Here is a 72,089-nt window from a genome sequence, read left to right on the forward strand (position 1 = left end):
CTTAGGAATCATTTCATTGACTTTTTTTTTTTTGCCAGTCATGTTTGGTTCTATCCTAGGTCTCTGGCCTATTCTGCCTCTGGGTCCTGGCCCTCAGGGATGAGCTCCCTCTCATGGTATGGGTCTCAAGTTGGGTTGGTCACTCCCACAATTTCTGCACCACCTTTACCCAAACACATCTTGTAGTTAGGACAAATTGTAGGTTGAAGGTCTTGTGGCTGGGTTGGTGTTCCAGTCCCTCCACTGGAAGTCTTGCCTGGTTACAGGAGATGGCTGGTTCAGGCTCTGTATCCCCCATTGCTAGGAGTCTTAGCTAGGATAATCCTCATAAATTATTGGAAGTTTCCATTGCAATAGGTTTTTAGCTTATCCCAGAGATGCCCCCAGATTCCAGTTGTCTCTCTCCCTCCATCTTCCCCACCATGATCCCTCCTGTTCCCATTCCCAACTCCCTATTAAGACCCCTTCCCCCAACCACCCATGATGTTTATTTTATTTCCCCTTCACAATGAGATTCATGCATCCCCCCCTTGAGCCCTCCTTGTTACTTAATTTCTCTGGGTCTGTGGATTGTAGCATGGTTATCCTTTATGATAATATACACTTATAAGTGAGTACATACATAGCATATTTTTCTTTCTGGGTCTAGGTTACCTCCCTCAGGATGATCTTTTCTAGTTCCATCCATTTGCCTTCAACTTTTATGATGTCCTTGTTTTTAAAAACTGAGCAATACTCCATTGTGTAAATGTGCCACATTATCTTTATCTATTCCTCAGTTGAGGGACAACTAGGTTGTTTCCAGGTTCTGGCTATTATGAATAATGCTGCTTTGAACATAGTTGAGCAAGTGTCCTTGTGGTATGGTAGAGTGTCCTTTGAGTATATACCTAGGAGTGATACAGCTGGGTCTTAAGGTAAATCTTTCCCCAATTTTCTGAGAAACCTCCATATTGATTCCCAAAGTGGCTGTACAAGTTGGCACTCACACCAGCAATGGTGGAGTGTTCCCCTTGCTCCACATCCTCACCAGCATGAATTGCCACTTGTGTTTTTGATCTCAGTCATTCTGACAGGTATAAGATGGAATTTCAGTGTTGTTTGATTTATGTTTCTTTGATGGCTAGAGATTTTGAAAATTTCTTTAAGTGTTTCTCAGTCATTTGAGATTCCGCTGTTGAGAATTCTCTGTTTAGATCTGTACCTCATTTTTAAATTTGATTTTTTTGATGTCTAGTTTTTTTTTTTAAAATTATTTTGGAAATCAGCCCTCTGTTGGACACGGGATTGGTGAAGATCTTTCTCATTCTGTGGGGTGCTGTTTGTTCTAATGACAATGTCCTGAAAAGCTTTACAGAAGCTTTTCAGTTTCATGAGGTCCCATTTGTTATAATTGTCACTCTTAGTGCCTGCATGAATGGTTTTGTTCAGGAAGACAGAACCATCATTTATTTTTTGAACACATTGTCTCCTGTGTCAATGTTTTCAAAACTATTTCCAACTTTTTCTTCTATCAAGTTCAGTGTGTCTGGTTTTATGTTGAGGTCTTTGATGCACTTGGACTTGAGTTTTGTGCAGGGTGATAGATATGGATCTATTTGCATTCTTCTACATGCAGACATCCAGTTATACCAGCACCATTTGTTGAAGATGCTTTTTTCCCCTATTGTATAATTTTGGCTTCTTTTAGGAAAATAAGGTATCTGTAGGTGCAGGGATTTACTTCTGGGTCTTCAATTTGGTTCCATTGATCCACCTGTCTGTTTTTATGCCAATACCATGAGGTTTTTATTACTATTGCTCTGTAGTACAGCTTGAAATTTGGGATGGTGATACCTTTGGAAGTTCTTTTATTGTACAGGTTTGCTTTAGCTATTCTGGTTTTTCTGTTCTTTTCCATTTGAAGTTGAGTATTGTTCTTTCAAGGTCTGTAAAGAATTGTGCTGGGATTTTAGTGGGAATTGCATTGAATCTGTAGACTGCTTTTGGTAGAATGGATATTTTCCTATGTTAATCTCACTGATCCATGAGCATGGGAGATCTGCCCATCTTCTGATATCTTATCCAGTTTCATTCTTCAAAGTTCTTGTCATACAGGTCTTTTGCTTGCTTGATTAGAGTTACCCCAAGATATTTTAAATTACTTGTGGCTATTGTGAATGTTGTTGTTTCCTTGGTTTCTTCCTCAGTCTATTTATTGTTTGTACATAGGAGGGTTACTGAGTTTTTGAGTTAATTTTGTATTCAGCCACTCACTGAAGGTGTTTATCAGCAGCTAAATGAATTCTCTGGTAGAATTTTTGGGGTCACTTGTGTATACTATCATGTCATCTGCAAATAGCAATACTTCAACTTTTTCCTTTCCAACTTGTATCCCCTTCATCTCCTTTGGTTGTCTTATTGCTCTAGCTAGAACTTCAAGTACTATAGTGAATAGATATGGAGAGAGTGGACAGCTTTGACTTGTCCCTGATTTTAGTGGAATTGCTTTAAGTTTCTCTCCATTTAATTTGATGTTGGCTATTGGTTTACTGTATATTGCTTTTATTAAGCTTATTAGGTATATCCCTTGTATCTCTGATCTCTCAAAGGCTTTTATCATGAAGGGGTGTTGGATTTTGCCAAAGGCTTTTTCAGCATCTAATGCAATGATTCTTTGTCATTGTTGATTGTTACACAGAGATCTCTCTTCAGTTTGTGCCTCCAGCTGTGCTGGAAGGGGGAGGATGTCAACATGTGTAAACATGATGTGGATTCTCTCTTTCCTGTTATTTTTCTCAAAACAGAGTAATTCAGATCAAGGCAGCCACTATGAAATAGATTAACTAGAGACTGGGCTCAGCCTGAAAGTTGATATTGCTGCAATATGGAAAAGCCTGGAGCATCCCTGCAGGGTGTCCTCACCAGGCCACAGCCTGAATGCTGAGCTCTCTTGAAACCTCCACCAGACAAGTGAGTCTATGACTGTTCAATCCAGACTCACTCAAACAGGCAGGACAGCAGCGCAAGTAACTAGATTATTTACTGTGGTGCAACATGAGGGACCTGTATTCCAGGTTCTGATAGCATCCTTGCTGCCCTCTGAAATTTCAAGAGCTTGGTCTTTCCAGTCAGCATTCCCTGAGGATTCCCATGAGCTCCACATACAGCTCTGAAGGGCTTGTCTAGCCTGCAGGGGCAATCCCTTCCTGATTTCCCAACAACCATTCCATGTGAGACCCACATGCTCAGGCTTCTTACAGCAGTGACACCACTTATCAGTACCGGTTTCTTCTGTTAGTTTCTCTAGTTGGAATTACTACACAATCCACAGCAGAAACAACACATGGACGAAGGATTTATTCTGGCTCATGCTCCAGCAGATACTGTCCATCATGTGAAAAGGCAAGGTAGGTGAATCAGATCTGTCTCTGGGCAGGGAGCTTGACACAGTCCAGTGGATCAGGAAGTAGAGTGCTCAGGGCAGACCCAGAGGGAGATTCCACTGGCATCCAGCATCTTTTAGTGAGGCCAGAGTGCCAAAGACGCTAGTTTTCTCAACAAAGTGCCTCCAGCTAGTGGGCAAGTGTTTAAGCATGTAGCCTGTGAGGGTCATTTCAGATTCTCCTCCTAACATCCAGGAAGCTATCACACATAGACACATCCACAGAGACAGGCATAAACAGACACAGATTTGGATTCTCATAGACCCTGCCACATGGATGCATAGAGATGGAGGCACACATAGAAATAGAGGCATGAAGTCACATATGCAAAAAACCACTTCCCCAATGGCATAGGATCATAAACAGGCACATATAGGTATAGATGCAAGCACACATACACACTGATATATGTATACTTGTATACACAAAGACGGAGACACATACATACCCAGGCACAAAGTATGCACTCATATACACAGGGAGAGGCACCAAAATTCAAAGACAGGCATACATATGAACTTCCAGACACACATGCATAGGTGTGTTCTCTCATATACCTACATGGGCACACATGCACACTTACACGTTTATACAGTCACACACACAGCTCCACATGTGTACAGAAGTAAGGCAGTGGATTTGCACTAGAGAACACATGGACCAGAGAACCAATGGGTGGAGGCATCTCTGGGAGGCTTCAGTCTCAACTCTTGGAGCCTGACCTGAGAGAAATGAGCAGCTTGGAGACAAGGCACAGTAGAATTTGGAGGATTTCTAGAAGCCCAGCTACTAAGTGGGATGGGAGCTACAGGAAGGACATACAGAGTCAGGGAGGTGTGCAGGGTCCCTGTAAGCATGTGAGGAAGACAGGATACAGGAGCCAGAGTGTGGTGTGGAGAGACCACAGCTGAGCGTGCTGGGGACTGTGGATGGGGTGGGGGTTGCATCCATCATTGCTGCGGGGAGAGGAGCTGGTGGCTATGTTTGGAGCTGGAAGTTCTGGGACGGAAGAGGAAGTGTTGTGATTGGTTTTGGTGGGGATAGAACCTGGAGATGGAAAGGGTGGGAATTGAGGATCCCTGGTTATCCCCCTGCTCTGGATTCTGAGGTTGTGCTTCCCACTCTGATGACATTCTTGCTCCTGACAAGGCTTCCTGAGAATGAGTGAAAGCACAGGCAGGTGACTATTTACAAGAATTAGCACCATGTATTCACGAGGTCCAAACAAAACAGTGTAATGAACCTAGAGCATGGATGGGGGCCTTGTGCAGATGGGGTGTCACCCAGCATAGGATATACATGCTGCAGGGAGGCCAGGAGCACAGAGGCACCATGGCGACCATGCAGCTGCTCTGCTGACTGTGGGCGTGACTCTATTCTCTGTAGGAGCAAATGAAGGAGCTTTAGTGATTCCTGCTGCTGCCTACAGGGCTGCCACATTTCCTGCCACCACTGAGAAGGTGAGAGCCATGGGAGCACTGAGGGTCGGGTCTGAGGCTCTTGGGTCATGACCTTGGACTGGGTGAATGTCTAAAGTCATTGATGGATCCACAGGTAGATGTCTGGGACAGTCCCTGGGTTCTATGAAGGCTATGACCTCCAGTATCATCATTCAGCTCCACAGGGTGTGGCACCCACAGGCAGAGGGATGGGTTATAGTGTCATATGACTCAAAGCTTTGTCACAGTGACCAATGACTCCTCTGTCAGCCTGTGGCTTCTGAGAACCTTCTTTCAAACCACAGAATTGAGTCTTTTCAGAACTTCTGTTCTCAATGAAAGTCTCATGGAGGAGAATGTGTACAGATGTAGCACTGCTGTTTGCAGAAGGCTGAGCACTGCTGGGAGGGAAGGTCAGAGAGATGGACTTCCCAAGAGGTAATAATTAACAATTTATGGTGTGTCTTCCTGAGAAGATGTGAGGGTCCTGAGATGATCAGCTGCGCTCCCATGCCCTGCCACTGATGAACAGAGGTGCCTGGCTGTGCCTTTCGTGTTCATTGGTGTCTTTGCCCTGGAAGCCAAGGATTATCTGTGCCAAAAGGGTCCCAGGTCTAAGGCATGTCCAGGACCTTGTCTCCCTCTAGGTACAACTCTACTTCATTGAGCTGTCCATCAAGACCATATAGTCTACTCACTGATACCCCAAGTGCTTTCTCCAATCAGGCTGCTGGCCAGCTGCTGCTCAGGTTCTTTGCCACCCAGGTCTGGAGACCCAGCTTCATTCTCTGTGCTTTCCATACCTGGTCTTCATCCTGCCAGTCCTCCACAAAAGCAGAAAAGCTATCCACTCCAACTCTCACGTTGGTCCTGGTTCCTTGTACACAGAAGACATCGAGGTCAAGGGTTAGTGGATCCTAAGAGTCAGCACCAAGGGGAGGCAGGTGCTGAGGTGTTATGCAGGTCATGTGCTAAGTAAGATCCCTGAGGCCATAGTGTCAAGGCAGGGACAGAGACAGTACTGAGTACTGATTGGTTTTGTGGGAACATTGATGAGTCAGGTCCTTGGAGGATTCTCCCTGACTATTGTGGGGAAACAGGGACTGAACCCCAGGGTCACTTGACAGGTGGGTGGGGTGACTGTGGCCATCAATGATCCCGTAGTCTCTGGGTGCTTGGTGATGTCTACCACCCATGACTGGTTCACTCTGAGCTCTGTCTGCCCTGCATCCTGCCTCATTCTCTGGGTGACTTTTCTCAGCTCCATGTACAGGACCTCCTTAAGGACATAGGATAGAGTCCCTTCCAGGAAGCTTGTCTTCCAGGAGATCCCTACTCCAGCTTGCCTGGCTCTGCCTGAAAAATGGTGCAGAGGATCCAATCATGACCAGGCCCCTCCTGTCTATATTAAGATGCTATCCAAGCCCCTCCTGGCCTCTGCTCTCACTTCATCTCTAGCCTGGGAATCCGTTCATAGCTCCTTCTATCCATGATTCACTACTCAGAGACGCCTTCTCCCAGCTTTTAGGAATGTGATACATAATTTGTTGGGTAGGAAATATGTATATCCCTGAAAGGAAGAAATCCAGCCCACTACCACCCTTCATGTTCATCATGAACACTATTGGGAAGTTGGAGTTCAGGATGAAGATCATGTCTGTGAGTACATCCAGGAAGATGTCTCTGCTTTTGCTGTATCATCTACCACCCATTCACCTCACACATACTTCCCTATCTACCCTACATTCTCCATGTCAACATGCAACATGTGTTGTATGGGCAGTATACCAGGTGGTTCTGAAACCACAGGAATGATGGTCACATGGGTGGGTTGGGATGGGACACTGAGCATAATTGTGTGGGGCTGTGTTCATTTCTACTTAGGAACCATCCAAGGTCCTTCAGGATTTCACTGGTTTCTGTGGTCATGAGGAGCCAAGTGTAGGCCTAGGATCCTGTCATTTGGGTGGTGCCTTTGAAGACACATTTGTTACCCAGTGTCTACGTTAGGGTTTCTATTGCTGTGAAGAGACACCATGACCATGGCAACTCTTATAAGGAAAACATTTAATTGGGGTGGCTTACAGAGGTTTAGTCCATTATCATCATGTGGGATATGGTGGCATGCAGGCAGACATGGTGGTGGAGAATGAGCTGAGAGTTCTATATCTTGATCTGCAGGCAACAGGAAGTGATATGTCACTGGGCATAGGTTGAGTATAGGAGACCTCAAAGCTCACCCCCACATTGACACACTTCCTCTCACAAGGCCATATCTACTCCAACAAAGCCACACCTCTGAATAGTGACACTACCTATGAGGGTCAATTTTTTTCAAACCACCACACCCAGGGTGGATCCTTGGCTCTTGGGAAATAGCTTGGTATGTTCTAGGTGTCATGATGTCCAGAAAGGGGTCTGGTCTGCTCACCATTTCTGCACCAATGTGTGTCAGCTGCCCTTCTCCCAGAGTGAGTTGGACTGCACAGGGAGGGGTACAGAGTCATGGCCAGCAGAGTTCTGAAGATGTTGCCTGAGTTCTGAGTGTTGAAAGGAAAGGCTGCCCTGGTCTTATTGTCAGGGCCAAGGTGTCCCGAGAATTTTGCCTTGGCTTACTACATGGATGATTTTAAACATCCCACCTACATAATGATGATGCTCATTGGTGTGTGAGTTTTTGAGAACTGCCCATGAACTTGTGAGGCAATGGGTCCAGAGTGGGTTTCTTCTTCTTACCTTATTCAGTCTAGTTTCCAACTGGGACAATTCCTGCAATTCTGGGGATCTTTGGGAGAATGATTTGCAAGCTCTTGTCCTTTCTTCTCCTCAGCCATCACATGACCAGTCCTGAGGCCCAGGTCCACTTTCATCCTCCACTTACCCAGCCCTGGTGCCTTCATTCCTTTCTCTGTCTCCCAGTGTTGTGATTTTTCTCTGAACAGACTTCTAGTGGGACTCCTTGCTGTTGGGATCACTGGTCCCATCTTGAGAGTGTGGTGTTGTCCTGGTAGCACATAAGGGGTCCCAGCAGGTGGAGTCCAGAGCACTGCTGAACTTCCTATTGCCCATAACATGCTCCTCTCTGATCAGACAGTTCAGATGTCCTGCAGTCACAGCCCTATAAAGAAAGAGGAGAGCCAAACAGCTGAAGGGAGGGTCAATCTGTAGATTTGGGCAGTGCTGGGGGAGAGAGAAAAACTCACAAATTTTCTCTACCTTTCCTTTAGAAAAGTTAAACTTACTGAAAAAACCAAACAGGTCAAAATATAGGCAAGTGTGTATTTCTTAGGAGGTAGGTGTCAGTCACATTCCAGGGAAAGCAGCTGTCATGGTCCAGTGTCCCACTCTGTCCTTATTCTCACAGGGCTTCTCTGGACACTGAGGTACACATGGAGAGTATTTGGGTCAAAGGTCACCAGTGCCAGGTAGAGACATGACCTCCACCTGCCACTGTCCCCAAGCACTGAGAGCCTCATGTTTACCAGTAGCCACGCAGCTCTGACCACGCTTCACATCTCTCTTGGTGTTCTCCAGCCACTCTGCTCCCAGGATCCCTCCTACCTGGGTGTCACAAGGCTTCTTCCCTCCCAAACTTCATTCCAACAATCCCACCTATCCTCCTGTCTTTCTCCTGCCCTCAATGCAGGCTCTGAAGACAGGTCACTCCAACAGTGTCCTGGGGGCAGACCTAGAAAGCTTTTGAGCCCTGCCTTCACATCATGACCACACTCCAAGTCCCCAGTGCTGTGCAGACCCTATATGTGTTACTAGGGTTTTTTTTTTTTGACCTCTGTTTTCTGCATCAAATACCATTGTTGGCTCTGAATTATGCAAGAACAAATAGGGCTCTCATCCAATATATGTTTTGGGGGCAGGGGATGGGCTACTCAGGGGTGTGTTGGTAGACGTGGGCCTGCCTTGAGGGGTCTAGAGCATAGTGAGATCATGGATGTGGACAGTCATGTAGCTAAAGTTTTCTGGGTTCTGTTCAGCTCCTGTGGCCCTGTGGCTGGCTGCTTGGACCCAAGTAAACACACAGAGACTTATATTACTTATAAACTGTATGTCGATGGCAGGCTTCTTGCTATCTGTTCTTATATCTTAAATTAACCTGTTTCTACTAATCTATAAGTTGCCATGTGGCTTGTGGGCTTACTGGTACTTTTACATCTTGTTTCCTCTGTGTCTGGCTAGCAACTCCTGACTCAGCCTTCCTGTTCCCAGAATTTTCTTCTGTGCTTGTCCCGCCCATACTTCCTGCCTGGCTACTGGCCAATCAGAATTTTATTTATCAACCAATCAGAGCAACACATTCACAGCACAGTTACTCTTGGAGCCTTCCCTTTTACTCATCAAGTGTGAAACTCAGCACTTCCCTTTAGGAGAGGGTGTAGGCTGTATCTAGCTTATGCCTGTGCATTGAAATCTGTGTGTCCTCTGCTCCCCAGGGCTGTGGGGTGGAAAGCCCTGCTCAGAAGCCTTTGTGTGTGATCCACCTGAGACTTCCAGCCCTACTGCAGACATGTCTGCTCAGGTGACACTTGTCCCAAACCACGTGCAAACATGATTCCCTCTTGACTCCTCCCACCTGACTGGCCTCTTTTGCAGGAGGTTTGAACTGGGGCCTCCCTATTCCTGGCCTAAGTCTTCCCAGGTCATAGAAGATCCAAGAGGAATGTTAGTACCTGCCTCTAGTGAGAGTCCCTCATTTTCTAAGACTCTATTTCCTATCCCTATTTGGACTGGGGTCTTGCAATCCCACACACTATCACCCAAGGTGTCCTACAGGTCATTCTCTGGTTGCAAACCCACAATCTGTGAATGTGTATGAAACATTTGTATGAATATAGGCCTGAACAGAAGCTGGGCATGTGTAGACATCTTCAACCCTCCTTGTGATGGTAGAGATTGGGTTTTTCCTCATTTCTACTTCCTTTCTGTTTAGGATGTCCCTGTAAGACATGAACACAGAAGCACTCCTTAGGGTCCTCTGTCTCTTTCTGATTCTGCAAATAGATTCCTGTGAGTAATCTGAGAATCTTAGTGCACTGTCAAGTTCTGCAGAGATGACTCAGCAACCAGGAACTGATCACTTATCACCTTCTGCACCTGGATGCAGGACTTTTGTTTCTACCAGGGGATAGAGCCCAGTGTCCAGAGCCTATCATGCCTCTTCTTTAAAAAAAATTGGTCCCTATCTCTCTGCACATGTGCAGCAGTCTAGTGAGTCTCAGCTTTGGGTTAATCAGGTGAGGGCAGATGGTCAGAGCTGAGCTTGATCCTAGAGAAGGAAAGATATGTTTTCACACTCATGGGTCTCTGTTAGAAGGGTATCCCAGGACACACAGGGTCACAGGCCACAGTAGCAGACAAGGTGGGCATGTGCAGTGTGGACAGGGCTCCTGCCTTGTGGTAGCTAGAGATGGAGAAAAGTTTGAGGGTGTCGCAGGGAGGCAGGCATAGGTTGGCTATGTGGGTCTCTACTAGCAGGTGTGTCTAGTGTTCTGGCTCTGGTGATGGGTGGTGGTCTCCCAGTTTGAGGCCACAGAGTAGGGTGGTTTTTCGCTTTTAGCATGTGGAAGGCAGAATATCTGGACAGGCCTTGAGTGTCTTTATGAAATATTTGTCACAATTTTGAAACCCTCTAGGGACAGAGAGACCTGGAGCCCAGAACCCAATATGCAGGAATGAGGAGAGCAAATACAAATGTCACCAAACCCAGACATTTCCCATCTCTCCACTGAAGTTGCCAGAGACCATGTTCTGTTTTTCCACACCGCTCGTCTTTTCCTGGGCACATTATTCACATATAAAACGCAGCCAGATCCTGCCTGGACCATCTTCCCAAATCCCTTGGGAAGAGGAAGCTTTGAAGACATGAGTCAGGACATCTTGGGGTTAGACTATGGAGAAGGTTCCTGAAGGCCAGGAGAAGGTGTGAAAAGTCAGCCCATCTGCCCCTGTCCCTGTACAGGGCCAGCTACTGCTTGGCAGCCACAGTGGGTGTGCTCTCTGAGGAGAGAAGGGAAGGGAGGACCCCAGATACCCCAGGATGAACATGTCCATGGGCTGGTCTTGAGGATAAGGTCCTGCTCATGGTGGGCATAGACATGGCACATGACCTTTTCTATGTTGTGCTTGCCAACTGTTCCACATAGAGTGTCTGGGGCATGATGAGTTGAGGTGTTCCTGTGGATTTAATAGAACTTATTATGTGAGGTTTTCTTGGGAGACATGAGCTTACTCTACTCACTCCATACAGACCATCAATGACAGCCTTAAGTACAGTTAGACGAAAGTTTATGTTTGCCAACAAATGCCTTTGTTTTGGTTACTTGCATGACATGGGGACAGGTTTCTGAAAGGTTATGAGTGACCCCAAAGTTGACTTACCACTTAGAAGTCTTACCCCCATGGAGAACAATTTTCCTTAGCTGAATAGCTGGAGTCCCTCTTCAGTTGCCACTCTATATTCTGTAACATGTCATGGAGCCAGGAGACCAGGGGCAGCTGGGGCAGAAGTACATATAGCAGTCAGGGAGGCATGGAAGGACCTGCTTGCAGTCTCAGCTTCAGGTTTATGGACCTCTCCACCTCTTCCTGGGTAGGAGGATGGGCACAGGGAAGGATATTGTCAGAAGATGGCAAGTTAGAACAAAACAACCCACACATATATGCGTACATCACAACTACAGTCATTACTCTGTATGTAAACTTTTAAATCTGGGAAAATAAGTGTAAAATAAAACTGTTAATGTCACATCCTTACTGTGTCAACACATCCCAATTTCCCCATTTTACTCACAGTAAGCATAAAGTCCCTAGCTTGGTCTACAGCTCATGATCGTTTTTTCTACTCCCTCTCTAACTTGGCCTCTGGCCATCTTCCTCTCTCTCTCTCCACCCTCCAGTCTGCTCCTGTCTCAGCCAGTCTGCCTCTGCCTCTTCCAGACCACACTGAATGTACCTCTCACCTGGAGTCCTCATCTACTTCCTCATTCATGGCTCATTTCCTTCACTTCCTTCAATCATGTGTTTAAATGTCTGCTTTGTGCAGCTCACTCAGATAATTCCGCTGAATCTGCCAATCCCTTGTTTCTCTAGTTGCTGTCCACCTTGTTCCATTTTGGGTTCCTCCTGGCATGTGACACTCTTGAAGTAACATATAATTAAGTAATCAGGAGATAGGAGCACACAGTAGACTGAGCAGGGACAGTGAATACAATGAATGCTTAACAATACAAGTGTAAGGAGAGCTAGAGACACTAACTGAGGGTTACAGGAGATCAGTGGAGGAAACCATTTTTCATTAGGATCCCTTCCCCTTGGCTGGTTCCACCATGGTGGTGAAGGTGTTACAGCTTGGGGCCTTGGCAAAGTCACTTGTCAGTTCTGGTTTGGTTTTTACACCCATTGGCTTCTTCCACAGAGACAATCACACCATCCTCACATGGGGTTTTATTTTTTCCCATAATTATGTGTCTTAGATTTCCTTTTCCACACTCACTGATCCTGTTGGAAATCACTACACTCTTCCTTGCTCATCATGACAATTGGGGTTTTGTTTGGTTTCTGTTGCTTTGATTAAAAAAAACTGACCCAATCAAAGTTGGAGGAGAAAAGAGTTAATTTCATCTTATAACTTCCAGGTCACCATCTATGACAGGAGAAAGCCAAGGCAGAACTCAGGGCGTGCACCTGGAGGCAGGAATGGAAGCAGAAGCTATGGAGGGAGGAGTGCTGCTCATTGACTTGCTCACTCGACTTGCCCAGCCTGCTTTCTCACACTTCCCAGGACCAGCTGTGCAGCAGTGGTTGTGTTCTCCTACATCAACTGTCAACTAAGAACAGGACACAGACTTGCTTACAGGCCAGTCTGATGGAGGTAATTACTCAATTGAGATTCTTCCCAGAGAGGTCTAAGTTTGTGTCAAGCTGATATAAAAACTAACCAGCACAATGGACCACTCATCGATTTGATGCACAAACACATCAATATTAAATCATAACTATTCCTTTCTCATTCATTGCCAAGCTGTCATGTCGACATTAATATCACAATATAAAACCCAAACGAATTTAAAAGTCCCATAGTCTTCAACTATTCCAACACTGTAATAAATCAAATTCTCTTTAAAAATCCAATGTCTTTTTCAAAGTTCAAAGTTTCTCAAATTTGAACTCTTGTAAAATAAATAAAAGAAAAAAAAACCAGTTAAATACTTCCTGCTCCACAAGGGAAGAGCCAAGTCACAGTCACAAGCAAATCAATTCACAACCAAACTTCAACAGTGCCTGGGGAGCTAGCTCTACTTCACTGCCTCAGCCTTCTACAGAACAAGTAGCTCATTTCATAGGCTCAGGCCAGCCTCCATCTCACATCTGCTGCTGTCTTTAACAGTGATTACACATGGTACTGGTATCTCCAAAGTTCTGGGGTCTCCATTGCAACTGAGGCTACACTCTCACCAATGGCCTCTCTTCAGGGGCTCCAGCCCTGTGGCATAATGCCAAGCCTCAGCTTCTTTCCATGACCTATTCTCATATTCAAAACCAGGACCACCTTGGGGCCTGGAGAGATGGTACAGTGGTTAAGAGCATTTGATGCTCTTGTAGAAAGAGGATCGGGGATTGACTCCCAGTGCTCACATGGTAGTTTAGAACCATCTCTAATTTCATTTTGAGGAGTTCTGACTCCCCCTTCTGATCTCTGTAGGCAATAAGCGCTTAACATGATGCACAGACACACATGCAGGCAAAACCCTCACATGTAAAATGAAATGAATAAATCTAATAAAACTTATATGAAACCCAGCACCACTTGGGTGACTCTTACCAGGTTCAGATAAAAGCATGTGGTGTGGCCTTAGCTCCCTTTGGACCACGGCTCCTGTGTGCTGACCCTGAGGAAATACTCCCAGAAGACTGTACCTCAGTGATTCTGCTCTCTTCTCAGTCACTGCTCATTTCTCAGCTCCAGTTAACCAGTACTGACTGAGTGAAGTAATGGTTTCACTTCAGTGGTGCCGGTCTCTAAGGACAACCATTCTTCAGCTCCAGCCGATCAGACAGCATAGACTATCAATTCAAACTATCATAAAATGTTCCCTTCAGGCCTGGTGCTATTGGTTGAGCTATCAATACCCCCTATCTATAAATGCCATGTAACACCCAGACACAGGACCCTGAAGTGAGGCATCTGTGACTTTAACAGCATCTAAAAGTTGACCACACTGAGGTTCACATTTAAGGGCAGTGAAGGATGTGACCAGAAGTGGTGAGACTGGGAGCTGTGGAGTTGGAGAACCCTGTAAGAACCACCATTAGAATGAAATGGGGTCACTCCTAAATGCCTTAGGCCATGGCACACTGTGGACAGGGCGCCCTCTTCCTCCTACCCTACTATCTCTCTATCTTGTCGACCCTGGGTTGTCCCCAGCCACCTGTTTTTTGACTCCTGAGATCATGTACCATCTGAGGACTCCACATGATGCCCCGTCTCACCTACACTGGATCGATTCTCTCACCACTTTACTTTTTGGGTCTCTGAGCATAGGTGGCAGAACTCAGCTCACTGGGACACAGGGAATGACAGGTGGGTGAGAAGTGTGGGGAGGCTTCATATCATACTAAACATGAGATTCATGATTGGTCAGTCACATGTGGCTATTGTTTCCCATTGCTTTTTTTAAAGGATGGAATTCCATACGCCATTGTCATAAATGCTTTCATCAGTGATCCACATGCAGTGAAGTATAATCTATTTGATTTCAATCAGCAGGACAACAACAAAAAAGTCTTTGGCACCCCAGACGTGGAGAGCACAAGCCCCACCCTTTCCTGCCCTTGGGATGACAGACTTCCTGCTCAGGGGCACCTTGCATGCTGAGGTCAAGGCCTAGGTCTTATGAGAACCTCAGCAAGAGCCAAGGCTTGTCAGAGAGTGCTCATTAATATTGTTTATAGATATGTGTTGCTGTCTAACCTGGGTCCACATTGTTTATAGATATGTGTTGCTGTCTAACCTTGGTCCACAGAGGCACAAAGATGCCATTGTGTGACCAGCACCTGTGACCAGAGCCTGGGCCAGCTGAGTCTCAGAACATGACATTGAGGGCTAAGAAGCACAGGATGGAGAGGAAGGAGGCAGAGTTCCTGCTGGGGAGAGAGCTGGGCTGAGTCACTAGAGAGGGCAGCCAGGGAAGCTTAGCCATGGACTCTGGATGCAGCGGGCTCTGGTCACCTTGTGCCCCTCTTGCCCTTTAGAACCAAAGGGACCTAGACTTGTGGTCACCTTGGTGGTCTGTCAGTGATCAGACAAATGAGAGTGTTAATTTTAGTGTGGTGGGGAATCTTGTCTGAGAAAACTGATGCAGTTGTACAAACTCTGACGCTCAACTGCCTATGCCAGACCTAAGAAGCTATCACAGGCCACAGGTGTGGATGAGATTCAATTGTACAGGGTGGCTGGGGTTCCACCAGTCCTTTCAACAGGCCCTCCGATGACCAACACAGCAGAGGATCCAATATCCTTTGTCAAAGTTGATGTCCCTGAGCTCATAAAGGTAAAACACTCTGACATATCCTTTAGTAAACACATAATTGTGACCCCTCTCCCCCCGGACATGTAGCTAGAGCTTTTCCAGATTCAGGATAACATCGAGAAGCACAGGCTTCAAAGCCCGACTCCTCAGGAGCTTAGAATGCAACAGAGGAGGTGTATAATGGGTAGAGGTGAGGAAGAAGGAGTGACACTTGAGAGTAAGAAGTGCTCTAAGAGAGCCCAGATGACTCTGGGGCAGAATGCAGCAGTTCAGGTGACTGTGGGCTTGAGAGTGGCCAAGAACCTCTTAGAGGAGGCCCTCTTTCAGGAGACCCTGAGCCTTCACACAGTGACCCTACCTGCATCTAGGATGAGCCTCCAGGCATGAGCAGCAATGAGGTGAGATCCTAGAAGCCAGTGTGTGCTCTGGAAATCAACAGAATTGTGCATGGAGAAGGAACCCAGTTCCTTTCTAATCAGGAGGAGCTGATAAGTCACCTGCCAGAGAAGGTGGCCAGGCCAGTCATGGTGTCCAAAGCAGGAGAGCAGGGCTAGGGATTGAACTCAGCATTCTCTTACTGGCCCAGAGTGTAAACTGTGTCTCCACCCCACACCTGAGTCACTCATACTCTCTAGGGTTCTTCAGGGGTAGCACCCTTAGATAGTGCATACTTTGTAGGTCTTTTTTCCTGGAGGTGGCAATGAATGACCACCATATCCCAACAGCAACAACACCCCCTCCCATGACGGATGTGAATTTGGCCATGACAGATGGCCAGGAGGGGTGTGGTCAGTGTCATTGTGGCCATAAAGGGCATCCTCTGAGGAGCCAGCACAGCCTCATCAGGCCACCCCAGCGACTTGCCTTGTCTGAGAGCACAGAGCCTGGAGATGCAGAGCCTGCTTCTGACTGTCACACTGTTTGTCCTGGTGGCTGTCCTACAAGCTCAGGATGACCTGCCCTTCCTCTCAGAAGAAAAGAAAGTGAGGCAGTGAGGGATGGTGGACAGGTGTATGTGGAAGGCTTGACTGCTGGCCAGTGTCTGAGTACTGGAGCTAGCACTCATGAGTGTTCAAGTCCTCTGAGTCTGAGCAGAGACTGCTGTTCTCCAGCACACATGGGTTCCTGGGCCACAGAGTTGGAGCAGGAAGGGTCCTAGAGCAGGGACACCCAGAACCAGAAAGCCTCACTTGTTAGGACCTCTTGTGTGTTGTTTCCTGGACTCCTAGGTGTTTTCAGTCTTTGGAGACAGACCACTCCTGCTTCTACTGGGCTATCAAATTGCAGTTCTCGTCTAATTTTAAGGAACAAGGGGTTGAAGGGTGGAACTCACTAACTCGGGGGCTGCATCTTGGGTTCTGTGATGTGTGTTCAGGCTGCATTGCCTATGGGAACCTGGGGGAGACTTGGGGCTGGGCAGGTGTGGGCTCAGGACTCTGTCTGCCCCAGCTCTCAGGTGTCTGGTTCATAAAGGCTATAGTGAATGAAAGAAACCTGACAGAGCCGAGGAGACCTATGGTAGTGTTCCCTCATAGAGTGTCATATCTGGAACAAGGAATTTGGAGATCAGGACCACCATCATGTGAGTATCCCCCATGTGTCTTTTCAGCTTTCTACCCCCTCCTCTACCTGTGTTTGGACACTGATGACAGAAAATCCCCTTCCTCTGAGGGGCCACAGTGTCAGCATCCTAAAACTTGGAGGAGTTGATGTGGGATTTCAGGGGACATTGTGCTAAAGCTGATAAGCCAGGTGACCTCAGTAGAGCACAGTCATGTGTTCTGAAAGAGGCTGTCTGTTGGTTTTCTGTTTTCCAGGTCTTAGGGTCTGTGCATTAAGGTGGGATTCATGTGCAGAGAACAGAGGTGCCTGGTCAACTGGACTTTGAGTCCCTGTCTCACTTTCTTCTCCTGATGCTGTGATAAAAACACCCTAACCAACACTGCTTAAGGGAGAAAGGGTTTGCTCTAGCTCACAGTTCAAGGTACAGTCGACAATGGTGGGGCTTTCCTGGCAGCTGGAGCATGAAGCAGCTGCTCATATTGCACACATAGTCAGGAAAGCAATGAGTGCATTCATGCTGGTGCTCAGGTGGCTTCACCATTTTACAGTCTGGATCTTCTGCCCACAGAATGTTCCTGCTCACAATTAAGATGAGCCTTCCACAAGCAGTAAACATAATCCTAACAACCACTGTCATGACCAGTGAAACATCTCCCAGGTGATTCTAGATTGTGTCAAGTTATTAGTCAACATGGTATCCCTGGCTGCACGTGATTATCTCTTGCCAGGCAAGCTCCTGGGGTTGCAGCATCCCTGCCCCACTTACTTTTCAGGATGGACTACCCAGTTAATTCCCAGGTGACTTTAGAGATCACAGGCTAGTCCACAGAGGAGGCCATGCTTCCCTTTAGATAATACTGTCCATTAGCTAATAGGGAGACTGAAGCTTAGGATATAGAAAGCAGGGCAGTGTAGCTGCTAGTGGACCAGTCATGCACAGCCTCCATCTTCCCTGACACCTGTGGCCCTGACTCCATAGCTATGGATGACACCTTTCCAGGAGGAACTTCTGTCTCGTGATGGGACCACAGCAAGGTCTGGAGCCATCCGACTGGGTGCTCATGGGTTATGGCTGAAACTTACTAGACTGTTCCTTAGTGTTGTCTGAATGTTGTCTTTGAAAAAGACACTACACACCCATTTCTCTTTATTCTGCAGTTTCAGGTCAAATATTCTATTACATCTATGAGCTGCCAGTGAAGAACCACTACATCTTATATGCTGAAAATCTTTCATTTGAGAAAAAAATTCCAAATGGGGCTCCTCATAGGTGAGAGATTCCAGAGCCCTCACCTCCTGCCCATGCTCTCTACTACCATTAGCTATTTGAATGTGCAGCAGCTACACTCTGGCACCCTGGGTATCTAGCAGCTCTGCAAAAGGTGTTATGTGGTCAGTGTGCATGCTCTGAAGTGGGTAGTGATGGTCTGTGCAGAACTTCCAGGGACATGAGCAGCTGTGGCCTCAAATACTGACCATTAGGACAGAAGTTCCAGCCAGTGACTTACACATGGCACTTCTAGGGGGTCTCAGGTTTCATAGCAGGCAGGTTTCATTGAAAGGTTGTGTCCTAATAGAGACCTTTTATGGACTCTTGTGGAATATTAATTTAAGATGTGTTACATTTGGTTATGCTGTGGAATATTTGGTTAATGATGCAAAGATATGCTGCATTCTTTTATGTTGCATTTGTTTTAACTCTGTAAAGTTGTGTTACTTTGCCTGACTAAAACATCTGATTGGTCTAGTAAAAAGCAGAACCATCAATAGCAAGGCAGGAGAAAGAAATAGGTAGGGCTGCCAGGCAGAGAGAACAAAGAGGAGGAGAAGAGAGAAAAGGAGAAGAGCTAAAAAGGAGAAGGAGAGGGTGATGCCCAGGGCCACCACCCAGGTACACAACTAGCTACAAAGTAAGAAGGAAAGAAAGGTATACAGAACACAGAAAGATACAAAGCCCAGAGGCAGAAGGTAGACAGGATAAGTTAAGAAAAACTGGCTAGAAACAAGCCAAGCTAATTTATTCTTTTCATAAGAAAGAATAAACCTTCCTGTATTTATTTGGGAGCTGGGTGCCAGGCCCATCAAAGAAAAAAAATAATAATAAACAACCAACTACAATGGGCATTGCCCCCTACAGATAGGAGGCAGACTAGTGACCTTGAAACACAAGGTCCTTCCTGGTTAGAATGTGGCATTATTTGTCTGCTTAGGGCGTCACCTATATGTTCGGTCATACAGTGGCCCTATGTGTCAGTGATACCCACTTCCTGTGCACAAGCTAAAAACCCCTGAGATTATATTCCTAAAGCTACCCACCTGGTCTATTCCCTTATTTGGCCATTTTCTCCTCCTGAGGCTGAGTACTAAGGTCCAGCTATCAAAGTATTGAAGTCAAGAAATCAAAAGCCCCTTTTGGCTCACCTAATTAACATATTCCACCTCCACGGTCCCTCTGAAGTCTCCTCCCCTCTTGCTCCCGACAGAGCTGTGCAGTCACACCCCATCTGCTTATCTGTCCTCTGCTCACAGGAAAGTGTCCAAAAGAAAGTTGGAGGCCCTGGAAGAATTTAAGAAATTTACACAGCACAAAGGACTTCTCCAAGAAAACATCATTGTGTCTGTGCAGAGGGTGAGAAAATGCTCTGCTCTGCCCCTTGCCCAGGTCCCCTCTGTGTCACCCATGATTCTGCAACTGCTTGTGTAACCATGTGCCCTTCACCAGCAGGGCCCTTCTTGTCATCTTAATCATGGGGCCATCCGAGCTGCAGATGTAATCTGGGTCTTCACCCTGGACACCTTCTTTAGTTGATGTTTTTCTTGCTTTTACAGATCATTGTGTTCCCAAACATGTCAGTGGTAAGTGACCATCTGAAGGAACCCTAAGAGAACCCAGATTCCTCAGTTCCAGGGTTGAAGTTTCTATCTGTTCTTGGCCTTGCTCCCATCCTCTCATTCAGAAGGGACCATGTTTAGCCAGGAAGCAGTGACCACTCCAGGAGGAGTCCTCAAGCATAATTCCAAAGAAATCTGTCTTTTCTTTTCCCAGACCCATACTGTGGTCTCCACTTGGTCTAATTAGAGGTTTACAAGGTCAAAGGGTCAGGACTGTTCAGGAGACCATGCATTCTCAGGAGGCTTGATGAAAGGACCATAGGCACCCACCTTCCAGGTAGCTCCTCTCTGACTGCTATTCCATGGTAAGGGGAGGAGTCACTTGTGTTCCTCTCTCTGTCACAGCCCACCAGGACCACAACTGCTGAGCCATCTTCAACACTAGTACATGGCAGTGATCTGACTAGACTACTCCTCTTCCCCCTGGACCGCACCCCACTGAGCTGCATTTCCCCCACTGGAGACCCACTCCTTCCTTGATTGTTACTCCCCAATGAACTGCTCTCCTGCTTTAGCTTTCAACCCCCGCCCCTGCCCATCTGAATCCAGTAAAGAATTTAGTATTTTTTCTAGGTTCAGCTTTTATGTGACAGGCCTTCTTAGTTCACAAGTTTGATGAGATATTAGAACTAACAGATACCAGACACCAAGTAGCATGGTACCCAGCAGTTCTGTAGAGCTATGTGATATCTTAGAAGTTCAAGTGATGTGCAGCCAATGCCAAGTAGCTTCAAAAGATGTCTGATATGGGGCAGGAGAATTTGGGTAGTCGCTAGAGGGGACAGGACTGGGTGTAGCATCAGGGTTGCAAATGTCTGAAGGTCCCTACAGAGATCTTGCTGCACTGGTGAATTTCATGGGATCCTAGGTTTGAATTACCTAGGAGCAGTGGCAGCGGTGGAGGGAAGAAGATTGCAGGACCCTCCCTCATCACCCTCAAGCAAGGCAGACCTGGATGCAGATCTCTGAGTATTTTTACTCATCTTGGCTTTCTGTGATTGGTCAGTATTCAAGGTCTGTGTTGATATTACCTCAGGGATCACAGTGATGGAGGGCTGGGCCAGTACTTTGAATGATGACGATAAACTCAGAAACTGCCAATCTCAGTGGGACATGGACTCCTGGAGGATGAGTGTGCAGTTTGCCAATTGCTCTCAAATGAGCATCAGCAGTAACCCTGAAGCCCAACTCCTACCCTCACCTGTTTCTTCTCCTTGCCCCTCTCTGCCTGGACCTGGTCATCTGGAAAGGGAGTTGACCCCTCAGTGATGTGGGATGTCCTTCTGTATACTGTGACTATGTGTTGCTTTTATTGGTTGATGAATAAAGCTGATTTGGCCTATGGCAGGGCAGAATATAGGTAGGTGGGAAAGCCAAACTGAATACATACCTACCAATAGTATGTGAGGGTTCCATTTCCCCCAAGTTACTTCTTTTCTTAATGATTGACATTATGACTAGGCCAAGGTGGGATCTCAGTGTGTATTTCCTTGATTGTGAACAATGATGGATACTGTCATATGTTATTACCCAATTATACTTCAGCTTTTAGGACTCTGTTTTAGTCCCTGAATTATTTATTAGATGGTTGGATGTTTGTCTTTAATTTTTTGAGCTCTTTATGTATTCTAGATATTAATCCTCTTTCAGAGGTTATCCCATTCTGTAAGTCAGTTTTCACCCATGCTGTTACTTGCTTTGGAAAAACTTTTCAATTCCATCCAATCTCATTAACCAATTCTTGGCTGTATTTCTTGATTGATTATACTCTTTTCCAGATCTCTTTTCCAGATCTCTACTCTATGTCTATCTTTTGAAGAGTCTGTGTTTTAGTTTTGCTATCGATTCCAGAGCTTCATGTCCTACATTAAGATCTTTGACTCCTTTTGCATGGATTTTTGGCAGGGTGAGGTAAAGAGCCAGCTCTATTCTTGGACCTGACCTTCAGGTCTCCATCAGCATCTGTTGAAGAGACTTTCTTTCATCCAGTGTAGGTTGTTGACATAATTGTCAAGAATCAGGTGGTCACGAAATGTAGCTCCATTCCTAAGCCCTCTGTTCTTTCTCTGTGGTCTATGTTTCTGTTTGCTGCCAGCAGCACAATGCTTTGGTTACTGTATTGTAACTTGGAATCTAGAATGATGATATCTCTGACATAGTTCCTTTTACTCAGGATTGCTTTGGCTATTTGGAGCCTTTTGTGCTTCCATATAAATTTTAGCATTATTTTGTCTTTCTGTGAGGAATGATATTGGCATTTGATGTGGATTGTGTTGATTCTGTAGACTGTGTCTTTTTTAAAAATAAATTTATCTATCTATCTATCTATCTATCTATCTATCTATCTATCTATTTATTTATTTTACATCCTGGCCACAGTTTCCCCTCCCTCCTTTCCTCGCATCCCCTCTCCTCCATGTCCCCTCTGTTCCCACCCTGCCCTAATTCACTCTTCCTCTGATTCTGTTTAGGAAAGGGCAGGTCTCCCACAAGTATCAACAAAACATGGCATATCAAGTTGCAGTAAGACTAAGCACCTCCTCATGTATTAATGCTGGGCAAGGTGACCCCGTATGAGGAGCAGGGTCTCAAAAGCCAGTAAAAGAGTTGGAGACAGCCCCTGTAGCCTGGGCTCATAGGGGCTCACAGAGACTGAACCAACAACAGGGGGCCTACGTGAGGCTGACCTAGGCACTCTGCATATATGACAATTGTGTAGCTTGGTCTTCTTGTGGGATTCGTAACAGTGTAGACTGTATTTTATAATGTAGAAACTTCCACAGTATTAATTCTGCTCATTGGGAGCATGGGGGGTGTTTCTGTCTTCTAGTGTCTTCTTCAATTTATTATTTTCAACTGAAAAATTTTGATTTTAAAGTTCTTTCACTTTTTTGGTTGGTTAATTGCAAGACATTAAATTCATTTTTTTAAGACTGTTTAGAGTGAGATTTTCCCCTGATTATGTTATTCATGTGTTCACTGCCATGCATAGTGATACAGTATATAGAAAAGTTACATGCTTTTATCTTGATATTTAACCTGACACTTTTGTAAAAGTGTTAATTAGTTCTTAGAGTTTCCCAAGTCTATCATGTAGAGAGTCAGATCATCAGCAAATACTGATGTTTTGACTTCTCCCTTTCCTATCTGTACCCTTTAATCTCTTTTTCTTGTCATATTGACTAGCTAAGATTCAATCTGCTTTTTGAGTTGAGAGTCAAGAATGTGGACACCCTTGTCTCTGCTGGCTTTGTTGATAACATGTTTCTCCATACAGGACAATGTTGGCTGTGGTTTAGAACAGAGCTTTCATTATGTGGATTTGCTCCTTCTGTTACTACTTTCTTCTGGGCAGGTATCATGAAGGGGTGACTGACTTTGTCAGTGCTCTTCTGAGTCAGACCTGATCATGCCATTTTTGTCACTGTCATTTATTTGCTGTATTGCATTCTTTGTTTGCATGTGTTGAACCATCCATGTATCCCAGGAATGAAGTCAACTTGATCATAGTAAATGATCTTTCTGGTGTGTTGTTAAGTTTACTTTGACAATTGCTTTATTGAGAATTGCCTCTATGTTTATTGGGAAGATTTGCCTATACCTTTTGTGTGCGTGTGTGTGTGTGTGTGTGTGTGTGTGTGTGTGTGTGTGTTTCTAGTATTAGCATCAGAGTACTGCTAGCCTTGTGAAAGTTCTGGTAGTACTCCTTCTCTTCTGTCTTATGGAGTAACTTGAAGGTCATTGGTGCCTGTTCTTACTTAAGAGCTGGTACCATTCTGCAGTGAATCCATGTTGGCCTAGGCTTTAGTTATTGGAGAAGCTTTTATTACTGTTTCCATCTCATGATCAGTACAGAACTCTTTGAGTTATTTTTCTCTTGTTGAACTTTGTTAAGTCATGATTGTCTATGAAATTATCTATTTCTTTTCTATTTCTCAACTTATTTGAATATAGCTTTTAGTGCATGCCTTAATGATCCTTTGAATTTCACTTGGTGTTTGATGAAACATCTTCCTTTTATCTCTAATATATTAGTTTGTGTTTCTCTTTTTCTTTTAATTAGTTTAGCTAATTTTCTTTTATCTTTTTCATTTTTTGAAGTCTCACATTTTGGTTGACTGTCTTGTTATTTCCTTTACCATCTCCTTAGTTTCTGCTCTAATCTTTATTTTCTTTCTTTCTTTCTTTCTTTTTTTCTTTCTTTCTTTTTTTTAACCACATATTACTTGGAAACTTCATATGTGATTATAATGGACTTAAGTCCAATAGCCACCCCTCTCCCTTCCAATGGCCCCTAGAACCACACACCACATCGTCTTCTAAACTTCATGATCATGTCACAGTTTCTCCTCCTTCTCCTCCCACCCCTTCCTTCCCCTACCCTTCCTCCTTCTCCTCCCACCCCTTCCTTCCCCTGCCCTTCCTCCTTCTCCTTCCCACCCCTTCCTTCCCCTGCCCTTCCTCCTTCTCCTCCCACTCCTTCCTTCCCCTGCCCTTCCTCCTTCTCCTCCCACTCCTTCCTTCCCCTGCCCTTCCTCCTTCTCCTCCCACCCCTTCCTTCCCCTGCCCTTCCTCCTTCTCCTCCCACCCCTTCCTTCCTTTGCCCTTCCTCCTTCTCCTCCTTTCCCTTCAGAAATCTAGAGTACAGACAGTGCTGTGCATGTGTACATGGGTGAAAGGCCATTCAGTTCAGCATGGGAAACCAACCATGGACAGACTCCTCTGAAGAAAACTGACCACGAGTCAGCAGCCGTCCCCTGACAAAAATCAACTCCTTTGATTTTCCAGCCCACAGCTCTAAAGTCTTCCTAATTTCTAAAGGCCTAACACACACATACTCAGGGTTCTGAAGTAATGACCTCATTTTTAGTACCAGTTTCTTGTGTTAATCCTCTTCTTATCACTTGGCAAAATGCACAATGGCACAACATAATGGAGGAAGGATTTATTCTGGCTCGTGATTCAGGAGCTACCATGCATCATGGTAGCAGGGAGGCATGGTGCCTGAAACAGCTAAACCATGGCAGTGTAGGATGAGCTCATGGCTTGTTTGCATCTTGAAGTATCAAGAACTGCTTAAGACCCAGAGGTGGATTCTACCAACATCTCATGTCTTCTCATGAGACTTTAGGGCCAAAGGTTCACATGTTTCCCAGAAAAGTACCTCCATCTAGTGCTGAGGTGTTCAGATACAAGAAGAGCCTGTGGGAAACACCCAGGTAACACACATAGAGACATAAATACAGAAATGTATGCGCAGATACACATAGATTTGCACACACAGACCCTCACACATGAATACACACATGCACACACACAAACAGAGGTGCACATACAACCACATATATACAAACATACCCTAAAATGCAGTGACATAGGATTACACACAGGCACATACAAACATGATACAGGTACAGATATGAACACACGTACACTGCTATGTTGACACACAGACACAGAGACACATCTAGGCACAACATGCATGCTCACAGACAGACAATCACATGGCATCCACTTGTCCACACAAATAGAAATAGACTGGTGCATCCTTATGTATAGTTGCCCAAAGACACATGCAAATGCAAACATGCACATAGACACTGGCACATGTCTCCACAAAGCAGGACAATGAATTTTTTTGCGCAGTGTAAAAAAGAAGGGAGAAGTGAAGAGTGAGGACTCCTGAGCAGCTTCCGTCCGTGGCCTGACTCCCCACTTCTCTTGCAGTGTGGAGAGAGGAAAGGCAGTTGATCTAAAAAAAGCTCAATTGGATTTGGGGACATTGTTGGGGCCCAGTTGCTGGGTGAGGTTGTGGAGGGCAAGAGGGGTCTGTAGGGTCCTCATGAGTCTAATGCACACGGGAAGACAGGGCTTGGATTCAGGGTGCTAGAGGGAGAGGCACAGCTCAGTTCTCAGGGGGCTGTGGCTTCAGAACACAATTGTGTGTCCAGCACCACTGTGTGGAGAGGGAATGGTGGTTGTGCCTGGATCTGGGAGTTCTGGGAGAGACTGGGAGGTATGGAGGTACCTTTTCTATTGGGGGTGGGACCTGTCCATGGAAGGGTGGGAACACAGGAGCCCTGGTTACCTTTCTGGCTCTAGATTCTCAGGCAGAATTTCTGATTCTGATAACATTCTTTCCCTGACAGACTTCCTCAGAATGAGTGAAGGCACAACTAGGTGTCGCCTACAGAGATTATCACTTCCACTCAGAGCTGCTTCCTTTACTCTTTCCAGACTGAGAGAGGCTGGGTGTCAGGGCACTGACTGCAGTCCCCAGGGGTCCCGACCTCTCATTATCCTCACTCCTGTGCCACAAAACAGGTCCAAAGAAAACAGTGCAATCAGCACACAGCATGGATGGAGCCTCTGTGCAGGAGAGATGGGGGTGTCTGGTACTCAGTATAAGATAAATGTGCTTCTCAGAATCCAGGTAGACAGAGGCTCCATGGCAACAATGCAGCTGTTCCTGCTGACGATAGACCTGACGTGCTCTCGGTGGTGCAGGCAGGCGACATTAGTCATCATGAATGTGCCGTGACAGACAAGGTGAGATCTCTTGGGGGACTGGAGGTAGGAACCAGGTTTTCAGGATCATGATGCTGGACTGAGTGAGAGTCTGGGTTTGTTGATGGACTTTGATGGGCTACCTCTTGTTATGTGCTAGGGTCTGACCTCCAACATGGAGTTTTCATGTTCTCTGTTGGGTGGGTAGTACCCACAGGCAGAGTGATGGGTTATAGGGGCATCTGTCTGGCCATTTTGTCACAGAGACCCACTGCCTCCCTCTGTCAGCCCTGGGCTTTTAAACCCACAGAAATGATACTTCAGAATTTCTGTGGTCCAGGGAGAGCACTAACAAGGAATAAGTTTTGGAAGAACATTGATGACTCCAGTCCTTAGAGCGGTCCCTAACAGTGGGAAGAGGCAGGGACTGAATCCAAGGGGCAAGGCATACCCATGTAGGGTGACAGTGACTCAATACTCAGTGGTATTGTTCACCCATAACCGGTCATTTCTGATCTCTGTCCACTACACCCCTAGCCTTATCCTGTAGGTGACCTTTCAATTCCTTCTGAGTGACCTCTGCAGGGCCATGGTCGTATCTACTTCCAGGAACAGCATCTCCTAGGAGATCCCTGCCTTACTTTGCCTGGATCCGCCTACCAATCATGCAGATGGGGTGGTCATGACCAAGGGCTTCCTGACCCTCCAGTCTGCTTTGAGATACTTGCCAAACCCCTCCTGCCTCTGCTCCCACTTCAGTTACCACTTGAAACCCCTTTTCCCTGGCTCTCCCTCTCCCTCCTGCTCTCCTCTGTGGTGACTTCCCCAGTCTAGCTTTTAGGAAACTGGGACATAATTAACTGGGTAGAAAACCTTTCCATCTGGAAGCAAAGCTGAGAGGCCCACTACTTCCCTTCACATTGGCCAAAACCAGAATTAGTTTCTTGGAGTTCAGGATGAACATCTCCTGAGTACCTGCCCTCGAGTCATCTGCTTGACTTTTAGCTCCTTGGTCTCCTCACCCTCACCCCACACATGCTCTCAACTTCAGCTGGGTGGAGGATGCAAACATGCAATCCTCTTTTCTTGTCTTGACAACGTGTCAGGTGACTTCTGTAACTGCAGGAAAGATGCTCCCAGGAACACCGAGTTTAGCACAGGAGACCCAGGGTCTCACCTGATTCATTCTGTACTGTTGTACACTGGGAATGATAGGAACTTCCAAGCACAAGGCTGCTGGCTCTTGGAGAAACCAGTGTGGACATCACTCATATCTGTGTAGGGAAGGAGTCTCTGGCACTGCAGGATTTCAGTGGGTTCTGAGGTCAATGAGGAGCCTAGGGGATCATGGGCAAATTCGGGGTTGTGTCATCTGGCAAAGGCCCTTGGAGAAACATTTGGAGACCAAGGGCATAGCCTGGCCTCTCATGGAAAATGGTCTGAGGTGGGTTGGTTGGAACACTGTCTTGGATTCCGAGTATGGGTTGGTCATTGGCTCTCCACCTATTTGTATCTGATGTTTCCATACTAGTGTGACATGAAACACACAGCATTTGAACATAGGGTAGGAAGCCTGAAGCTGGCGCTGGCCACTGCATGTGTTGGGGATGGGGTGGGATTGAGCTCTCCTTACTGTTGGACACTGGGCATGGGAGCAGACAAGGATGGGGCAGATGTGAAGGAGAGAACCATGCTTTTGCCCTGTGTCCAGGAAACCCATTGGATGTGTTGAGTTCAAGATGACCATGAATGAAGCAAGACCAACCTTGCTACTTCACTCTCTGTGCTTATATTTACATTGTTATATTTCACAGATAATTTTTGGGGAATCCTGATAGCCACACAGCTTGTTCTTTGTCTGCAGGACCGTGGCACTATGCCACCACAGTGTTCCTTGGAGGGGAGAACTTCGGTGTGGCCTTCTTAAATGGCAAAACCAATGATGTACACCAAAAGACAGCAATACTCATAGGTGTGTCCTGCCATGTCTGAATTTGTGAGTGTTGGCATGGCTTCCTGGGGCACTGGGTATGGAGTCATTTTCTACTTTCTTTTCCCCTAGCTCTAGATCTGGGGTTGTTGCTGTGATTCCTGGCTCTTTGGGAGAAGGATTTGTTACCCATTTCATTCTCAGCCTTCAGATGACCACTTATGATGTCTAAGACCACCATCCAAGCCCCATCCACCCATCCTCACACCTCCCCTCCCTCTCAGTCAGCCCTTGGTGCAATCCTTCTCTGAGCAGAGATGTAGGTGCGGTCCTTAGATGTGTAGGTGGGGTCCTTTGTCACTGAGTATATTGTGAGTCCACTGGAGACCTGTGTTCTTATCATGGTAGCAGCACTGGAGTACCAGCTTCCAGTGCCATGAGGCCAGAGCCATGTTTGGCACCCTGTGGTTCACAAGATGCTCCCCTTTGGCCAGACAGTTCTGAGATCCTGAAGTCCATAGCTCACTGCCAATTTAAAAGTAAAGGAAGGAAGAGACAAATACATGACGGAGACTCAGTTTTTAGCTTTGGCCAGTGCTGGGGAAAACAAAACTTGTAATTTCTCTTTCTTTAGTTTAGACAGTTTACAACATATAGGAAGGAGTAGACAGGGTGGGGTGTTGCCTTTGTGGCTAGGAGTACTGTCTCTGTAAGTGTCAGGGCCTGACTTCGAACACCCAGCACAAACATGCAAAGCTGGCCACAGCTGAGCATGCCTGTTACCCAAGCACATCCCTAGAGCCCTTGCTGGCCAGCTAGCAGACCTAAAAAGGGGATTCCGATTTAGTTAGAGACTCTCTCTGAAACAGTGACCTACCATTATCCTCTGAACAGTTCATGGGCATGCACAGGTAAACACACACACACACACACACACACACACACACACACACACACACACACAGGCACACAAGAGGAGTCAGAAATTAAGCATGTATAGATTTAGCTGTGAGACAGATCAGTCATGTCTTGATAAAGGCAACTCTCATGATTAACAACAGAAACACCCACTGTTGCCCACTGGCCCCACCTTCACATTGTAACCAAGGACTCCAGGGGCTGTGGTGCCATCCAGACCCTGCTGGTGTCTCTAGCTTCCCACCTACCATTCCTACGTGAAATATCACCCTGGGCAAAGGAGGAGTCAAGGGCCCTCCTCCCAGCATGTATTTTGGAGGCAGAGGATGGATTACTGAGGGCCTTATTGTACGATGATGTCCTGCTAACAGGACCTGGGAACAGAACAAAGGCAAAGAGGTAGTCGGTCAGTCAGTGGTGGATACCTCCTCTTCTACTTCATGCTACCCAAGCTGTCAAACTCAACATTTCCCTGTAAGGGGACTGAGGGAAGTGGATTAGAGCACTGAGTTCAGGATGTGCCTGGAGTGGGGAATTCTGCATCTGTCCTCTGCCCTCCATGAAAGGGTGGCTGGAACCCTTTATAAGAAGCCATTGGAGAGGGACCCCCTGGGTCCTCTAGTCTCACAGGAGAACTGCGTGCTCGGGTGGTACTTGTCTCAAGTAAGATATGAACTTGATTTTCTCCTGATAGCTCCCATATGGCTGACATCCTTCTTTGAGAGTTTGGTGTGAAAATACCCTTAAATCTGCCTATGTGACAGAAGATCCTCCAAGGGACTTGTGTGTGACTTGTCTATAGTGAAAGTCCTTCCCAGTACTATTGGTGGAAGTATTAAGGCAACTCTATGTAGTTAAGGGAGGTTTATTTTGGAGGATAACTTACAAGTAAAGGGGTAGGTTACAGAGTCCAGGAGAGGTGTAGCGCAGTCCAGCAGTGTTCTCTGGAGAACTCTGCTCGGTCTACTTCCAGCATCCAGGATCCAGGAACCAAGAAAGCTGGCACATTCGGATCTCAGGTCTTAAGGGCTCCTGTCTTGGCCCCACCTCATAGGCGGGAAAGTTACCGGAAGCCTCAGTGGGGGTAGTACTTCCAGGTCAAAGCTGGAACAGCTACCCGCTACACAGTACTTCTTGCCATCCTCATCTGTCTGCAGGTTGCCATAATCAGATGGCAAACCCAACTTTGCTGACGGATTTTGAGACATCTGTGAACTAACTATCACTGAACAATCAAGCATCATCAACTCTTCTTATGGTGGTAACAAGAAAGCTTTTGCTGATTCTCCTTCCCTTCTATTCATGATTTCTCTGTATGGCAGTAGCCATGTCAACACCCTCCAATCCCCATCTTTTTCTATGTCTGCAAATAGACTCCTGTGAATTGGGCAAAGAATCCTAGTACACAGATGGATCCCTGCAGAGACTACATGGGAACCTGGCACTCGGACCTTCTTCCCCCTGCAGCAGCAGACAGAATTCCAGGTGCCAAGAGAGATAGGGCTCCCCAACCACACCCACACCTCCTCAGACCTCTGCTTTCAATAAAGGTGATAGATAGCTCCTGGCTCTATGTGTCCAGAATGATTCATTGGCTCCAGATCTCTGGTAATGAGGTGTGAGCAGATGCTCAGACCTGACCTTGATTGTCAGGAAGAAAGGACTTCATGTTCACAGGTCTCCATAGGTGGCATGCTATGGCATACAAGGTCACTGGACTCAGTAGTGGGCAGGTGGAGAGAGGAAGAGAGGCATGAGCCTGCATGAGGATGGCAAGAAGTACTGGGAAGTAAGCAGTGAGGGGAGAAGAGGTCGAGCAGGATCACAGAGATGCAGGTGTAGGTTGGTTAATGTGGGTCATTGCAAGAACCCGAGTTCTTAGTACTGTCCTCTGGTTCTGTCTCTGGTGATGGGTGGTGGCCCTAGTGTGAGGCCATAGAGGAGGATGGCTGTGGCCTCTGGGCATGTGGAAGTTGGGGCTTGCTACTGAGGCCTTTATGATCTGAGAATTAGCTTATGCGTATCACGTCCTGCAGGGACAAAGAGCCCCAGAGGCCAGAACACCAAAAATGCAAACCTGAGGCCAAGCCCAGGTAGAGAGAAGGGAAAAATTCACTCCATATCTCCACTAAAGATCCAAAATCAGATTTCAGTATTTTCAAATATAATAACCTTTTCTGCTGATGTTATTCACACACAAAATGCAATCAGATCCTTTATGGACAATCTTCTCAAACTCCATGGCATCAGGAAGCTTTGATGAAATGACTCAAGTGAGCTTGGAGTCAGGCTGTGGATTAGCTTCCTGAAGGCTGGGTCATTATGACCTGATATATGTGCTGAGAAAAGTCAGTGCATCTGCCCCCAGGCCCTTGTGCAGTGCCAGGCAATGAGTTGTAACCACAGAAGACATGTTCCCTGGAGGAGGGAAGAGAAGAGAGGAACTCAGAGGACCCAACTCCACCCCAAGATGAACATGTCCATGGGCCAGTCTTCAAGTGGAACCTGCTTACGGGGAGCCTGGAAGTCACAGACATGACAAATCTCCTCTTACAACTGTGTTGTCCCCTCCAGATCTCCCTCATAGAGTGTGTGGGGCCAAAGGAGACAAGGTGTCCTTGAGCCTCTAATGTGTCTTGTATGAACGTTTCCTACCCAGACATAAACAAATTCTACTCATCTCAGATAAGGCACCCTTTGTCTCACCTAATTAACATGTCCGATTAAATTAAACACCCCATCCTAACATGGAGGTTCCCCCTTTACCTTTCAAAACCACCATTTGCCTATGGGCTACAGCTGTCTCCTCTCTATTTAGAGATAGTCCTTTGTCTTTCCTAACCCCTCTTGGGACAAATACCCCTGTCCCCTCTCCCTTGTTCCCTTCCCCTCCTCCCTCATCCTCTGTCTCCTGTCTTTGTCTCTTATTCCCTGCCCTTTGTCTCTCTGGGGCAAATTAATCTCCTTTACGCTGAGAACTTGGTCTTGTGGTGGCCTGAGCCAATACTGGTCCCTACAGCAGCAGTGATAGACCAGTGTAGAATTCCATCGATGTCCAACTTGGCGATCAAGTGAATACTGTGCTTGCTTGCAGTGTGTGGGTAAAGTGGTACTTATAGGGGTGTGGGTTACCTCAAAGTAGCTGCATCGCTGACAAGTCTCACACAAGCTTGATGGCAACTTCCCAACAAGGATATGGATAGCTTGTCTCCTTCAGTTAATCTTTAACACTCTATATATTCTAAAGCATCTCCTGAAATGTGAAGACTGTGTATAGCCTGGGCAAGAATTACACACAGCGGGAGGGAGTGGATGGAAACTCAGGAGAGGGTCTGTTGGTGCCACCTCCTCCTTCTGTGAGGATCCCTGGACAGACCTGATCTTGATGGTTTCTTGAGAACCACATCTGCCTCACACAATGGTGGTGGGTGTTATACTTGGGGGACAGTGTTCCACAACAGGCCTGTCCAGGAGCTCTGCACTTTTCTATGCAGGAAAGAGATGGTTAGCCCACTCCTTTGGATCCTTGGCATGTGAGTACTACCCAGGGGTTGTGAGCTCCCAGATGCACATCCACATGGGAGCTGTGCCCCAAAGACTCAAACGCCCTTTGAAACCTACATCTGGGGTGAGACTACTTGTGTTTGATTTCTTTGGGCATTGGGACAATGGGTGTGGACCTTGATTGGTATCCTCAATATTCCTACACACTGGACTAGACTGTGAAGCTAGGCTGGCCTTGCTCCATTGAGAGAACACAGACTATGGGATGGAGACACTGGCAGGTCTGTTTATAACAGCCTCTGACAGAAAGGAACAGGCTTGGTCCTCAGAAGAGTCTCACCCAGCCTGGATGCAGACACAGGATTCATGTATATTGAAGAGATTTCGGATTAAGAGGCTGAGCTCTCTGCTGTGGAAAGTCACTGGAGGTCTTTCCTGGATCAGGGTGTGTTATAAGGAGGACTTACAAGGCTGCACTCAAGCCAGCCCCACAGTGACCTCAGGGAAATTTGAGGCTCCTTGGATTGCAGCCCCAATGTAGAGAGCAGCCTGGGAGGCTGTGTCACAGGGTGGCTTGTCTGTGGGACAGGGGGAAATGAGCGGGTCTAACAGCCACTGGGTATGTAGCTGGTTTATTAGGCTCCGTGTGTGTTGATTAAGTTGTGGTGCTCCAGAACACAGTATTTCTTATTCTAGTGCAATCAGAGCGTGTGTCTGGTCCCAGAGTGTGAGAGCAAACCATGGCTGTGGTTGGGAATGGTGCCACCAATCACAGCTGAGGACTCAGGCAGGCAGCCTGGCTAGGAAGGTGCCAAGAACATTTTGAAGTCCAAGGGGAAGCCTGCAGGACATGCAGAGCAGTGCCGGAGACCATGCCTGGGCAGCAGTTTGTGTGGCCATGAGCTGACAGAGCAATGGGAATCTGAAGGGGAGAAGGTAGCACCCACAGGGCCTCACCCCAGACAGAGCTCCCATCTCACATGGGAAAAAACTGGGATCTTGAGGAAGGGGAGGAAGGACCTGAAATCTACAGTGGAAGCTGGATAAGGCCACAGAAAGGCAGATGTTGCAGCCCTTTGAATCTTCTCTGACTTGTTTCATCTGCTGCTCTGTTCTACTTTCCACCACTTGTTCTTCTTGTCTAAGACAATGAGGTGTGTCTCCACCATGACAACACCCTTCCTAGTCTCCATTTTAAAAGCAGAAGTTCCTCAGTGGCCCCCAAATCATCACTGTTGGCTCTACCCTTTCTCTAACCTGGTCTCTGGTCATCTTCCTCTCCTTGCCCTGACATCTGCTCCATCTCCCCTGCCCTCCAGCCTATTCTTGGCACAGCCAGGCTCCCTCTGCCCCTTCCAGGCCCCACTGAATGTTCCTTCCTCCTGGAGTCCTCTTCCACTTCCTCATTCATGGCTCATTCTCTTCACTCCCCTCAATTATGGGTTTAAATGGCCCCTTTGTGGAGCTGACTCAGACAATTGAATCTACAACCCCTCATACCCGTAGTTGCTGTTCACTTGTTCCAACTGGGGCTTCCTCATGGCGTGTTCCACACTTGTAATAATATACAATTAAATAATCAGGATACAGGAGCAAACAGTAGACTGAGCAGAGATATCAGATACAATTAACACTGAACAACACAGTGTAAGGAGAGCTAGAGACACTTAACTGAAGGTTACAGATCAGTGGGGAAGGTACTACAGTCGGGAACCTTGGCCAAATCACTTGTCAGTTTTGGTATTGTTTTTAGACATACTGGATTCTTCCACAGAGACAGGCACACCATCCCCACATAGGGCCTTTTCTCTTCCTGCAGATCTGTATATATTTTATTCTCCTGTTAACCCTGAGTCTATAGTTGGAACTTTCTGCATTGCATTACATGTACACAGGGAGCATGGGCATCCTCCCTTGTCCTAGAGGCTGCAGAGGGTGCTGTATTGCACAGTAGGAATGACATAGGCTGCAAATCTTTTGCATAAACTCTTCATCAACATAGGGAGAGGCTCTTCTTTGGACAGTTCTTACCCAGAATCTTGTCAAATGACTTTCCAGCACTGATGGATTGACACGACACAGATTTTCTTTGTTTCAATTGTTAAAATGATTGGTTGTTTTTAAGACAGAATCTAATGTAGAGGCTAGCCTAAAACTCAGTATGAAGCCAAGGCTGGCGTTGAACTCCTGATTCTCTTGCTTCTGCCTCCCAAGTGATGGGATTGTGCACTACCATGCTAGGCTGCTTTTATCCAATTAGGAACTGCCTTAATTAGCTGTAGTAATTCATGGCACATCTGGGCTTCACCAGAGTGTGTTACTGGAAACAGAGAAAAAAGGGACACAGGCACCAAAAGTAGGATCTATGATCACTGTGACTGGCACTGTCTTCAAAAACTGTAAGAGGACCAACTTGGTTGGTCGTTGGCCACTTCAACAACAGTCTATTTCTTGTACTGACCCACTTATGCTTCAAACTGAGTTTATTCTATAGGTGAGCACTCAGACTTATGGAAACGTACCTCGTAAATAATGAGGAACTGAAGAGTTATCTCATTGATTAAGAACACATATAGCTCTTGTAGATTACCGGGTTCCATTTACAGTACATACAGTGTAGCTCACAACAGTCTGTAACTCCAGTTCCAGGGAGATCTGATGCCTTTCTCTGACCTCCTCCTCTCCCCGGCAACCATGTTGAGCACATACATATATAGGAAAAAGACTTATACACATAAGATAAGTGAATCTAAAAAACGAGTAAGATAATCCCACTTAGGGAAACAATCTCTGGCACATATAATGTAGGTCATCTCTAGGTATTATTGATATTCATGTCAGTTGACTCCCCAGGAGTTTTAGATGCATCTTTTCCTAGCTAATTTGATGACAACTCAACACAAGCTGGAGTCATTTGGGAAGAGACTGTAGAAAAGCCTGTTGTGTATTTTCTTAATTGGTGGTTGATGTAGGAGTGTACAACTCAATGTGTTCAAGGACAACTGGGCAGGTGGTGGTGCCATAAGAAAGCAGACTGAGCAAGCCATAAGGAACAAGCCAATAAGCAGCCCTCCTACATGGCCTCAGCATCATTTTGTACCTCCAGGTTCCTGACTTGAGTTCCTGCCCTGACCTCGCTGGATGATGGATTATGAATTGTAAACTGAAACAAACCCTCTCTTGCTCAAGTTGCTTTTGACATGATGTTTTACCACATCCATAGAAACCTAAGACATACCTCAGTCCCAGCCAGTTCCCCTTCTGCATGGTGCTGTTGGAGGTGCCATCAAAAGCTTTCTGCTAATGCTGGGTAAAGCCCAGACTCTGTCCTTTGCAGGGAGGTTCCTAGGAATTAGCAGGACAGAGAAGGAGTGGCCAAGCAAAGATGAAAATTCAAGGGTAGTGAGGGGCACAACTTGAAGTAATGAAGGCTAGAGCTGTGGAACTGGGGATCCCTGCAGGAACTGCCACCAGAAAGAAAGGGGAGGCCTGAAAAGAGATGCCACAGGCCAGGATACCTCTCCCTTCTGTCCTATCATCTCCCTAGGGTCTACCCATGACTGATCACAAACACCTGTTGACTCCTGAGAGCATCTACCATGAGTAGATCTCAACTTCCTGTCCTACCTCTTGTCCTCCCAGGATTGCCAACAACCCCTGCCCTTCCTGATGGTGTCTTTTATCACTTTAACTTAACAGATATTTGTGAGCATAGCTAGAGATCTTGGTAGAATTCAGTCTACTGGGACTAAGGAAGGATAGCTAGATAGATATGGTAGAATTCAGTCTACTGGGACTAGGGAAGGACAGGTAGATAGATAATGGGAAGCAGCTGTAAACTGCAGGATCTGCCCTTCATACTGCACATAAGACTCATGGTGGCAGACATCATCTGTCTATCATCTGCATGTGGCTCTCATGGTTTTTCTTTTTTCTTTTCTTTTTTCTTTTCTTTTCTTTTCTTTCTTTTTTTTTTTTTTTTTGGTTTTTCGAGACAGGGTTTCTCTGTGTAGCTTTGCGCCTTTCCTGTAACTCACTTGGTAGTCCAGGCTGGCCTCGAACTCACAGAGATCCGCCTGGCTCTGCCTCCCGAGTGCTGGGATTAAAGGCGTGCACCACACCACTCCCATAAGTGCCAATATCAGTGATTCAAACAGAGTTGTGGAAGGTATCTATGGTGCAGTCAGCAGGACAAAGTACACACAGTTTTTGGCACCCTGAGTGAAGAGACTCCCAGGCTGCTCACTAATCTTTGGTCTTAAAGAGCACTGGCCCCACCCTCTCACACTCGGAATGTCAGGCTTCCTGCTCAGCAGCAGGGTACAGGACTGGATTATGGCAGCTCCTCAGCACAGCCCAGGACTTGTTACAAAGTGCTCATTTGTGTTGTTTAGAGAGTCTTGAAGCTGTCCAGGCTTGATCTACAGAGACACAAAGACACCTTTGTAGGACTAGAACCTTTCTCTAGAGCTCAGGTCAGATGGGACTCAGGACATCAAGATGGAGAGGAACAAAACAGAGTTCCTGCTGGAGAAGGATCTGGGCTGAGGCCAGAAGATAAGGTGGCCAAGGCAACTCAGTTGTGGGTTCTGGGTCCATGTAGGTCTCTGGCCTCCATTGTTTCTTTTGCTTCCCCATTCAAAGAAAATTGGACTCATGGTCTCCTTGCTAGCTTGCCAGTTGTCAAATTGACAAGGTAGGGAAAACCTTTGGTAGATCAGAGGATCTAGTGTTCTAAGATAATTGTACAACTGTGGGTTCACAACAGGCTTTGATGGATCTCATGGGTTTCACATCAGGCTATAAGGTGTGGAAGGAGCCTGAGTTGTGTCAACGACTCCATGTCCTATCATAAGGTCCTGAGATGATCAACACAGCAGAAGACCCAAGCATCCTTGTTGGAAATGAAACCCTGAACTACAGTGAGAAAACTTCCCTTTAGTGGGCACATATTAGAGATTGCTTTATAGCTAGAGCCTCTCCAGCTTCTGAACTAAAGTCTGAAGCACAGAAGTCCAGGCTCTACTCTTCAAGAGCTTGGGATATGATTGAGTAGACAGATGGGTGATAGTTACAGTTGAGAAAGGAGAGGGATGAGACACGGTAGAGAAAGAAGTGCTGTAAGACAACACAGCTGCCTGGTGTATAGAGTGAAGTCATTCAGATGACTGTGGTCTCTTAACGGTCCCATGTGGCCCCTCCCTCTTAGAGTGATCAAGGTTCAGGAGCTCCTGAACAGTCCGGTAGATCCTGACACATCCAATGTTTCCCTGCTCACACCTGGGATAGGGCCACCCAGTAGCAGAAGGCAATGGGGTGGGCCTAGTGTGCAGCTTGTGCCCAGGGCACTGGCAGGATTGCGTGTGGTAAATAGCTCAGTCCTTTTCTCAGCTTCAGTGGGAGAGAAGCCAGCTTCTAGATAAGATGGCCATCTAGGGATGGCTGGAGAGCGAGTACAGGTGTGGAGAAGGAGTGGGAGGAAGCCAGGTCCCTCCTTTCCTGGCTGCCTCCTCTCTATTCTTGTCCCAGAGTCATTTAAAAACTATAATGGGTTCTGTGTCTGTGGCACCCTTGGATGGTGCCTACATTGCAGGGCATTGTGTCTTTTCTTTGCGTTTGCCACAGAATGATCACCAGATCTCAATAACAGTAACAATAGCCTCCATCCCCATGACGGACATGGATTTGGCTAGGAGGGGTGTGGTCAGTGTCATTTGTGGCCATAAAGGCCATTCTCCAAGGAGCCAGCACAGCCTTATTTTGTCACCTGTGTGACCTGCCTTGTCTAGAGGACAGAGCCTGAAGATGAAGAGCCTGCTCCTGACTGTCACACTGTTTGTCCTGGTGGCTGTCCTACAGGCCCAGGATGACCTGCCTTTCCTCTCAGAAGACAAGAACGTGAGGCAGGGAGGGATGGTGGACAGGGGTAGGGGAATGCTTGACTGGTGTCCAGTGCCTGAGGACTGGAGTTAGCACTCATGAGCTGTTAAGTCCTCTGAGTCTGGCCTCTGACACTGCACCTTGGCCTGGAGTCTTACCTGCTCTCTACTGCTCTGCTGTCTCTACTGATGTTCTACCAGCAGACATGTGCCCTCATGGACCACAGAGCTGGAACATGGAAGGGTCCTAGTTTTAGTAACTCCAAAAACCTGAATGTTTCTCAGGGGTGGACCTTCATTCCCTGTCCTAGACCTAAAGACTTCGGGGGATTTGGGAACAGACACCTCCTGAATAACTGGAACATAGGTTTTCAGGCAAACTTTAAGGAACACAGGACTGGGGAGTGGGCCAAACCATGTTAGGGGCTTCAGCCTGGGCACTATAATGTTTTCCAGGCCCCTGCCCATGGGCTCTGTTTGTTATAGGTCTCAGGGATATGGTACATGAAGGCCACAGTGAATGACCTGAACAGCACAGAGTGGAAGAGCCCTAAGGAAGAATTCCCTTTTGTAGTGAGAGTCCTGGAGAAGGGAAACATGGAGGTCATGACTGTTTCCATGTGAGTGTTACCACTATGAATCTTCCCAGCTTTCTCTTCCCTTCTCAACTATGCTTTGAGTGTTGATGACAAGCAGGCTCATTCTTTGAGAAGACACCCTCCCAGCAACCACCCAAAACCACAGCTGCTGTTCACATGGGATTTGGAGGTCGATGATTCACTATGCAAGCTGAGCAGAACCCAGTTGTGGGCTCCAAAACAGGCTGCTGGTGTGCTTCCTGTTTTCCAGGTCTAATGGTGAGTGCCTGCAGGTTGACGTCCTGTTGGAGAAAACAAAGAAGCCTGGCCAATACAGTGCCTGTGAGTCTGTCTGAATTTCTTCTCCCATTGCAGTGATATATTCTCTGTCCCAAAGGATTAGGGAAAGGATGTTTCTTTTAGGTCACTGTTCAATGTACAGTCCATCATAGTGGAGAATTCAAGGCAGTTGGTGTTTGAAATAGCTGGTTATATTACATCGACAGCCAGAAAGAAGGGAATGAGGGATGTATGCATTCAGGTGCTCAGTTGGCTTTCTCTGTTTTACTCAGTCCATTGTCTGCTGCCCAGTGGACAGTCCCACCACAATTAAGATGAGTCTTTCCACTTCAGTTTTCATAATCAAGATGATGCACATGTGGCACAGTCAAAGGCACATCTCCCAGGAGATTTTTACTTGCCAAGTGGATGTTTAACCTGAACTGTTACAGTCTCCCAGGGTGCATGTGATCTTTCCTCCCAGAAACTAGCTCCTGGTGTTTGAGCATCCCTGACCTGCTTAGCTTCTATGAGAGGCTAGCCAGTTAACTTCTAGGAGATTTTAGAGGTTGTAGGCTAGTCCACAGAAGAGACCATGTTTCCCTCTAGACAGTTCTGTCCTTTGACCCATAGGGAAACAGAGGATTAGGATCTGGGGAGCAGGGCAGGGCAGTTGCTAATGGGTCAAACTCCAGCCCTCATCTTTCCTGCTGCCATTGGTCCAGACTCCATACCTGGGGATGACACCTTTCCAGGAGAGAACTTTGTTCCTGTGTTGAGACCACATCAAGTTCAGGCTCCATATGATTAGGAGTTCATGGGCCATTGCTAACATCTTCTAGACCAATGGTTCTCATCCTGTGGGTTGTGACCCCTTTGGGAGTGACTATCAGATATCCTGTATATCAGATATTTACATTATGATTCCCAAAAGTAGCAAAATTACAGTTATTTCATAATAGCAATGAAATAATTTTATGGTTGGGGTCACCACAACACGAGGAACTGTATTAAAGAATCACAGCATTAGAAAGGTTGAGAACCACTGCTCTAGACAGTTCCTTAGCACAATCAGAATAATGTATCTGGAGCAAGATATATAGATCCATTTTCTCTGTTCATTTACAGTTTGGGGCACATATCTCATGTACATCTATGAGCTGCCAGTGATGGACCACTACATCTTCTACAGTGAAAGCCAGTTCTTTGAGCAGAAAGTCTATGTGGGAGAGCTCATAGGTAGGTCCTTGGGCACCTCATTTCCTGTATGGTCTCCACTACCAGAAGCCAGAGAATGTGCAGCAACTACACCTTGGCACCAGGGACTAGAATGCTTAGCATGGTAGACTTGATGTGTGTCTAGATTCTGGACACCAGGTGCTGCCTGTGCAGTGTGCAAGATCTGAGAGAGAAGGGGCAACTGGACGGGGTCTTTCAGGAAAGAGCAGGTAGGAGAGAGAGCCCCAAGGGCCCTGAATACATAGAATGAGAGCTCCAAGCAGTGAAAGGCTAAGTACCATTTCCTGGGGTCTCAAATGTCATGAATGTCAGTTTAAAGGGTTGGGTCCTAACAGAGGCTGGCAATGTCCCTCTAGACTTGAGAGACAGACTAATGTTCCTGTGACTGAGGATCCTTCCAGGTCAGGATGTGATCCTGCACAGCCATTCAGGTTGTATAACATCCACTTGTACCTGCCTGCAGGCTTTGTCCATCTCTTCCATTCATACCCTACCTTCCTGTCTTCTCTAAGTGCTCCCTCTTCTCCTGCCTGCAATTGGGCCAGGGTGGAGGCCCTAGTGTGTGGGGTGTTTACCCAACCACCCCCACAGTTCCCCAGAGTTTTCTTGAGTGTGAGCAGCAGGAAATATTAGATAGAAGGATTTATTGCGGAGAATATTGTGGAGATAAACAGATAGAAAATAAAGGATAGCCTCGAGAGGGCCTGGAACCTATTCAAACGGGCCCCGACTATCTCTGCCCCAGGGTTTTTATAGAGACGCCAAGGGGTGGAGCAAAAGACCTCCTCCCCCAGCACAGCCAAGTGCAGACCATCTCAGACACCTGCACTCAGGCCCGTGGTCTAATCATCCTCTATGCGGACCTGCTGGGTAAAGCCACAAGGAACCCGAGAACGGGCTCCCACACTAGTGATGGGCAGTGGTCCTATCTTTGTGCTAATGGATCCCTAAAGAGCTGTTCAGTCACAACCCTTGTGCTCATCCAGTCTCTGTCCCCAGGGAAGGATCCCACAGAAAATTACGAGGCCCTAGAGGATTTCAAGAAATTCGCAAAGCAGAAAGGCTTTCCACAAGAAAACATCATTGTGCCTGAGCAGAGAGGTGAGCAGGTGACTTTGGAGATCACAAGCTAGGCACTGAAGAGACCATGCTTCCCTCTAGTTACATAGACCTGTCCATACCCCTCCTCATGTCCTCCGTGTCAGCCATTGCTCTAAGTGACCTTTGTGTTTCTCTGTGTCCTTGGTGTCTCTTTGTGTCACCATTTGCCCTCCTCTCCCCTCCCAAGGACAACAGGGTCATGCTTCAGGTCTTGGTCATGATGGCATCTAAGCTGCAGGTGTGATAGGCTCTGGATCTTCACCAGTGCACTTCTTCAACCCTGGGTTTTTCTTTGTTTCTACAGATATGTGTTCCCCTAAAGATCACTTTGGTAAGTGACCCTTGGAAGAACCTTAGGACAGCTCAGACTCCTCAGTACTTGAGTTTTGTGGTCCATCTTTTGGACCCTTAAACAGATATGAGAGACCCTTCATATCCAGGTGTGAGTGGCCTTTCAAGGATGTGGCGCCAAGCAAAACCCCAGAACACTTGAGAATCTGTCCTTTTTTCATAGAATCCTTCCCCTGTCATGGTCTCCATGTGGTCTCATCTCCCACCCAACACATTCCCTACAATCCTTAGTGACTTGCCTGGTAAACGTGGTAGGCTGTGCTTGAGGACCGTGAGTGTCTGACAACATCTCCACAGTATCTGTGGCAAGGAAATTATCTGATTGGCATCTGCTTCCTTATTAATTCCACTCCGCTACCCCCAAAATAGAAGGAGGGGCCCTCACCCCCTGTTCCTCTTCCTGTCACAGCTGCCCCTCAGAACTGCAAACCCTGAGCCAACTCTGTACCAATGCATAGTAATGCCTTTCCTGGAGTACCCGTCTTCCTGGACTGCATGGCACTGAGACACATCCTTCAAGACCATCTCACTACCTGTTGGACCACACTCCTGCTAGGACCCTCTGTTTCACCCCAAACCCAAGTAAAGCCTTAAGCAGCCATTCTGGACTCAGTGTGTGCTTTGGAGTCTCCTGTAATCTCCGAGAAGCTCTATGATAAGGTTGAGGAGCTGTGGGACTTAGTAGGTTTCAGAACCCAAGAACCATGATATTCCTTAGTCCTGTAGGATATAGGATATCCTAGAAGTTCATTTGATGGGACACCCCTCACACACATGGCTTCAGGAGGTGTTTGACTTTGTGGCAGGAGAATTTTGGGAAGCTACTGGGTTGGGCACAACTGGGGAGATGGTATCACAGATGCAAACGTGTGCAGGTTCCTACAGGGATCTTGCTCCAGTGGGGACTTAGGGGAATCATATGAAAGACCCAGTGGTGAGTGACCTGGCAGAAGGTGGAGGGGTTAAGAGTACTCTAAATCCTCCATCATCATCCTTCAAGCAAAAGAGTACTATGTATAGCCCCATTAGTCATTATTACTCACCTTGCCCACCATGTGGTTTATCCAGTGTACAAAGTCTGTGTGGACAGTGCTTCATGGGGATATGAGAGCCAAAGTGAGAGAGGAATGACCCTGTACCTTGACTGATAAATACAGGTCCAGAAACTTTCATCTCAATGGTACATAGATTCCTGGAGGGTGAGCATATGGCATCATCTTTCACTGAGATGCCGTTGCTTGTTCCCAGCTCAGCAACTCTTCAGCTCCCACCCTCACATATTGTCCTTCCCTTGTCCCTTTCTGCCTGGATGTGATTATTGCTGAGGATCGTAGGTCATCCTGAAAGGAAGCAACCCCTTTCAAGTGCCTGCTGAAGCCTGAGATTGTTGGACATTGTTGAAGATGAAGGTTAGTCAGCATCGTACAAAACTAGTTATCACAGCATCCTCCTCTGCAGAAAATATGAATGAGTCAAAGGTCTTCATACAGCAGTGTAAGAAAGTAACACCTGAACAATGACAATACCCATAGGCATGCTAATGTGGAAGGGGCAACTCATTGGGTCCCACCCCTAGACAGAGAACTACAGGCAACTGTTGACTGCTGGGAGAGGGAGAATTAGTCTCTCCCTGGGATGAGTTCCCAATTGTGTTATCCATTATAAAGCAATCAGCTCCAAAATCATATACAGCAAAGCAACACCAACCAGACTCAGCAGTTGTATTTATATTATGTACATCCTCACATATGTGTATGTAATGAAAATAATCAAATAAAAAGAGCCCATCAGTTTGAGAGGGTATGGGGGTGTGTGTTGGAGGGGTTGATGGAGGGAAAGGAAGGGGAAACTGATATAATATTTTATTTAATTTAAATATTAAATATTTCATCAATGTCATGAGACTGAAGAAGGTTATGAAGCACTGAAGCAATGGGACAGAAATCTGAGCTGCAAAGTCCAAATTTGTTTGTGAGAAGCAGCACACATCTATAGAAATCATTATTAATATTGGTGTTAGTGGTCATATGCTACACTTGAGTTTTTGTTTGGATACTTTTGTTTGTTTGTTTGTTTTTTGTTTTTCTTTTGTTTTTTCAAGGCAGGGTTCTCTGTGAAACAGTCCTGGCTGTCCTGGAACTCACTCTGTAGACCAGGCTGGCCTCATACTCACAAAGATCCATCTGCCTCTGCCTCCCGAGTGCTGGGATTAAGGTGTGCACAACCACCGCTTGGCTGGATACTTTTTAATATGAATTTTAATGTGCTGTTGACCCAGGTACACACTGAATACATATACAGTTATGTCGGCCAAATCTTTTCTGTGCTGTCCTTTATGGACATGCCCTCCACACACCTTAAACCACTAAACTGTTCTGTCCGAGTTTGCCTGTTGCGTTTTGAACAGGGTGAGATGAAGACCCAGTGTCCTTCAGTACATGTGGACATTAACTGCCCAGCACCACGTTTTGAAGTGGCTGTCTTTCCTCCAATGTGGGTCTTTGGCATCTTTGTAAAAAGTCGCAGGGCTGTTGTGGTGTGGGTCTGTTTTGTTCTGGCAGCAGCACGATGTTTTGTTAGTGTGGAATAACATAAAATCAGGGTCTGTAGTATAACCCGAAACTCAATCTGGTGATAGCACCAGCATTGTCCATGTTGGTCAGGATTGCTTTGGCTATTTGGTTTGCACATAAGGTTTAGAACTGCATTTTCTCTTTCTGTGAGGAATGGAATCTGTAGATTGCTTTGATAATACAGCCATTATCCCAGTACTGATTCTGCCAGTTCATACACAAGGAAGCTCTCCACAGTCCAGTTTCTTCTTCAATTTTCCCCTCTGTGTTTCCAAACGTTCATTATTTCAATCTTTACTCCATAGAAAATTTCATTTTTGAGGCCTTTAACTCCTTCCTTGGGTTTATTCCAAGTTATTTTATTTCTCATTTGGAAACCAATGCTAATTGGAGCATTTTCTTGATTTCTCTCCCCATATGACCCTCATGGTATGTAGGAAAGCTGCTGGTTTTTAAGTTGGTTTTGTAACCTGATGCTTTCGTGAAAGTGTTTACTAGTTCTTAGACTTTCCTTGTGGAGTCTCTGAAGTCTCTTATGTACATGATCACATCATCAGCCACTGCTATTATTTTGACTTCTTCCTTTCCTATTTGTATCCCTTTTATTTCGTGCTCTTGTCTTATTACCCTAGATAATATTATAAGGAATCCTTCAGTAGGACAGAAGAAAGAGGACAGCCCTGTCCCTGCTGACTTCAGTGACATTGCTTTGATTTGTCTCTACTTAGGATGATGCTGGCTGTATGAATTCACTCCTCTCAGGTATCGTTCCTTCAGAGCTATGATCATGAAGGATGGTTGGCCTTTCTCAAAGGGCTTCTCTCCATCATTAGGAAGGCATTCATGATACTCTTTTCTTTTTTTTTTTTTTTTTTTTTTTTTGGTTTTTCGAGACAGGGTTTCTCTGTGTAGCTTTGCGCCTTTCCTGGAACTCACTTGGTAGCCCAGGCTGGCCTCGAACTCAGAGATCCGCCTGGCTCTGCCTCCCAAGTGCTGGGATTAAAGGCATACGCCACCACCGCCCAGCACATGATACTCTTTTCAAAAAAATCAATTTTATTTTATTTTTTCTTAATGCTGGTACTTGTACTGAGGCCATTTCTGTCCCTAAATATTTAAGCATGATGTATCCCATTTATTGCTTTTTATAAATTGGACCAGGTGAATAGTAGCAAAATATATTGATAGGTTGTTAATGCTTTGTCTAAATGTAACTGACAGATTTTTTGCCTCCATGTTGATCAGGAAGATCAGCCTATAATTTCCTTGCTTGTGCATGTCAGGATAATATAAGCTTCACTGAAGAGTTTGGTAGCATTCCCCCTTTCTGCTTTCTGGAGTGGATTCAGGAGCATTATTTTTGTTTTTGGGAGAATTCGGCAGTGAACACATTTGGTCCAGGTTTGTTTCAATTAGAAGACATTTTATTGCTGTTTCATCTCACTGCTTGTTGTAGAACTCTTTATGTTGTCTGTGTTCTCTTGTTAATTTTTAGTGGATCATAATATAGAACACTATTCATTTCTTTGTACTTTCCAATTTATTTGAGTATAAGTTTTTAAGGTGTATCATCAAGACCCTGAGTTTCATGAGTTATTAATATGTCTTCTCTTTCATCTATTGATTTAATTTTAGTTTTTATTTTGATTAATTTTACTAAAGGTTGACATTCATGATACTCTTTTCAACAAAAATCAATTTTTATTTTATTTCTTCTTAATGCTGGTGCCTGTGGGAACTTGGAGCAGATCTTGTTTGCATCTTGTTGGATCAGGAAGTTGAGTGCTTAGGGCAGACCCAGAGGGGGATTCCAGTGACATCCATGTCTTCTAGTGAGGCCATAGTGGCAAAGGTTCCACATCTCCTAAAATAAGTCTCCAGAAATGACCAGATCCTATGTGCAATATTTCATATACCAACCATAACAACCGAGAAACTAACACATAATTTGCACATGTAAATACATAAACACATCCCACAGCTACACAGACACACACGCACATTCAATACACACAGGCACACACAGTTACACATGTGCACAGCAGCAGGACAATGTATTTGCACAGTGGTGTGGCACAGAACGAAAGAGAAGTGAGAAGTGGGGACCCTAAGGGGACTTTGGACAGGGGCCTGACTCCCAAACACTCATGGAGCCTGGAAAGGGTGAAGGCAGCTGCTCTGTGAAAAGGTGGGTTGGGATTCAGGTGCATTGTAGGGCCCAGCTGCTGGCTTGGTAGAGATCAGCTGTGAGGATGTGGAGAGTCAGGGAGGTGTGCTGCACTCTCATGAGTATGGGGAGCAGGAGGAAAGACAGGACACAGGGGCCATTTGCTGAAGGGTGACACCATAGCTCAGTTCTCAAGGGGCTGTGGCTGCAGAACACATCCCTGTGTCCAGCACTGCCATGTGGAAACAGGTTGGTGATTGCTCTTGGAACTGGAGGTTCTGAGAGGGAAGAGAAAGTGTTGTGACATATTTTGGTTAGAACACAGCCATGCATGGAGATGGTGGGAACACAGGAGCCCTTGTTATCCCCCTGGCTCTGGGTTCTCAGGTGTTACTTCCCACTCTGATGACATTCTCTCTCCTGATAAGGCTTCCTGAGAATGAGTGAAAGCATAGGCAGGTGACTAATTACAGAAATTAGCACCATGTATTCATGAGGTCCAAACAAAACAGTGCAACCAGACTATGGCATGGATGGAGGCTTTGTGCAGGTGTGGTGCCGCCCAGTGCAGGATATAAATGCTGCTGCAAGGCCAGGAGCCCAGAGGCACCATGGTGACCATGCAGCTGCTCCTGCTGACTGTGGCTCTGACCCTGCCCTCTGTGGAGCAATCATCCTACAGGCATCCTCAATATGTTGCCACTGAAGATGAGGTGAGAGTGGTGGCCAGATTGATTGTGTGAACTGGGTTTGCATGTTTAGGATGAGCAGTCTCCGGGCTGCTGATGAGAGCTGCAGATGGGCATCACTGAGATGCCCTGTGTCATGACACAGTATCTGTCCTCCTGCATGGCTTTTCTTGATATCTCACATTGGGGACACACAGGGGCCAAGTGATGGTTTACGGAGGCATCTGTCTCACAGATGACCCACTGTCTCCTCTGTCAGCCTGTGGTCTTCTAAAAGCCTTCTAGTAATTCCAGAGAAATGACTCTTTTCAGAGTTTCTATTTCTCAGTGAAAGCCTCATGCAGGATGATGTGCACAGTGCAGAGCTGCTGTTGGAGGAGAATTGAGCACTGCTGGGTATGGGAAGGTCTGGAGGGAGGGACTTCCTAAGATGTTTTAATTGATGATGTGTTTTGAGAAGATAGGAGACTCTGGAGATGATCAGGCTTCCTCCCATTTCCTGGCACTGATGGATAAGGATGCCATTGTGGCTTCCCTGATCTCCCATGGCCTCCTCCTGGAAACTCAGTTGATGTGGAGGCAAGCACTCCCCATGGATGAAGCTTGTATCTGTGTACTCTGCCTCTCTCTGACAACTACAGTTCAATCTGGACCAACAGTCCCTCTCAGTTTTAGAATAAAGGGATTAGCCAGCTCCAGATTATGCTCTTGGCCTGGTGCTGTTGGTGATTTTCTCTGTTGTTTATGTGTGACCTGTGTGGGAACCCTGGAATCAATCTGTCCCAGGAATGACATCTCCCACTCAAGTCCCTGTCATAGCCTGCCTGGATCTGCCCACTCATGACAGAGAGGAGCTAACCATGACCAGGACTCTTCTTGATCTTTCAAAGTACCATGTTCCTCCAGGTGGTACAGGGACCCTCCCCTAGTCCCCTCTGCATCTCTTCCCATCTCAGCTCCTGCCTGGAACCTCTTTGCTTGGCTTCCCCTTTCCATGCCCCCCCCCCCCCACCTCAAGGGAGGCTTCCCTCTCTAGCTTCTAGGCAAGTGGTTCATAACTCACTGGGCAGGAAATCTGGAAAGTCATTATAGGTAACGATTAAAGCCTGGTTTCTGGAAACCTAAACCTTACAAGACTCCTGTATGGCAGGAAGCGTTGTGATGGAGAACACATGTGAGTGTTGCTTCTGCTGCAAGAGTGAAATCCAACAGGACTGACAGCTGCCTGGGTAGGACAGAGTCGCACAGGAAAGCTGCCTGTTCCAAAGACTTTAGAAATAGTGTAAAATCTGCCAGAAATGTAGAATGGTGCAATGGTCTCCTTGGCCTTTGTCCATCTCACCCCCAGGGTGTGTGCTTTTCTCCAATCTGCAGTGGACTCTGCCACACTGTGCTGTGGAGACCCTTGGGAGGCCAGAGTGAGATCCCAATGAGGTCTTTCGTGTTTCTGCCTGGTTACTGGATTTTCTTCATCTTGTGGTAAGGCATACACTTTCTTTCCTTGTCTGAGAAACACTTTTTTTTTTTTTAAATCAAAGGTAGTTAGTTCAACAAAGGCCCACATCGCCTTAATCACCCCTTCCCCTTTTCACTGATTAGCCAGTTTTGTAGGATTATGAAGTCATTCTCCTATCAACGGGAAGAGACATAGTCACCACCTGCATTCAGGATAAAAGACAGAGTCTTTCTTAGTTAATTTCTATGATCATGACAAAAACACCATGACCAAGGCAACTTACCGAGCATTTAAAGGGGACTTACAGTTTCAGAGGATCCATGACCACCATGGTGTGGAGCCTTGCAGCAAGCAGGCATGCTGCTGTGGCAGTAGTGAGACCTCACATCTTGATCCACAAGTAGGTGGCAGAGAACGAGAAAGACTCAGAATGTCATGGACTTTTGAAACCTCATAGCCCACCCCCAGTGACACACCTCCAACAAGGCCACACCTTCTAATCCTCTCCAAACAGTTCCTCCATCTGAGAGCCAAGTATTCAAACATATGAGACTATGGGGGCCATTTTTTTTAAACAAAGTTTTTTTTTTTATTGATTCTTTGGTAATTTAATATCATGCACCCCGATCCCACTTATTTTCCAGGCCTTCCGTATCTGCCCTTCACCCTTGTAGCATTCCCCCCCCAAGAAAATTTAGAAAGAAATAAAATAAAAATATTAATTAAAAAACAAACAAAACCAGAAAACAAACCAATGATGGGCAAAACAAAATAAACAAACAAACAAAAAACCACTTCCTTCCTCTGTCTTTCCTGCCTCTCCTTCACCTCTTCATCCTAGTGACACAGGGAGCTGAGATGTATCACACAGTATACAAACAGCTTTACTTGCAAATGTTCACTTGGAATGAGTTTTTGGTCAGGTTCAAAGCCTCTGGCTTCTGGTAAACCCTCAACACTGGACCCTCACTGAAATTCCTCTCAGATATCCTGTTGTTGCCCTGAGTCATGGAGATCCTGAGGCTATGGTACTGCAGGATCTGTCCCTAATATGCTCCAGCAGGTCATAGATGGGGCAGATGTTAGGGTGGGCCAACTCAAACCCTGGATGTGTGCCTGGATAGCAGCTGGGTTGGTCAGTCTGAGCCACTGGGACCACCCCCTCAGGTGAGGGGTGGAGCCAGTTCTCCCACGCTCTTGATGAGAGGTAGGGCCAGCTTTCCCAAGTGTGGTGGGGGGCAGCTCTCCTATGAGGGGAGGGCTTAGCTCTCTTATTCTGGTAATCATGTGACCAGTTCTCACAGGGCTGGTGAGGGGCGGGTCTGCCTCAGCATGGCCCTAGGACTACAACACACATGGTTCACATGGGTCTCTATGTTAACACGTGCAACAGACATCAACACAGACCTCAGCTGCAGCAGGACCATGGACCAAGACATGGGCCTCAGCAGAAGTTTTGGCCCAGTTGTCTCCATGGCCCTGGGGAGTGGCAGGGGCATGATAGTATAACAGAGATGTGAATATGATAAAAAATACATCATGTATATACATAATGAAACACATTATTATGTATAATTAATATGTTAATAAAAATCATTTCCAAACAGAACAGGCCTAGTGTTATCCAGTTTGATCCAGCTCGGGGCCCTAAAAACAAATTGTAAGAATGAAACTATCTGAAGAAACAAGACAAAAAACCACAAGAAATGTTGGCGATCAGCTAACTGACTTCAGGTACTTACTTCCTCACTAGAGGACTTTTATCTTCTCTTTTTTATGATGGATCTACCCTCAGATGATCTTCCGATAGCATATCTCATATTTGTGTCCCTTGGTTATCCTTCTAATTGTAAACGTCAGCAAGAGTGGGAACCCTACATCCCCCCCGAGGCAGAGAAAGACTGATATTAAGGAAGCATGTCGACAGCACTGTCACTCTGTCACCTAGTGTCATAGAGCTCTGTCCTGTGAATGACAGCTGTCATCTTCATCAGAGCAGCTGGGACTCTTGCAAGAGACTCCTAAGATCAGGCTTATTGATGGTGATGTTCCTGCATAGAAAGAAGGGGTGGGATCCTTACCTGAGATTCTGGCCACCCCCTCCTACACCATAGCCAGCTGTATGCAATTCTGCTGTAGGAGCATGTGGATTCTGTTATATGGCAGTTTCCGTTAATTGAACAATTCCCCCGACAGGGAGTGAGAAGCTCAGGAGATAAAAAGGTCACATGTCTGGGAAATGGAAATGGAAGATTCTGGAAGGCTCCTCCCCGTCTTTATAAAAGGAGTAAGCAGCTGTTGGAGGAGGATGTCTGACCAGCCAATCCACACAGAGAGGACCTTCTCTGACCGGAGAGCTGCCTGTGAGCTGTGTGTGCAGAGGGCACCAGGGCTGCAGCCTTCTGAGCTGTCACCATGTCGGGTGGGCTCTGGGTGGGGCAGCTGCTCTTGAGTCTCCCCTGCTCCTGTAAGTACCCCTCACTCACACTCCTGTTAGGAACCCCAGTAAAAAAGGCTTGCTCAGCACTGGGCTGAGCTCCCAGAGAGCAGCTGAAGGGATCATATGAGCAAGGGGGTGGTCAAGATCATGATAGGGAAAACCACAGAGACAGCTGACCTGAGCTAGTGGGAGCTCATGGACTCTGGACTGACAGCTGGGGAACCTGCATGGGACCAAACTAGGCCCTCCTAATGTGGGTGACAGTCGTGAGGCTTGATCTGTTTGTGGGGCCCCTGGCAGGGGGACCAGTGTTTATCCAAGTGCATGAACTGGCTTTTTCGAGAGCATTCCATATGGCAGGATACATTGCTCAGCTTTGATGTGGGGGGAGGGGCTAGGCCCTGCCTCAACTTGGTATGCCAGACTTTGATGACTACCCAAGCGAGGCCTTACTCCCTCTGAGAGGTATATGCAGGGGGGTGGGGGGGTTGGGGTGGTGGTGGGGGGAGATGTGGGGGAGGTGAGGGAGCGTAAGAAGGGGAGGGATGGTATGTAAAATGAAAAAAAAAATTAATAAAAAGGCTTGCTCCCTATGGCTTGCTCAGCCTGCTTTCTTATACAACACAGGACCACATACCTAGGGATGGTACTGCCCATAGTGCATTAAGAAAATGCACTACAGCTTTGCCTACAGGCAGTCTGATGGAGGCATCTTCTCAACTGAGATTTCCTCTTCCCAGATGACACCAGCTTGTGTCACATTGACCAAAACTAACCAGTGACATCCCCAAAAGAAAAGAGTTCTCATGTATGGCAGATTCCTCCAAATTGAAACATTTCCTCCAGGAGGATGGGGGCTCCTGAGACTCAGAATAAAAGGGGGGCCTCCTCAGGCTTATGGAAGCAGAAAATAACAGCTGGGGGAGGGGACTCTGAGTAGCTGAGCTGCCAGGAGGAGATTCTAGGACCTGTTACCTGCCTTCAAGCTATGCAGAGAGCAGCAGGAAATGGTCTGGGTCGCTGGATGTAACTTGGACATATATGAGACCTCAGAGCCCACCTCCACAGTGACACACTTTCTCCGACAAGGCCATGACTACTCCAACAAGGCCACACCTCCTAATAGTGCCACTCCCTTTGGGGGCCATTTGCTTTCAAACCACCACAAGTGCAATTGTTACTTTGGTCTGACATGGGCTCCATGTCTAGGCTGAATTAATTTATTTGGCTTACAGATTGTAGTCCATTGTCAAGGGAAGCCAAATTAGGAACTCTAGACAGGAGCTGAAGCAGTGACCATAATGGAATGCTTCTTACTGGCTTGTTTCTGCTGGCTTGCTCAGCCACTTTTCTTTTTTCTTTTTATATTTAACATAATTTCTTTATTGAATTGTTGGGAATTTCACATCATACACCCCAATTCCACTTATCTCCTAGACCCTCCATATCCTCCCCTCTGCAGTGGCCCCCCAAATGAAAAAAAAAAAAAAACAAAACCAAACCAGACCAAATCCAGATGAACAAACAAAAACAAAAGAAAAACAAAAATACCCCCCAAAATCAAAACAAAACAACAAACAACAACAACAACAACAAAACCCTCTTCACTCCTCCAGCTTGATTGCCTCTCCAGTACCTCTTCTCTCATCCTGGTGACATTGGGAGCTGTGGTGTGTCAATATACCCTTTTGTCCAATTAGCTTTACTAGAAAATGTTCATTGCAATGAGTCATTGATCTTGTTCAAGGCTTATAGTTTCTAGTACACCATCATCACTGAATCCTCACTGAAACCCCTCTCGGGCATCCTGAGTCATGGAGAGCCTGTGGTTATTGTTCCACAGGACCAGTCCCTTCATTCCAGAGGCCATAAGAATATGCAGCAGATGACAACTGATATTCATAAGGTCAACTCACCAGATGAATAACTGATGGAGAGTCAAGCAAGGTTTACAGGGCCACAGACTATGAATACCATTTGCTTCTATGTGTAATTTTTTCATGCACTACTACAATTCTTCCTCAAACAGCTTTGGGATTCCCCCCCTGCCTGGATAGGTAGTGTGTTTTCTCCATGAATATACTGGGCACAGTTACCTGTGGATTGTCAGGAAGATGATTTCTTCTTAAGCTGTATAATTTTGATGACTAGAAATATACTAGGATATTTTTTATAGCTAGGCCTTTGTTCCATGGAAACTGCGAGAAACTTATAAATTTGTTTTATATCATTAGCTCAGGCTGACAAGACAAGCTACGTAAAATTAACTGACTTAAAACCTTAGAGCAAATTCAAAGTAGACTAGTTGCTCGTGCAAATGAATCACACAAGGACAAATTCCCAGGTGTCTGGTTGTTGAACCAAGATCAGGAATAAAGCAACTTTGGTGCCAGTTCCCCACTTGCTAAACTATGGCTTATAACATAAGACAACTTCCTACACAAACTCCTGAGCCATTAACTTGCTGCAGGAACTCCTAATCTCAGTTTTACGATACAAGATCTAAAGTTCAGCTAAGTAACTGTTTATTGTTTGGGTCCTGAAATTTCCAGGGGTGACAAAATAGCAATTAGTCAACTAACCAAGTCCAGAGAGAAACAGCTTTACATCCAGCTAAACTGTGGGAAATGTTTTCACAATTAGCCAGGGCTGCAGAGCATGATCTAACTTCATAGCCTTGAATAAAGAGTTACAAATTTCCTTCTTTGTGATCTGGGGCTGCATGCAGGATAGGAATTATATTTTTAGGTTTGGGATACTTTAATGCCACTATCGGAGAAATGTAGAACACCGTACTCACACCTTTGCTTTACATCCTGCACACCAGGGAGCCTGGCTGACAGCTGGGCATTGCCATGGTTACTCACTCCCAGCCACAACAGTTGTTAATGTGACCCTCACATGTAATTTTTTATTGCCTTCTGTGGAATGTATATAAGGGGATGCAGAACAAAGAGAATTGGAATTGGAACTTGAAATAAAGCAAATGACCCTCAGAACATGTGTGAGTCTTATTCCCTCAGATAGATAAGAATTATTCCTAAGTCCTGCTACTCTACAGGCATTCTTTTTATTACCCTGGATGCAGTCCTGGGAGCTGGCCTCACAGGCTGCAATACCTTTACGAACTCCAGCAGGTCCTAGATGGTGAAGATGTTAGGGTGGGCCAACCCCAGGCCTGGATGTGAGCCTGTCATAGTTAAGCTTGTCAGTCCAGGCCACCAGGGCTGCCCCCTCAGGCAAGGCAGAGCCAGCTCCCCTATGCCTATGTCATCAAGGTCAGCTCTCCCCTGCCTGTGGTGAAGGGTGGGGCCATCTCTCTTGAGTGTGGGGTACCAGCTCTCCCATGAGGTTGGGGCCAGCTCTTCTTGCTGCAGCATCCAGTGAGGGGCAGGGCCAGCTATCCCAGGGTCACTGAAAGGCAGGGCCAGGCCAGCATGGCCCTATGATTCCATCACACATGGTTCCCATGGGCCACAGACATCAACACAGACCACAGCTACAGAAGGGCTGTGGATCAAGACATGGTCCTCAGCAGCAGCCAGGTCCAGATGTCACCATTACCTCAGGTGGCAGTGCAGGCCACCTAGATTGGCATAGCCCCAGTGGCAGCATGACCCCAGACACCAACACAGTCCCAGATCTTGGGCATCCACATGGCTTTTGATGGTAATAAGAACCTCAGATATCAACACAGACCCTAGATGCAGTAGAGCTATGGACTTTGACGTGGCCCTCAGTTGTAGCTCTGGCCTGGACATCACTATGGCATTGGGTAGCAGTGCAGGCCACTCAGATCTGTATGGCCTGGACTATATAGCGTGGCCTCCAGAATCCAAGAAGCCCACATATTGCATCTCAGAGCCTGGGCCTCCCCATGGTCCCTGGTGGCCACACGGACCATAAACTTCAACACAGAACCCAGCTGCAGTAGGACCATGGACCCAGACATGGTGAGCAGTAGCAGCTGGGGTCTGGATGTCACTATGGCCCCAGGTGATGGTGCAGACCATCCAGATCAGCATGGCCCCAGCAGTAGCATGGTCTTCAGATATCAACATGGGCCCAGGGGTGGCCCAGACCCCAGGAATCTGCATGGCCTTCCTAGCCATAGACATCAACACAGATTCTGGTTGCAGTAGGGCCACAGATCCAGACATGACCCCCAGCTGCAGCCCTCGCCCAGACGTCACCATGGCACTGGATAGCAGTATGTGCCACTTAGATCTGTATGGCCCCAGATGCAGCATGACCCCTGGGTACCAACATGGTCCCAAGTGGCCAATCAGACCCCAGGCAGTCACATGGCCCTTGGTTGCAACAGGGGACATGGATGTCGACTCAGACCCTGGCTACTGTAGGGCCACAGACCCAGATATGGCCCTTGGCAGCAGCTTGGGCCTGGACTACACCATGGCCCTGGGTGGCAGCTCTGGTACCAAGACCAATGTGACTCTGGCAGCAACATAACTTTTGGACAACTACATGGCCACTGGTGGCAGCCCTAGACACTGGGCATCCTTGTGGCCTTTGGTGGCAACATGGACCATGAATGGTCACACAGACCCTGGCTGTGGTAGGGCCATGGGCCCAGACATGGCCCTTGGCAGCAGCCTGGGCCTGGACATCACCATGGCCTGTGGTGGCACGAAGGCCTTCCATCTCAGCCTATTCCTCACTGCCTTCACTTCTGTTCCGCCTCTTTCCACAGCACATAAATCATTTTGCTTCTCTTCCTCTCCCATTTATCCACCTCATACTTGCTCATCATAGTGGGACCCACCCACCAAGCAGCACAAGGTGTAGTTTTTTCTTTTATTCTTTGGTGGTCCACCACCCAGCTCTAAATAAATACACTGAGACTTGTTCTTACTTACAAATGCCTGGCCTTAACTTATTTCTAACCAGTTTTTCTAACTTAAATTACCCTGTTTCTCTTTAACTACATTTTGCCTCTGGGCTTTTTACCTTTCTTTATTCTATATATCTTTCTTTCCTGCTTACTCCATGGCTGGCTGTGTGGCTGGGTGGCTGGCTCCTGGCATTCTTCTCTCCTCCTTTTCTTGCTCCTCGCTCCCCTTCTCTTCTGAAGCCTAGATTTCTCCTCCTATTTATTGTCTCTGCCTGCCAGACCTGCCTGTCCCTCTCCTGACTAGCTATTGGCCATTCAACTCTTTATTAGACCAATCAGGTATTTTAGTCAGGCAAAGTGACACAGCTTTATAGAGTTAAACAAATGCAACATAAAAGAATGCAACACATCTTTGCATCATTAAACAAATATTCCATAGCGTAAACAAATGTAACACTTCTTAAACTAATATTCCACAACAGCAAGGTGCCAGGCAGGCTTGTGGATGTCCTCTTGCCAGCCCAGGTCTTGAGGACCTAGGTTGGCCTTTGGGTGGCTTGCACTCACCTGAGCCAGATGACATCAGATGGGCCATGGATGTCTTCCCACTAGCTCAGGTCTAGAGGACCCAGGCTGGCCTTTAGGCCAATCACTTTTCTTATAAGGCCCAGGTGCCTAGGGATGACACCATCCAGTAGGCTGTGTTGAGGGACATTTGATCACACTGTGTGAAGATGTGTCTTTGTCCTTTGTTGCTTGCCTAAGGCACCTTATGATTGGTTTAATAAAGAGCCAAATGGCCAATAGCTAGGCAGGAAAGGATAGGTGGGACTTCTGGGGGGAGAGAGGAACTCGAGGGAAGAATTTGAGCGGTGGGGGATTTTGACAACTAGACATGTTGGAAGTAGAACATATAGTACTGAGGAGAGGTAATGAGCCAGGTGGCAGAAAATAGATTAATATAAACAGGTTAATTTAAGTTTTAAGAACTAGTTGGGAACAAGCCTAAACTAAGGCCAAGCTTTCATGCTTAATAGGAAGTCTATGTGTCATTAATTGGGAGTTGGCAGTCCAAAAATGATCTGTTACAAGACTGGGTCCTTCCATGTCAATCATCAGTCAAGACATGCCCCTCAGACATGCCCACAGGCCAACTGATAAAGAGGTAACCGCAATTGGGGTTCCCTCTTCCTGGGTATGTCTAGGTTTATATGAAGTTGACAAAACTTATTGTGATAAATCTCCAAAACTAAAAGCTAATTTGGTACCTTTTAGGAATGTCTGGGTTGTGCTGAATTGGGGTTTTGAAGTTTGGTCTCAGGGCTGGAGACATGACTCAGCGGTTAAAATCACTTGTTATTCCTGCAGAAGACCTAGGGTTTAGTTCCCAGCACCCACCCACATGGCAGCTTACAACCATCTGTAACTCTGATTCTAGCGGATCTGATGCCCTCTTCTGATCTCTGTGGGCACTGGCTTGTGTGTAGTTCACAGATATAAATGCAAGCAAAACACCCATATACATAAAATGATTAAAAGTTTTTTAAAAAAATTTATAAAAAAAGTTTAGTTTCACAGCGAGCTACTTTATGAGGCCACACCCTCCCATCCATCTCCTCACTTAAAGCCCCTTCTCTCCATCATTCTCCCTTTCTCCTTCATATATCCGTGTTCTCCTAGTCCCTTACTCAATAGCTCTCCCTCCCCCAACACATCACTTTATCTAGAGTGTTACAGTGGAAAAAGTGAATCAGTCTTTACCCTGACTCTGAGTACACTGCTCTGGCCCTTTGTGCTCATGCTGTTATGAGGGAAGAGAGAAGGCTCTTGACAGAAAAAGCTCTCCCCAGTTAAATATGACCCTGGAGTTTGTGCCTTTAGAGACTGTCTAGCACTCACACAGGTGGCGGTGATGTACTTAAGAGGCTCCAGAAAAGCAATTCCATTATTATGCAATGTTGGGGGAGGGGTGCAGGTTGCACTCTCGGGGCCAGAAGATATGACTGTGAGGGCACAGAGAAAGACCACTCAACATGGATATAGATTAATAAAAAATGGCTGTTGGTTCAAGGGGAACATAGAATTCTATTGCCCCAAGCAGACCCATGGAAAGTTATTAAGGGATTTCATGACTCATGTCACCTGTAAGAGAAGCATTCGCTACTCTGGTCTTTCATGTCTTTGGGAGAAAAGGATTACAATCTATAATCCCAGAAGTAGTCAGGGCATGCCCCTGCATCTCTATAGTAACCCAAGAGGTGGGACCAGCCACCATCTTGATCACTCAGCACAAAGAGGCAGAGAGTCCCAGAAGACTGGCAATTAGATTTTACGCACTACCACCCTGTAGAGACTATAATACCCATTGGTGCTTGCTGATGCTTTTTAGGGTGAACTGAGGCCTATTCTACCTAGACTAAAAGACTCAAGAAGTTGTCAAGACTTTTTTGAAAGAAGTTATTCCCTATGATAGACTCCTGAATCACTCCAAAGTGACAATGGGCTTCCCTTTACTTGCAAAATAACCCAAAAGATCTCACAGACCTTGGGCATAACCCACTATCAGTACATCTTTAGTCTTTGAGAAATATAGACCATGCAAAGTTACCTTCTAGGATATCCCTGGCCAAAATATGTCCAGAAGCCCTAGAGATGTGGTTATATTAGATTCCTGATGCTTTATTAAAAACTAGAATCAGGGGGGCTGGAGAGATGGCTCAGGGGTTAAGAGCACTGGCTGTTCTTCCAGAGGTTCTGAGTTCAATTCCCAGCAACCATATGGTGGCAGAGAATCATCTGTAATGAGATCTGGTGTCCTCCTCTGGCCTGCAGGCATACATGTAGACAGAACACTGTATAAATAAATAATAAATAAATAAATAAATCTTAAACAAAACAAAACAACAACAACAAAAACCTAGATTCAGGCTGGACACTGTGGCACAGGTCTTTAATCCCAGCACTTAGACAGAGGCAGTTGGATCCCCGTGGGTTTGGGGGCAGCCTCCTGGTTTACATAGTAAGTTCCAGGCCAGCTAAGGCTACACAATGAGACCCTGCCCTAAAGAACCACAAAATTCTTAGATTTTGCAGTCACAAAGCTCTTTCAGCTCCTGAGAATAAATCTCATGAGCCACAAGGACAGCCAAGAAGCTTTGTGTTACTGAAATTCTGGGGGAGGAATCCCCATCAGATTGGTTCCTTCTGAGATAAAAGGGCCCTTCCCAGATCCTCTTGAGTGTAACCATGGTAGTAAAGCTACAGGGCCATCCCCCATGGAGCCAAGCCCTTTTTGGATCTTCACAGTCTCACATCGTTCTGAATATTTGTTCCCGAGAACCATTAAAGCCCTTAAAATTTCTACAAGACAGTGTTTGATTATAAGTCTGTCAGTCACAGCCTCGCTTTTTGCCCTAAGTGGCAGCTTGGTGGGGTTTCATCCAGGTACTCTGAGTGCAACTGTGTATACTCACTGACTACAACTTCTCATTGTTTTTATGCTACCCCCGAGTTTATTTTTCAGAATTGTCCTTTGAGTGTGTGCATGGTGTGTGTGCGTGTGTGCGTGCGTGTGTTTGTGTGTGTGTGCGCGCGTGCGTGTGCGTGTGCGTGTGTGTGTGTTCAGGAATACAGGTGTTTGAGGAGGCCAGAGATGTCAGATCTCCTGTAGCTGGAGGTATAGGCAGTTGTGAACTGCCAAAAATGTTGCTGGGAGCTGAACTCAGGACCTCTGGAAGAGCAGTAATTCCTCTTAGCTGCTGAGCTATCTCCCCAGTCCTGTGCTAGTCAGTTTTTGTCAACTTGACCAAACTAGAGTCACCTGGGAAGAAAGAACCTCATTGAGGAATTGCCTCCATCAGACTGCAACATTTTCTTCGTTGCTAATTGATGTGGGAAGGCCCAGCCCACTGTGGGCAGTGCCACCCCTGGGTATGTGGTCCTAGATTGTATAAAAAAACAGATGGAGTGAGCCATGGTGAGCAAGTGTTCCTGCCTCCTGTCTCCTGCTTGAATTCCTGCCCTGGCTTCCCTTGATGATGACTCTAACCTGTAAGACGTAATAAACCCTTTCCTCCCTAAGCTAGTTTTGTCCCTGTTTTACCACAGCAACAAAAAGCAAACTAGAACAAGCCCAATTCACCTTTAAAAATAATTAAACTTTCTTTGGTTATCCAATACCACCAAATGATCAGCCCTGAAAATATATGTACAAGTAAGTTACATTACAGAGACTGAGCAAGGTGTATTTAGTAATACACACACACACACACAAACACACACACACACACACAACATATATATACACACACATATATGTACATAGGTGTATGTAACAATAATTCATGAAAACAGAGGCCATGAATTTGAAAGAGAGCAAGGAGGGTTATATGGGATGGTTTGGCAAGAGGAAAGAGAAGGGAGAAATGATATAATTATATTACAATCTTAAAAAATAAAATACGTTATAATAAAAGAAAAAATTGGCTGGGCAGTGGTGGCTCACCCTTTAATCCCAGCACTCGGGAGGCAGATCTCTGTGAGTTCAAGGCCAGCCTGGTCTACAAAGCGAGTTCCAGGAAAGGTGCAAAGCTACACAGAGAAACCCTGTCTCAAAAAAACCAAAAAAAAAAAAAAATTGTTTATATGGGCTGAAGAGATGGTTCAGAGGTTAAGAGCACTGATTGCTCTTCCAGAGGACCCAGGTTCTATCCCCATCACCCACATGGTGGCTCTCAACTGTCTGTAACTCCAGTTCCAGGGGACCCAATGCCCTCTTCTGGGCTCCAGGGCATGCATGGCAAGCAGGTGGTACACAGACACATATGCAGGTAAAAATATTGAGACACATAAAATAATTAAATAAAAAATTTAATTTTGTTTATTATTTTACGTGTACGGGTGTTTGCCGGCATGTATTTCTGTATATCTTGTGCATGTCTTGTGCCCTCAGGGTCACTGGATGCCCTGGGAGTGGAGTTACAGACAATTGAAAACCACCATGTAGGCACTAGGAATTGAACCTGGGTTCTCTGGAAGAGCAGCCAATGCTCTTAACCACTGACTGAGGCATCACTCCAGCCCCTCACCTTGTTTTTTTGAGATGGGGTCTCTCCTTGGTCCGGAGCTCACTGACTAGGCTGGGCTGGTTGTCCAGGAAGTCCCAGAGATCTGTCTCTGCTGCCTCAGTACTGGGGTTACAAGTAAGTGTGTCCCTCTTTCCGTGCCAGGCTCTTACGTGTGTCCTAGGGGTTGAACTCAGGTCCCCATGCTTGCACAGCCAGCATTTCACTGAGTTTCCCCGCCTCGCCCTAGATTCCTCTTGTGTTTAGACACATTCTAAGTATATAACCAAGGGTATGTGTTTGAACGTTTTCTTTTCTTTCTTTTTTTCCCCCCATTAATTACAGTAAACCACGTATACCCTGAACTTAACTCCTTTCTAGCCGGGACTCAACAATATGTTAGCAATGTTAGTAAAAATAACTACTGAACTTGGGGATGACTGCCGTTTCTAGTGTCCCTGGTCTCCTGTGTGGTCTCCTCTCTTCAAGGTCACAACTGAATATAACACCTATAACGCACTGAGGAGGAGCAACAAGAATCAGCTACGTGCCAAGCAGCCAAGTATAAATTCCCTATATATATATCATCAGTCTGGACACAAAAAGGGTTTGTCTTTAGCAGCAACCAACTACCAAGCACTATACATGGCCCAACATCAATTGTGTGACATTCAATAGAGTTTCTCCTGAACTGAAACAGCCTCTCCAGGAGGGAGGGGAAGGCTCCCGAGACTCAGGAGGTAGACAAACATCACATGTCTGGAGAAGTAGAAACTCACAAGATTCTTAAAGGTCCCTCCTCAGCTTTATAAAAGGAATAAAGAGCTTCGGGACTGTTGAGCTCCCTGTGAGCTGTGCAGAGAGCGCCGGGGTTGCAGCCATTGTCCTCACTGGTGTGGTGGGGGTGGACTTTTTGGTGAAATAGCTGCTTTTTTTGTGGGGTCATCCCTGCTCCCAGAAGTAACCCTTTGTGCATGCTCTGGTTAGTAACCCCATAAGAACTCATTAGTCTACCAAGTTGGACTTTACTGCAATCATGACATCATTATTAATCGTTGTATTCCCCTCCCGGGGTGAATAGACATGTGTTGCATCTTATTAGAAAAAAAACCTCTCACACAACATGTGACTCTGTTGCTAAACTCCTTAAGGTCTTGACAATCACAGAGGTAAAGAAATGGGGTGGAGGGGTAAGGCTTAGTGGTTAAGAGCACTTAATATTCTTGCAGAGGACCTGAGTTTGGTTCCCAGCGCCCAAACATCAGACAGCTCACAACTGCCTATGACTCCAGGGGATCTGACACCCTCTGTTGGCCTCCATGGGAATTGTTCCCATGGTCACAAACCCACCTCTCTCTCTCCCTTGGTCTCTTTCTGTCTCTCTCTTACACACACACACACACACACACACACACACACACACACACACACACACACACACACATTCATACCAGAGGGGTATGGAGGGAGCAGACAAGTGGTCCAGAAGTTAAGAGCACTGACTGCTCTTCCAGAGGATCTGGGTTCGATACCCAGCACCACATGGCTGTTCACAACTGTCTGTAACTCCAGCTCCAGAGGATCTGATGCCCTCTTCTGGTCGCCTCAGGCAATAGGCATGCGTGTGGTTCACAGACACAGGCTGGCAAAACACACATATAAAAAACAGAGAGACAGACAAATAAACCCCTCAAAACAAAAATAAACAACTAAAAATGAGGTAAAAACAAACAAACAATCAAAAAAACAAATCAGAAGAGTTTAAAAAAATGGGTAGAGGCTGGAGACTTGGCTCAGTGGTAAAGAGCACTTACTTGTTGCTCTTGTAGAGAACCCTGGTTTTATCCCCAGATCCTACATAGTGGCTCACAATCATCTATATCTTTAGTCACAGGGGATCTGAAGCTCTCTGATCTCCTCAGGCATAAGGCACACATGTGGTACACATACATGCTATTGTGAGATATCCACCAGAGAAGACTGCTCAGACATGGGTTTAAGCCAATAGAAAGTCTTTTAGCCAGCCAGTGACTACACTGGGTGTTCAGGATCCCAGTGTAGCACTGAGGTTTCTCAGGGTAAACTTTTAAGCATAAAAACCATGTTCTGGCCTGACATGCTTCAGTTAACAAGAACAGTTAACCAGAAGCAAAACTACAGAAGCCAAAAATCAAGGTTAGTACATTTAGAGACTTTCCCAGAACTATGGACTTTGATGGATTAGGTCTTTGTTTTGGCAGGTGGTGCTGTCTGTGTGCTGAGTTTTATGGCCTGAGTGGTACTCCTATCGTGGATTCACTTGTGCTAAGGTCTGGGGCCCTGTTACATCCTCCCCACCCCCCGCCTTAGTGAATGAGTCAAATCTTGGACTCACCTTACTCTAAAGAGGTGTAGTTGGTCCTAAAGACCACTAAATTTACTGAACTGATATACAGTTGGCATATAGTTTAAGATGCAGGGCCCCACCTTAAATCCAATCAGAATGAGAATTAAAGGCCCAGCCAGTGCTGCTAGCGGAGTTGTTAGCACCTAGAGAACAGAGACTGGTACCAGTTAGCTGATTAATGTCTTTTCTCTCTCTCCCATCTCTTTGACTCTCTCTCTCTCTCTCTCTCTCTCTCTCTCTCTCTCTCTCTCTCTCTCTCTGAGTTTTTTTCCCAACCATGGCAAGACTTTTTTTAATTACTGCTGTTCAATTAATTAGCATAAAACAAAAGTTTTTTCCCAAAGCCAGACTTAGTTTCCTTTATCTCATGAGATGTAAGTCTAAGCCTCTCCAGCTTTGTAGGACAATTTCTGCATGGGAATCTAACTACTGTCTTACTATCTCTAGGTCCTGATCAATCTGTCTCTTTATCTTGGAAGGCGTCAGAAGAGGCATTGTTTAGTCAGAACATTAGTACAGACCCACCAACAGTCTCAGGGACTTGGCAATATTGCTGTTCTCCAGATGAATTATCCCATAAAGCAGAATAGCAGTCATCAGATTGGTGGCAAGCACCTAGGTTAAAGGTTTTGGCTATTAGAGACATTTTAGCCCCTGTAAGTCCTCTAACATTAACTTGGGATGTCCCTGTCACAATGAGATTTGTCAGTTAATGGGCTAACAGTCTGGTTAGTTCCTATCCTATGTAGTATGGGAGCTGGATGTCTAAGCATAACTAGCAATCCTGACCAATTTCTGACTGGGAATGATTACTTCAATCCCCAAGGTTCCTTCTTGTGGCCTAGAGTTTTATTCCTCAGGTTTCCCTATTTCCCAAAGGCCAGAATATTTTTCAAGGAACCTCTAGATTTTTATTTTTATGGTCATTGGTTTACATTTTCCTATTGTGTATTTCTTGGGAAGGACTTTCTTTGTGTATATTCATCCATGTATTTTTAGGAAGCCTGTTTCACAATCCCAATTTTTGCAATAGAAACTCCTTGCTCCTGGCAACAAGGGGCCCCAGATACAGGGCAGGCATAGAATTGTAAACTCTGTATTTCTATTTCAAAAGATAAGTTCCCACATCTTTTCTTTTTTTTTCCAATACAACTAGATATGGTGATATTTTATTTGTACTAAAATGTGATTTGTATGTTAATAAATAAAGTTGCCCGGGGGTCAGAGCTATTAGCAAGCCATAGGAAAGTCGGGCGGTGGTGGCATATGCTTGTAATGCCAGCACTTGATAGGCAGAGGCAGGTAGATCTCTGTATGTTCAGGGATACAGCCAGCATGGAGACACATGCCTTTAATCTCAATACCAACCATAGAAGACCTGGAGGTCTGTACAGACAGGCAGTGACTAGGAGGTCATGTGGTTGGGTTTACAACCAATGAGAAGGCAGAACAGAAACTCTATAAAAAGATAGACACACAGGAAGTGGGTCTCTTGTGGAGAGGTACAACAACAGCGACAGTGAAGGGTAAGGTTTTTAGCTCTTAGCTATTGCTCTGACCTCTTGGCTTTTGTGTCTGTATTGGCTCTGTGTTTCTTATTTAATAAGACGGTTGGTTACATCTACAACTAGACATTTAATGTGGGCATCAGTAAGAAAAGGTCAAGATGGAATATAGGTTGCTGGTCTGTCATCATACTAGCCATCAGGTTCTCTGTGTCTGTCTTCCTCAGTTCCCAGGTGCAGGCCTGAGGGCAGCAGGGGCTGGACCATAACCCTGTATTCACACCAAACACAAGTGTCAGAAGGAAGAGGTAGGACAGGGAGTGGTAGAGCCCAGGATCTCAGTTAATGCTTAACTGTAATGGGTCCATAGTCCAGAGACAGTCCAGAGACAGTCCAGTTGGCAGCATCCATGGCTTCTGCTTTCTTGAGCTGGGTGTGGTGGATCCATAGTATAATGCCAGCTACCTTCACAGCCATAAGAGTAGAGAGAATCATAATGTAGGGTCCTTTCTAAACTGGTTACAGTCACCCTTTGGCTACCTGTTTGTCCCAGAAAATATCACCAGACTCAAACAAGTGGAAACTGGCAGTGGACTTCAGCAGTCACCTGGGTCCCTTGGATAGCCTGATAAATAGCCTTTGTGGAGAACTGGAGGGCCTGGAGTGACTTGAGAAAGGGATGGTTGGAGAGTTCTGCCAACTCTGATATCAGGCTGGGAGGTCAACAGTTAGTCTCTGAGCTTGGAAGTCATGAAAAAGATCTTCCAAACATAATCTCATAGTGAGTAGATCTCTTCCTATATGGGATGCAGTGGACCCAAAGCACAGGAAGGAGGTCTATCCATCCTTTGCTGGATTTTAATGAGAGTTTTGTTAGTTTCTTTTAATGTCCTATGTATTATTATTTTTTAACCTGCCTTGAACTCTGAAGTTTATGTGCACAAAGAAGTTTTCAATCTATGTCTAAAGCTTTAACAAGGTTTTGGCTATGAAAGACAGCTATTGTTGGACCCATTGCTAGGGGGAGGCGAATTGGTGGACCAGTTCCTGGAGGAGCTTTTTAGCCACTATTTGAGAGGTTTCTGTCTGGGTGGGGAATATTTTTACCCACCCAGAAAATGTATCTATAAAAACTGGCAGGTACTTGTATCCTTCCCTGGCAGGCTGGATTTCAGTGAAGGCAGTTTGTCCAGAGTCCATAAGGATGTTAGTCTCTTATTTGGACCCCAACCTGAGTAAGGGCTCTCACTCTGTTTTGGATTTACTTGAGCGCAAACATGGCATCTGGTTGAGACATCTTGTGTTGGCTGTCCAGTTTAAGTATAATATACCCTGGTCTGAACAGCTCAGAAAGTTTTGTGGCCTCCATATGAGTAGCCTGGTGAAGGTCAGTTACCAGAATCCTGCCAATTGTTTTTGGTTGAATAATCTTTCCCTCTGGTGTCCTCCATCAACCTGTGGGTTTCTTTACCATGGAGTCTCAGGCAGAACTGGGTCAGGGAATGTCATCAGAATATTAATAGGGTCCACTGGTCTTAGGGTCATTTGTTGTTTGTTGGGCATCCAGGTCAGTGGGCCAGCAGTGGAGAACCAGAAGTAGAGGACAACAATTCATGGGGAATCCAAATAGCCTCAAGAAAGACCAGGAGTTGTTCTTTGTTTTTAATGTCCTTTTTCCCAACAGTAAGAAGCCCTGGCGGTTTATATATATATATTATATATATAATATCATAGGCACAAATTGTTTCAGTTAAAGTAGCTACTGCAACTCCAAAGACCTAGTTTCATCTTTCATCTTATGACAGTCATAGGTGTCTGAGGGTTGTCACCAGGCAAGTGGGTAGCAGGATTGATGGTGGTCGGTTTCTCAAACCAGACTTAGGGTGGTCCAGGAGTAGGGCCTGGTACTTGGTCACACAGTCATTAGACAGCCAGTGTTCTAGTGTTTCTCTGAGGAGGGCTTCAATCCCATCATGGGGTGTTATGGCTATAAGATCCTGATCCATAGTTAACTTTTTTCCCCCTTTAGACTAACGGTAGCCTCCACAGCTCTTAGACAGGTGGGCCATCTGTGGCTACAGGGTCCAATCATTCGGTCACAGGGCACTTCCATGGCCCCCAAATTTGGGATAAAACCCCTTTTGTTTTGTAGACAAACAGATGAAAAGGATTTGAGACATCTGCAAGTGCTAGGGCTGGAGCTGAAGTCAGAGCTAATTTTGAAACCTCAAATGTCTTGTGTTTAGTCTCCGTCCACTTTAGGGCTCAGTGCCCCACTTTGTGTTGGTGTATGGAGGCCTTGCTAACTCTGGTATCCAGAGGCAGTGATACTTAGCTGTATCTAGGAACTCTTGAACCTGCCTCTTAGTTTTTGGAGTTGGGATCTGAAGGATGATGTCAGTAATCTTACTCTGAGATAGGTTCCTTTTGCCTCCCCTCAGTTGGTAGCCAAGGTAGGAAGCCTCTAAAGTTGGGCTTCTTTAGCTGACATTTTGTAGTTCAAGGTCCATAACTCTGGCAGCAATTCTTCGACAGCCCTTTTATAATCTATTTTCCAGGGCAACCTCTCATAGAAGAGCAGGATGTCAGCATTTAGTGTCTCATCAAACGGAGAATTTTTGAATCTTTGAGGCAACCTTTTCCATGTAAATTGCCTGCTGTAACCTCCCTCTGGCCCTGTCCATTTAAAAGCAAAGATGGGTTGGTTTGCCCCTGCCAATGGTAGGCTGAGGAATGCATCTTTCAGGTCCAAGAGAGTATACACCTGTTTCTCTAGAAGAATTGGACTCAAGAGAATCAGAGATCCCAGGTTTCTTCACAGGCAGGAGAGATGTTTCCCAAGGTGACTAGCAGGGCACCAGGATGCCTGTCTCTTCAAGCTAGGCAATATGGACTGTAATTTCCCCTTTCATTTCCAGGGTCATTGGATATTGTTAATCTGGATGGAGATAGATGAACTGGTTGGTTGAACATTATAGAAGGTTGGTGTTGGGCCAGACCTGGGGACCTTGATTTCTGCCCACACCCCTGGGAATCTTTGTGGTCATTCTGAGAGACAGTCTGACTGTGTCTTTTGATTGGAGGCAGAACTTTCAGCTAGGAGATGCTCTTCTGACAGAAGAAGGTAAGACACGAAAATTTTGCTGGATATCTGTTAAGTCTAATGGTGTTTCATTATCAGAAAAGGTGACAGTAACTTTCAGTTTATGCAAAAAGTCTTGTCCCAGTCAGTGCTCTGGTATTGAACACCTTTACCTTTCAAGATACCTCCAGCAACTGGGACCTACTTACACCTTTACGTTTTTCAAACTTTTTGTTACCTTTTTCTAATATCTGGGCTGACCAGTTGACAAAGGAAATCTTTTTAGCAGCTGTCTTTTCGGTGGGTCCTTCTGAAAAGGATCTTGTGAAAAATGCCTCCTTGGTAATTATTGACAGAAGGGAAAACTCATTCTATCCAGTGATCTCCCCATCCCAGGAGTGATTTTTCTACTTTTTTTAGGGAGTGGGTTGGCTTTGAGTTTTCTAATTGTATGGATCAGTGGTTGAAGAGATAACATAAATCATGAAAGACAAAGGAGTAGAACTTCCTTTGGGCTCAGCCCAGGGGATCACAGTGGACAGGCCCCGTAGAAATGTTGTGGGGTATTCACCAGAGAAGACTGCATCTTCCACTTTACTGGGAGTGTGGGAAGCAACTGTAACACTGAAGGAGATTCAGTACCGACGTGGATACAGTACTGAATAGATACAGTACTGAGTAATTACAGTACTGAGTAAATGCAGTACTGAGTAGGTACAGTACTGAGATACAGCACTGAAGTGGACACAGTATTGAGTAGTTACAGTACTGAAGTGGATACAGGCTGAGGACTTGACTACTTTCAAGACCTCCTGGCCTTAACCCTACTGCTGGAGGGATGCAGTTATGAGCATCATGCACACCTCTGCACTATAGAGTTCCTGGGCTCTACAGGAGTGAAGGCCATGCTGGCCTTGGGCTCAGAGCTGTCTAAGCCTAGGTTTATGCTCAGGTGATGAGATCTGTCCCTGGCCCCTGCTGTGGGATAATCTCTGCCTATGCACTTCCTATCTTGAGCCTAGCTTCCTGCTGTACACAACCCTTGGCTTGCCAGAGTCTAACCTTCTTGTTTTCCACAACTGAGGCTCCTAACGTGGGTGTTCCTGGAATCAGACCCTGGGGTAGCTCATTTTTTTCCACTCAAGGTGGCACCTGGCCATGGCCTTCTAAGTCAGAGTGGCAAAGTGGAATTTTCCTCCACTACTGACCTGAAAACGGAAGGAGTCACTGTCTCACCAAAACCCCAAACTGGATTTGAGGCTTGAGAAGACTGGAGGCCTCTCCTGAGGGCAGGACTCCTGACCCTCCTCTGGCTTGCCTTTTGGAAGTCATTTCTGTTTCCTTTCCCCCTGCCAGCAGGCTGCATGGCTGAGGCATCTCTTTTAGTACATCTCCCTCTGCCCTCCAATGCCTGACTTTTTCCTGTATCCTTTCATGAGTTTCCACAGCTCTTTATCTTGTTCCTTGGGATAAAGACTGTTTTTCTTATTCTGACTCTCTCATTTACTAGCTCACACAGAGGAAGCCTGCAGTCTGTCATCTTACATGGAAGTCTTCACTTTCTCCGTTTTCCTCAGTGTGGGACCCCAGGCCAAGATTGGGGACAATGTTGTTATCTGTCTATCTATCTATCTATCTATCTATCTATCTATCTATCTATCTATCTATCTATCTAATTTACATCCCAACTGCAGTTTCCACTCCCTCCTATCCCCTCATTCCCTCTCCCCCCACCCTCCAATCCACTGCTCTTCTGTTTCTGTTCAGAAAGGGACAGGCCTCCAATGAGTATCAACAAAGCATGGTATATCAAGTTACCTACCGTAGGACTAAGCACCTCCCCTTGTATTTAGGCTGGGCAAGGCAATCCAGTCTGAAGAATAGGTTCCCAAGAGCCAGCCAGAGCACTAGGGACAGCCTCTGTTCCTATTGTTAGGAGTCCCACAAACAGACCAAGTTACACAACTGTCACATATATGTAGAGGGCTTAGGTCAGTCCCATGCAGGCTCCCTAACAGTTCGTTCAGACTCTGCGAGTTCCTATGAGCCAGGTTAGTTGTTTCTGTGGGTTTTCTTATGATGTTCTTGACCCCTCTGACTCCTACAATCTTTTCTCCCTTTTTTCAGCAGGATTCCCCAAGATAGGTCTGATGTTTGGCTGGGGGTTTCTGCATCTGTTTCTATCAGTTACTGGATGAAGACTCTCTGATGACAATTGGGGTAGTCACCGATCTGATCATAGGAGATGGCCAGTTCAGGCTATGTATTCACTATGGCTATAAGTCTTAGCTGGGGTCATCCTTGTAGATTCATGGGAGTTTCCCTTGCATTAGGTTTCTATCTGACCCCAAAAAGCAATCCCTTCCCAGTCATCACTTTCAGTATTTTCCCACTCCACTTACCCCCTAACCTGATCTTTCAAGTTCCTATCCCTACCTGCTCTAGTCTACCCAGGAGATCTCCTCTATTTCCCCTTCCCAGGGAGACCCACCTGGGGCCCTCTTTATTACCTAGCCTCTCTGGGGCTGTGGATTGTAGCATGGGATGATTTTTTTTTCTGGTTCTATCCATTTGCCTTCAAATTTCCTGATGTCACTGTTTTTAACAGCTGAGTAATACTCTATTGTGTAAATGTACCACATTTTCTTTATCCATTCCTCAATTGAGGGACATCTAGGTTGTTTCCAGGTTCTGGATATTATAAATAAAGCAGCTATGATATAGTTGAGCAAGTTTCCTTGTGGTATGATTAAGCATCCTTTGGGTATATGTCCAAGAATGCTATCACTGGGTCTTGAGGTAGATTGATTCCCAATTTTCTGAGAAACTGCCATACTGCTTTCCAAAGTGGCTGTACAAGTTTGCACTCCCACCAGCAACGGAGGAGTGTTCTCTTTGCTCTGCATCCTCTCCAACATAGACTGTCATTAGTGTTTTTGATCTTAGCCATTCTGACAGGTATAAGATAGAATCTTAGAGCCATAATTTAGATTTGCATTTCCTTCATGGCTAAGGATATTGAACTTTTCTTTAAGTACTTCTAAGCCATTTGAGATTCTTCTATTGAGAATTCTCTGTTTAGGTCTCTACCCCATTTTTAAAATTGGATTATTTTCTAGTTTCTCAAGTTCTTTATATATTTTTGAGATCAACCCTTTGTCTGATGTGGGGTTGGTGAAGATCTTTTCCCACTCTGTAGGTTGCCATTTTGTTTTGTTTACATGTCCTTTGCCTTACAGAAGCTTCTCAGTTTCAGGAGGTCCCATTTATTAATTGTTGCATTCAGTTTCTGAACTACTGGTGTTATATTTAGGAAGTGGTCTCCTATGCCAATGCATTCAAGGCTACTTCCTACTTTCTCTTCTATCAGGTTCAGTGTGTCTGGTTTTATGTTGAGGTCTTTGATCCACTTGGACTTGAGCATTGTGCAGAGTTATAGATATGGATCTATCTATTTGCATATAAAGATATATGGACAAAAGTATTTAATGCATGACTCACTATGTCACACTATAGCTTCCATGGTGGGGTTTCCTCCCTTTTTTCTCTTAAATTTTATGTGTGTAAGGGCAGAGGGCAGATATATGGATAGATATATTTGCATTCTTCTACATGCTGACATCCAGTTAGACTAGAACCATTTAATGAAGATGCTTTCTTTTTTTCCATCATATATTTCTGGCTTCTTTATAAAAAAACAAGTGACCATTGGTGTGTGAATTTTTGT

The 72,089-nt window shown here is 45.9% G+C and overlaps 1 protein-coding gene across 1 annotated transcript; it reads left to right on the forward strand.

Annotated features, from left to right (window-relative positions):
- The first annotated feature begins 26,319 nt into the window (after positions 1-26,319).
- On the forward strand, positions 26,320-42,750 carry LOC131908046 (vomeronasal secretory protein 2-like). The gene is made up of 7 exons (XM_059259126.1): positions 26,320-26,412; positions 39,088-39,221; positions 39,451-39,521; positions 40,587-40,697; positions 41,697-41,798; positions 42,103-42,129; positions 42,559-42,750. Exons 2-7 carry the CDS (start codon positions 39,106-39,108, stop codon positions 42,582-42,584), a joined length of 453 nt encoding a protein of 150 aa, XP_059115109.1. The 5' UTR covers positions 26,320-26,412; positions 39,088-39,105; the 3' UTR covers positions 42,585-42,750.
- Positions 42,751-72,089: the final 29,339 nt, after the last annotated feature.

Source organism: Peromyscus eremicus, chromosome 4, assembly GCF_949786415.1.
Source record: "Peromyscus eremicus chromosome 4, PerEre_H2_v1, whole genome shotgun sequence".
NCBI lineage: Eukaryota > Metazoa > Chordata > Mammalia > Rodentia > Cricetidae > Peromyscus > Peromyscus eremicus.

Bases quoted from the DNA above. Each gene is read 5' to 3' on its own strand.
- LOC131908046 (XM_059259126.1), top strand. From the start codon at position 39,106: ATGAAGGCCACAGTGAATGACCTGAACAGCACAGAGTGGAAGAGCCCT. The intron at 41,799-42,102 runs GTGAGCAGGTGA...TTGTTTCTACAG, and splicing joins CATTGTGCCTGAGCAGAGAG to ATATGTGTTCCCCTAAAGAT. The intron at 42,130-42,558 runs GTAAGTGACCCT...TTCCTGTCACAG, and splicing joins TTCCCCTAAAGATCACTTTG to CTGCCCCTCAGAACTGCAAA.